This window comes from Ctenocephalides felis, unplaced genomic scaffold (assembly GCF_003426905.1).
Source record: "Ctenocephalides felis isolate EL2017-DRISC unplaced genomic scaffold, ASM342690v1 CF-g0.4_SCAFFOLD_01170, whole genome shotgun sequence".
NCBI lineage: Eukaryota > Metazoa > Arthropoda > Insecta > Siphonaptera > Pulicidae > Ctenocephalides > Ctenocephalides felis.
Genome location: NW_020537324.1, coordinates 41,845,413 through 41,917,501, shown reverse-complemented (window position 1 = coordinate 41,917,501; position 72,089 = coordinate 41,845,413).

The window sequence follows — 72,089 nt, the reverse complement described above, 5'->3', positions numbered from 1 at the left end:
ATTCCGCTATATCACTCCCCTTCGAAAGAAAAAGAAGTATCCGTTAGACATAAATGAATTTAATTATTAAAATTTGAAGGAGACTTTTTTAGGCTTCATCTTTTTTGGAGAATCCATCGATAACTCCAAGTTATGTGATTTAAATTTTTGTGGTGTGCTTGGTTGACTTTCATTTGGTATGTCAAAAGCAGTTCTGAGAATACTTTGTGGACGGTAGGGCTTCACAAAATTATCTTTAGTGTTGCAATAAACTGGATAGCTTTCTAATGTTAATTTTTGTAGATTCAGAGAAGTATTGCCACAAACTCTGCAAAGTCTTTCGAAATTTCCTCAGCAGTTAACTTTGAAGGCATTAATCCTGGACAAGGCATCAGCAACCACGTTCTGATCACCCTTCATATATACAATGTCCGTGGAAAACTGTGAAATGTATTCCAAATGCCGTCGCTGACGATCTGATGCTTTTTCTAATTTCTGTTGAAATGCATGTGTGATTGGCTTGTGGTCTGTTTTGATTACAAAGTGACTTCCTTCTAGCAGATATTCAAAATACTTTAAAGCCGCAAAGATGGCTAGTAGCTCGCGATCGTAAGTTAATATCGCTGTTCAGTAGATGTGAGCTTTCTGGAAAAGAAACCTATAGGGTGCCATGCGCCATTTTCTGCTTGCGCCAGAGTTGCTCCAATGGCTGTTGTAGATGCATCTGTAATTAAATTAATATTTGCTATGTTTGAAGGAAAATGAAGAAGAGTTGCATTTGCTAGAGCTTCCTTCAGCTTGCTGAATGCTAATAGTGAGGTGTCATTCCATACAATTTGAGTCTTGCCATTTTTAACTGAGGACTTCAAATACTCATAAAGTGGTGCTTGAACTTTTGCTGCTTGAGGAATTGATTTACGATAATAGTTTACCATGCCCAAAAATCTTCTGAGTTCTATAACTGTCGAAGGTTTTGGATAATTAATAATTTTCTCTACTCGGTCTGGTGAAGGAGAATATCCTGCTGCACTCAGTTTGTAACCTGGAAGTTAACTTCATCTTTTCCAAAGGCGCATTTCTCTAAGTTGATTGTGAGTGAATATTCCTGTAGCCTCTCAAAAACCATTTGGAGATGACGACGGTGCTCATTCATATCAGTCGACATTACCAGGATGTCGTCTATATAAATAAAAACAAAATTAAAATCTTGGGAGATATGATTGATAAACCTCTGGAATGTCTGGGCGGCGTTTTTGAGTCCAAATGGCATACGTAGATACTCGAAGAGTCCCCATGGTGTGATAATTGCAGTCTTTTTAATATCCTCTTCATGCATGTGTACTTGGTGGTAAGCTTTTTCCAAGTCTATTGTAGAAAATACTGCTTTCTGATGAAGATTATTAAAAACATCTTGTATTAAAGGTGGAGGATACTTGCCAGGCAGCGTGTTTGCGTTCAGCCTCCTATAATCTCCACACATTCTGAATGTGCCATTCTTTTTGGGAATCATGTGAATAGGGCTTGCCCATGGACTGTTGGAAGGCCTCAAAGTGCCCCTGTTTAGGAGATCTTGTATCTCGGACCTGGCTGCAACAGCCTTTTCTCCGAAGATCTTCCTGAATCTGGAAGCTAATGGTGGACCTGTTGTGGTTATCCTGTGGGCAAAATGAGATGATTTGTTATTGGTGGTTATCTGTGGCTTTGTTATTGCGATGTATTGTGCCAGTAAATCCTTGAAAGGCTCTGCCGGGTTGACAGTGGAGATGTTGACTTGCTGTGCCTTGAGTACCTTTCCATCAGAGGTAAGGCCTGTGGTCGAATCAATCAATCTTCTGCCCTTCAAGTCTATTAATGGATTGTAGTTGCTCAAGAAATCGGCTCCTATAATGGCTGTGGCTACATCGGCAACAACAAACTGCCAGTTAAAGCTTCTGCGTAGAGATAGATCCAGCTCCAAAGTTCTCTTGCCATACGTGGATATTCTGCTAGAGTTTGCTGCAAACAAAACTAGCTCTTCCTTGGCATGATCATTGGCGAACTTATGGGCTGTAAAATGGATAAAACTGATCCCGAATCTATAAGGAATTGGATTGCAGTCTTTCTGTCTGAAATATGTAGACGGAGCTCAGAGCAGACAGAATTTATTTCACCGTCATGACAAGCTCCAATTAATGACGGTGAAGTAAGTTTTCTGACGGGTTTAGAGTTTTAAGCAGACAGGGCTCTTCACACTTTGTGGCTTTCTCACCATATCTGTAATGATAGTAGCAAACTGATCCACGAGAAGGTGTCCTGGAACTATGTCGAGAACCACTTCTTGATCTTGACTGATTGTGTTGTCCACTTTTTGATCTTGACCGGTTGTGTTGTGACCGGTTGACCGGCGGTCCAGTCTCTGTTCTACTGAAGACTTGTGTGTTGTGGACATCACATGTGATGTGGGGCTACAGTGATCGACCAAAATATCGGCTACTTTCGCCAGGGCTTCCGGGCCAAGATGACGAAAAACTAACAACTGAGGACGAATGTTGTGTGGCAGGCGTTCTGACCACAGTTTCATAATGATGTCTTCACTGACCTCTCTCTTGGCCATATCCATCATCTCTCGTAGGAGCTGTGATGGTTTCTTCTCACCTAGAGATAAGTTTTTTAACAGTTTGTCAATCTGCTTACCTCTCGATTCAGACATTCTGCTTAATATAGTCTTTTTGATATATTCGTATTTGCCCGTTATTGGAGGATTACGGAGGACATCTTGAATGAGGCGCAGTGTTTCGAAGTCTAGAGATTTAAGTACTGCTATGTACTTAGTATTGTCGCTCCTGATCTTAGCAGACTGAAACTCAGATTCAATTACTAAAAACCATAGGTCTGGAGAATCTCCATTGAATGGAGTGAGACAGCGATTATTAAATGCTGCTATATTGTATTGATCAGCATAACTGTCATGTTCAGAAACACGTGGACTGCTCGTGTTAAATATCGCCTCGTGATCTAGATCGATCAGAGATCTGTTGAGCGCTATTTCATCATTGCTGAACGAAGGTCGAGTCGACATGTTGATAAAAATTGGTATAATTTACCTTTGTTAATTTTTTTTGCAGTTGACAAGTGTTTTTCTTTCTCCGTCCGACGTCACAAATTATGGGTACTAAGACGTTGAGTATGTCTCTACCTTAACGATTTCACTTACACGTTCGGAGTCACCATTTATGGCGCTAGTGGGTCATATTATTTATTGATTGAATCTTTAAATGAGTGTTTATTTATATCTCAATTAATAAAGGTGTTGATATTACATTAAATCTCATATCAATTTTGATCCCGAGAAAATGCTCGATGAAAAAACGCGTTACATAATTTTTGATCGTTTTCAAAACGCGAGATAATATTCTCGATCGTATTAAAACAATAAGCTCGCTAAGCTTGCTTGATATGATATTCGATTTGCGTCAATCAACTGACATGTGTCATGTGTGCGTGTTGATTCCGCTATATATAATGCTATATTAAGACTGGAATCTTGGCCTAAATCCTTTAAAACCTCTATAGTTAAAATGATTCCAAAGACCGGAAAGAATCCATATTTGGTTTCATCTTATAGGCCTATAAGCCTTCTACCTATTACCTCAAAAATTTTCGAAAAACTTTTACTTCAAGATATATTATCAGAATCAAATAATATTCCAGACCATCAATTTGGCTTTCGTAAGCAACATTCGAGAACACAACAGTGTCACGGACTTGTTAATATTATTAATAACGCCTTCGAAGCCAAGGAATACTGTTCAGCTGTGTTTTTGGATGTAAGGCAGGCATTTGACAAAGTGTGGCATGAGGGATTACTTTTAAAAATAAAATATAACCTTCCGCCATCCTACTATGAAATTCTTAAGTCATACCTTACAGACAGAACATTCAAAGTCAGGGTTAACTGTGAAACTTCTGCTTCTTTTCCGATAAGTGCTGGCGTTTCACAAGGAAGTGTGCTGGGCCCGTTCCTTTATTTACTGATGACATTGCAATACTTTCCTCTGATATCAACCCTATCGTTGCATCTATCAAGCTCCAGTTACATCTCTATGCGGTCGAGCGATCGACGAAAAAATGGCGAATTGTTATTAACGAGAGCAAATCTTGCCATATTACATTTTCTTTAAACAAACTTAAATGTTCTGAAGTTTACTTCAATTTCCCGAAAATTCCAGCAGCTGAAAATGTTAAATATCTGGGAATATATTTGGATCGAAAACTTTCATGGAAAACCCACATTATGGCTAAAATAAAACAAATCAAACAGAAGATTGCAGACCTGAATTGGCTAATAAGGCGCAAATCAATCCTATCGCTTGACAACAAGCTACTGATATATAAATCTGTAATAAAGCCCATCTGGACCTACGGTATAGAGCTTTGGGGTTGCGCCAGCATGTCCAACATTGTTTTAATGCAACGGATGCAATCCAAAATCTTAAGGCAGATCACCGACGTACCCTTGTATGTAAGTAATAAAATCATCCACGACGACCGCAATATTCCTTTTATTAAGGATGTAATTAGTAGCAGAAATTCAATCCATCATTCCAAGCTAGAAAACCATCCAAATCATCTTATAGCACCTCTACTTATGACTCCGTCTACTAGAAGGTTGAAGAGAAAAATTCCTTTGGACTTGACATAACATAGTGAGCTGCTCATTGGAACAGTTTCATGGATTAATTAGTTTATATTATAATTTTACCTTTAGTTTTAATTATGTTATGAGTTGTAATTATTAATATTATTATTTTTTCTTTTTATTTTAATTTATTTTATATTATTTTAATTATATCAGCTCTGTAACTCATAAAGTCATTCTGACTCTGATTGTTATAATTAATAAAATAAATAAAAAAAAAACAAAAAAAAACATACGGGCACCTATACATACACTCGTACATACATACATCTGCACATGCACTCATATGTAGACTCAAACACACTAGTAATGCTAACAAATTCTAATAAGTATTATTCCTTTTGACAATGTTGATAAATGTATTATGTGATAAATTAAAAAAGTTTAGTTTTGAGCACTGTTTGTTGACCACCATTGCTACTCTGTTCATTGGACCGTTCAATATATAGTTTTTTGTCGTTTTTCAAGTCTGCACAATACGATTTGTTTTTAAACCTTATCTCAGACATATTAAATTAATTTTTTCTAGAATCTCAGGGGAATCAATTGAGCCATTTACTGTCTTATAAAAATAATGAGATCAGTAATTTGCTGTCGTTTGCTTAGGTTATTGTCCGCTTTTATGTGCACTAATTCTTTCTGATTGCGAAAACTGCTTAAGGTATTTTTCAAATTTCTTTTGCACTCTATTAAGTTTGTTGCTTAATAATTCAGTGTGAGGTGTCCAAACTATGGAGTTATATTCTAGAATAGGCCTGACGAGTGTGGAGTACAGATTGTATAGTGTGTCTATACTGTGGAAATCTCGACTTCTCTTGATTATGAAGCTAAGTGTTCTTAGGGTTTGAAGGAAAATTTTGTTAATATGCTGTGAGAAGTTTAATTTGGTGTCAAAAATAACGCCAAGGTCTTTTATGGAAGTCACTGAATTTTTTTTTTGGTTTTCTAAGTAGTAATGTTATTGAATTGAATTGTGGGATCGAGATAGTATCATTAGTGCGCATTTTTTAGCATTTGACTTGAGTTTATTACTTATACACCAGTTATTTAATTGCGCAATGTCTTGCTATAACGATAATCTATCATCGTCTTATAGAGGTGGGGTGGGGCTTTTGAGGTCATCTACATATAAAAGGTAATCAGAATTGAAGTCAGTGCCTATGTCATTAATAAAAACATTGAATAATATTGGTCCGAAGTGTGATCCTTGCGGTACACCAAATATCGCTTTGTATTTTTTCAGATAAATGGCCATTTAGTCTCACCTGTAGATGCCTGCCTGTTAAGTAAGATCTAAACCAGTCTAATATTTTGCCCCTGACTCCATACCGCTGTAGCTTTCTTAACAGAATATTGTGATCGACAAGATCAAACCCTTTACTAAAGTCTATATAGATTGTATGAACATCCAGGCCGTTGTTCATTGCGCCTAATATTTGTTCTGCAATTCTACATATACTAGTAGATTTGTTGTTGCAGATCTGCCACCACAAAAGCCGTGCTGTTTTGTGGTTATGATATTTTTAAAAGACCACGATAATTTTGGTAGCACTAATTTTTCGAACAACTTCGAAATAGCAGATTGGATACAAATGGGACGATAGTTATTGGCTGTTGTTTTAGATCCAGATTTATGGATTGGTGTTATATAAGTTGATTTCCAAGCTGACGGAAAATTACCGTATTGTAAGGATTTAGCGAAGATGTGTGTGAGTGGTTCACAGAGGCTGGCGGCGCGATTCAGGAAAAGTGTGTTACGTAATCCATCTGGACCCGCTTCTTTTCTCACATTTAATTTTAAAAGTAGATTATATACTTCATAAAAACTCATATCTACGTTTGAGAGGTCGGCGTCGATGGTATTTGCTCCCTCCTCATATTCGTTAGATGTAGTTATATTAATGCTAGATGAATAAGTACTTTTGAAAAAAGATGCAAACAGTTTCGCAATATTTTCTCCTTCATGGGCCACTAAACCATTCCAAGTCAGAGTGTCAGGTGTATTTGTATATGTTTTTTCTTTCACAAATGTCAAAATTTCAGTTCTGTTAGATTTAATTTTATTTTCCATTTTAGTAATATAGTTTTCATAAGACTGCTTGATCAAATTTTGCAATCATACCTTGGTTGGCAGAATTCATTATATGTGGATCTGAACATATTTAACTTGTACTTTTTATGAGTTTTTTTAAGTTTAATAGTGGACATGAGTTCTTTTGAGAATCATCTGGGATAATTAGTGTTTTTGCAGGAACAAACTGTAATAAACCATTATTTATTACTTTATATAGTTTATCTACTTTTTCATCAATGTTGTTTGTCTTGTATAAATTGATCCTGCCTTAAAAATTATTTAACTAATCTTTCTTCTACTAAAGACACAAATTATTCTCTTTGGAAGGCAACGAAGAGATTACAAAGGCCGATAATACATATACCTGCAGTGCGTAAACGTGATGGTTCTTGGGAAAGAAGTTCAGAAGAAAAATCGGAGGAATTTTCAGAACACTTGAAAAATACATTCCAGCCTCATCCCCGAAGTTGCAACGTAAACCATGCAGATTTTATTCACAATTGTTTACAGAATGAATCTATCCCAGGCCAAATTGTAAAACGCATAACGGTAACCAAATTGAAAAATTATGTCAAGGATGCAAATCCCAATAAATCTTCAGGGACAGATAAAATTTCGATAAAAACCATGAAAGAACTGCCAGAAAAGGGATTTAGATTATTAACAATAATATTCAATGCAATTTTAAGAATAAAAGTGTTCCCTCAAGCTTGGAAAATAGCTAAAATAATTCTTATACCTAAACCTGAGAAAGATCCTCATTTATTGTCTTCCTATAGACCAATAAGCCTACTTCCTTGTATTTCGAAGATATTTGAAAAATTATTACTCCAACGAATTAATTCAGAATTGTTGAATCAAAACTTAATTCTAAATCACTAATTCGGCTTTAGAGAACAACACTTAACCATAGAACAGGTTCATCGCCTAGTAAATACAATAAACGAATCGTTCCATGCAACAAAATATTGTTCGGCTGTATTTTTAGACGTTGCGCAAGCATTTGACAAGGTATGGCACAATGGTTTGTTGTACAAACTAAAACTCTGTTTATCAAAACCGATATTTTTAATAATAAAATCGTTCCTTGAAAGTAGGGAATTTTTCGTCAGCATTAACAGCGAGGAGTCGACCAAAAGAAAGATCCTCTCTGGGGCCTCAGGGAAGCGTCCTTTCTCCAACTCTATTTCTTATATGCACAGCGGATTTTCCATTATACTCCGGAACAAGCGTGTCGATATTTGCTGACGATACATGTATCAATGCCTCCAATAAAGATAATAGCTTCGCAACTATTACAAGAACATCTAGATATTGCTACAAAATGGCTTTCTTTATGAAGAATTATGACAAACGGCTCAAAATCAACGCATATCACTTTTACGCTGCGTACTGGTATAAGCCCTACAATTAAGTTAAATTGAACTGGAGAGTTCACATTAACAAAAAAAACAGCAGATTGATAAACTATTTAAAAAACATTACTGGCTACTGAATAAACGTTCCGAACTGTCGAAAACAACAAACTAATTATTTACAAATGTATTTTCAAATCAGTATGGTCTTATGGGATTCAACTATGGGGCATCGGCGAAAAAACAATCTACAGGCATTGAACGCACCTAGGTACGTTCCCAACAGGTTGATTCACCAGGACAGCAACATGATGACAGTAAATGAAGAAATTCAACAAAAAAAAAAACAACTAGAAAAGAAGAATTGACGAACACCCAAATTACTACAAAAGAAGAATTGACGAACACCCAAATTACTACAAAAAAAGAATTGACGAACACCCAAATTACTTGGCACAAAAAGTATTCTCAGAAGCGCGCCCAACAAGGCTAAAACGAAAAATTCCCAATGATCTCATAAATTTGTAATCGCTAACATTATTATCATTATTATTATTATTATTATTAATACTCTTATTATTATCTCACTATTTCTATTATTGTTATTTTGTTATATTTTATTATTTTTCTAGTATTATTTTATTATTCAGAAATTTGATTTATATTATTTATTAATTTTATTTTTATTATTAATTGCTTCTATTTTATATAAAATCTTATTACGGATATTATTTTCATGTAAATGTTATCCTTTGCACTTTTATTTATTTAAATTTATGTTATTATTTATCAATATTACTAGATGTTAATAATTTACCAGTTTTAATAATTATTGAAATTAAAAAAAAAGTAAACTTTCAGGAGACATTAGCTAGAAACACTTTAAAAACATATTTCGACTTCTTGTAATCAGTAACTTACGGGTACCTCAAACTACATCAAGAAGACTTTTAGGGGACATTAGCGAGTAAGCGTAACCTAGATTCTTGCATCAAAACAGGTTAAAAACATTTTTCGGCTCTTTGAAATCAGTAACTTACGGGTACCTCAAACTACATCAAGTAAACTTTTAGGGGACATAAGCGAGTAAGCGTAACCTAGAATCTTGCATTAAAACAGGTTAAAAACATTTTTCGGTTCTTTGAAATCAGTAACTTACGGCTACCTCAAACTATATCAAGTAAACTTTTAGGGGACATTAGCGAGTAAGCGTAACCTAGAATCTTGCATCTGAACAGGTTAAAAAAAAATTTCGGCTGTTTGAAATCAGTAACTTACGGGTACCTCAAACTACATCAAGTAAACTTTTAGGGGACATTAGCGAATAAGCGTAATCTAGAATTATGAATCGAAACTGGTTAAAAACATTTTTCGGCTTTTTGAAATCAGTAACTTACGGGTACCTCAAACTACATCAGGTAAACTTTTATGAGACATTAGCGAGTAAGCGCAGCCTAGAATTTTGCATCGAAACAGGTCAAACTACTTTTGGAGAAAAATATCGTTTTTGGGCTTTTAGGAATGACATATATTTATTCTATTATTTATTTACATGACATGGTTTAAATACTACATTTTTATTTTTTAAGTTATATTTTTATTTAAAATAAAATTTCTTACATTTAGCTAATACAATTAAAATAAATTATTATCTGAAATCTTGCTTGCTTTCCAGTCGAGGATGCTTTTCACGAGATAGTAGTGTCGCAGTCATAACTCCTTCGCGATTTTACTCTAATATGCGTTTTGATACATTAGCCAGTAATTGAACATATTTCTCAGTTCCCTGAATGTGGACGGGAATTTTAGGGTCTCTTCATGGACACTCATTTCTTTGTAGATATTGTACTAGATGTTCATGAGGAATATTCAACGTAAAGCCTGGTTCGAATATATTTGAATAATCATCCTTATCTATCATATTAGTATAGTCGGAGCATTCGAAATTTATTTCGCGTGTTTTGTAATCTTTCAATTGCGTCAGGTCTTCCACATTATTACGGTAAAATAAGATTTTTCTTATAGCTGAATCTCATATTTCCTTTTTATTATCGAACAACATTGCTAATAAAATATTTTTTGTGTGAGCATAGTATGCGCTTTCTTTAGCAACATTGTTCACAATTTGTCTTAGATTCGAGTCTAAATATTGCGTCCAGCTAATAAATTTATAAAATAATATACTACCATACACCATAGAGTTGTAATATTTAATGTTAAAGTACATTGAAATATATACTTTCATTACGTAGTTTGCCAGAATTTTCAAATTTTTGGATGACTTATTAGTAGTTACATATAACCGAAGTAACCTACTAGCCTTCGTGTGCCAACGGGAATGTGCTATTGGCCCTGGTTTCATGTTAGCTAAGTCCGTCGATACTTCTCCAGAAGCAACTGCTTTAGCTATTTTTATTAATTAACTTGAGTCAGTTGTCGATTCAACAGGACTCAAATCAGCCAAATTTTCAAGTGGGATTGTTTCAAAGTCTATTACCGGCTGGAAGTACATAAGAAAAAGTAAATTATATTGAATTTGAACATAAAGTATTAAAAAATAGTAAATATGTTATAACTATATATTTTTGCATGTTTCAATTTGTTTGCTTAATATTCCAGTTTTTGTTTGTCGTCCATTGGTCAATGATTTTTCCAAATAGTTAAATGAATGGCAAAGTGAAAGTTCGTTAAAGTGGAGAAAACACACAAACCAACGCAGTGGCCTATTTAACTGAATTTTAAATCGACGTAAAATCCGATTTTTCACGCCTGTATTTGCTGGTTCACCATCGCAACATATGCATATCAAAGAATCAAGAGCTATTCCTTTATCGGCGAAAAACTCGTTCAATTTGATTACTTTACTTTCCGAATCTTCATTTTCCAAGTTTATGTAACCCAACAATTGACAATTCGGTTTCTTTAAAATAACTAAATGCGCTTCTTTAATCATTCGTGGGTGAAACTTCTTATCGATTTTTTCCATGGTAATAGAATCATTTATTCGGCCGTCGAAAGAGAATGCTATTAATTCAGAAAAATCATATCGCTTGTGTAGAGCTTGCCTATTGTTCTGCCTCTCACGAACGCTTTTATTTTCATCCATAATGACAGGATTGCCCTAATCATCCTTCACGTCCAGGTCATGCAGGATTGCTGTCGCCACGCCCGAAGCAACTCTATCAGAAATTGCAAATCTGTCGCACATTAAGGCATAGCTTGGAGCCTTATATCTTCGACTATATGGTCCACGTTTTATATGAGAAGTATTTTGTGAAATTTTCATCTGGAGTATATGACTTCATATGTTCTTACCCGGAGTAATATTGCTAGTTATTGTAGATGCTGATACTTCATCTTCAATTTTTGTAATATATTCTGGTATCGTAGATTTCTTCTCATTATGGTAAACCATCATAAACGCTTGTAAATGTGCTGGGATCAGTCCACAAGAACACAGTATTCTTCGCAAATCGCATTTGCATTTTCCAATATAAAATAATTCTTTCGTGGATTCTACAAACTCCTGAAATGATGCTTGGGTAGACTTGCTTTTATTTGTACTTTTATATTTATCAATCAATCGGTTAAATTTTCTAGCGATACTTCTTTTCTCCATAATTGGAATATCATTTTTTTCCACGTCTGAATCAATTTCGTTACCACATTTGGAGTAAATGTTTTATATGAAAACATTTTTTTTTTGAGTTTTCCGCCAAATAAAAATAATAATTTTCACACTTGACGAAGATTCACTCCTGTAAATTCTTTTGCTTGGCCAAATGTAATTTGAACATGCGAGTTTATATGATTCAAATTACTGGCACTTGCGCCTGAATTTAAATCAGAATTCGCCATTGAAACTTCTCGCCTAACTGAAGAACTGAATGAAGATTTATGCGGATTTGTCACATTAATATATTCTTATCGAAATTTCGAGAATTATGATAAAAAAATATTAGCGCACTCTGATGGAAATAAATAACAACAACACAAACTATTAATAAAATAAAACTCACAATTTGAAATATTCACATGCCTATATATATATATATATATATATATATATATATATATATATATACCCAGGCCTCGCTATACGGCCGCTCTTTATACGGCCATTCGCTATAACGACCCTCTTTAATTAAGGTACGTTTTCGATATACGGCCTAAAATGTTTTGCTATAACGGCTTTTTTTTCTCTATGTCGATATACTCGTATTGCGCAATCTCGGTTTTGAAGATTTAAACGAATCTGATGTGCTGGATCTACTTGCAGCTGATAGGAAACCTCTTTTATATGAGGAACTCATTCAGTTGCAAGCAGAGCCGGCAATTGATGAATACACAGAACCTTTGATGTTAGCTGTTGTATCCAAACAGCTAACATCAAAAATCATGTCGAGCGCTTTATCATATTTTGAACAAGGAATAAACATCTTCCTTGAAAACGATCCTGACATCGAACGTAGCGTTAATGCGTCTCGAGGAATTAACTCAGCCATTAACTGTTATAAATCACTAAAGGAAGAAATAGACAAGAAGGCAAAACAAACAACTTTAGACAAATTTTTGAAACCACCACCGCAAAATGATGGTGACAGTGATCTGTAGGTTTTAGTTGTTTCATTTTTATTTGAAAATTATGTAATGTTTTTGAAGTTTTTTATTTTATGTAAAATTTATGTTCTTGTTAAATATGTTTATAATTTAAACAAAATAAAAAAATAAAATGTATTTGAATGATAAACCATATTGTATATTTATTAAATTTGGAACCGATCCCATTGAATTTGTATGAATACGTATCAGCAAAATTGATTCGTTATACGGCTTTTCGCTTTACGGCCAAGTCTCGCGGAACGTATCTAGGCCGTAAAGCGAGGCCCCAGTGTATATATATATATATATATATATATATGATTGATTTCTTGGAGGGCGTAACATTAAGTAAATAAAATATAAAGTAAAGATTTTTTTTCTAAACATCTTTATTTTTCCATACGTTTCGACGTAAAATTCTACGTCATCTTCAGTGGTTCTACAATTTAAAAAAGAAAAAAACAATATACATAAGCAATAGTAAAAAGAAAAGTTTTAACTAAAGAGAATTGCAAAAAACATTACTTACTTGAATTGTTTATATTATCACTAACACATATTAATATAACTTGTAAAAATTAATAATTATAGATAAGCACTAACTGTCAGTAATTTCTTTTTTTAATAAAAAGAATAAAAGATAAAAAGTGATTAATAAATAAAATATTATATGTAATACACTTGCATCCGAGGCCAGTGCCAAACAGAATAATATGTTTGTAAGTGTCCGAGATGCGAAGTCAAAATTTTTAGAAAAAACAAACACATGCGCTGGTGTTTGACCCAATGTCTTGGCGCGCTAAGCAAGTGTGCGTGTTAGTGTTGTGCAAACCGTGGTGTTAGGTATTCGATATGAATTGGGAAACATTATTTAGAACAAATTGGTAATTTTCGCAAATAAAGCTGGTGTCTGTACGTTTGTTTAAACAATAATTTATATTCAAGAAAATATAGGCCGATTCTGAAAAGCGCCTTTGTGAGACTTTCGATTCATGATGAAGAACCTTTGCGTCATAAAAATTGAAAGTATGGTTATTTAGTTTTAAATGTTCTGTGATCATTGTTTGCCCTTGATTTTTGTTTTTTGAATTATTATCGTGTTGTTTCAATCGTTTGATAAGGTTCTGTCCTGTTTCGCCAATATAGGTGGAATCACAGTCATTGCAAGATATTTTATAGACCACATTGGATACTCGGTCTAAACTAGTGCGCGGCTTTAAATTTGAGAAGAGGGAGTTGAGAGTTAAATCGATGTTGCATACTAAACGGAGATTTGCGTTATAAAAAAGTTTTTTCCACATCGGAGTTCTTTGATGTAAGGAAGGCGAATGGTACCTTCAAAATTATTGTCTTTTGTGGAAATTAAACTTAGGTTGGGGTTAGTTATTTTGTTTTTTAAAAAAGTGAGTCTATTGTTTGTGACGGATTTTATAAGATGTGGGGGATAGGAATTTTGTGTAAGGGTTTTGAAAATTAAATCTAAATTTGAGGTCCAAAATTGTTCGTTAGAAAGGAGGATAGCATGGTCTACAAGATTAATGATAGTACCTATTTTCATGTTAGAGGGGTGGTAAGAGTGAAAATTTAAGTACATACCTGACCAAGTAGGTTTTTGGTACCAGTTAGTGATAATGCGGTTGTCTGTGCTTTTAATGATTTTGACATCCAAGAAGCTGATAGAGTTATTCTGTTCTTTTTCTGTTGTTTAGACTTTTGCCTAAGGCATCACTAGTTTATACACATAATTTTGACTCTTTATATATTGCATTGGACGTGATAATTCGGGATGGCGCACTTCCGCATTCATACGAAGATCTTGGACTTTGATCAACATTGAACAATGAATTCATATTTTTATTAAAAGCACGTATGATTACAGAACAATATATATGTGTTTACATATATGTTGTATATGTATGTGTGCATGTATTTGCATATATATGTATGTGTATGTGTATACATATATACATTTATTGTTTTGCATATATATACATATATATATGTTACGTTATAATTTTTTATATAATAACTTGTTCCATAACTAATATCGTTTTCGGTTAATATCTATACTTTTTCTTAATAAATTTCTCTTCATCACATATTTTTTTATTTTTACATTGTATATCATGGTTTTATTATGTTTCTATATTTTCATTTTGATCCACATATTATGTTTAACCGTTGATTATGGATTGCTTACACATTTATATTTTTTCTATGTTACTACTGCGCATGATCGCTGAGAAAAGCTTCTTAATATGAAACCACTAAAATTCTCTCTATCTCGTTCTCTCATCCAATGACGATACAGTTTCCACTATTTTCCGCAAGCACGTACGCACACATTTTACTCTCGTACACACACGTAATACATTTTCCAAACTGGCAACATGTTCGTTTGGAATAAGTTTTTTTATAATAGAATATATTATTTATTCTAATATTACAATTTTTTTAAATTTTTATAACTCGACGTTTCATCAATTTTTTATTTCATATTTATTTTTTTCGTGCAATTTTGTTTGTTTTTGTGTTATTTTTAAAAATTTATTTGTATGGTGAGTTTCTTTACATTTGTTTATTATATGGTTGTTTTTCATATATACTTTTCATATACATTGGTTTTACTTATTTTTGTCTGTAATTATGTATTTTTTAAATTGTTTTAATTTGTAACCCTGAATTATTTAATTGTAGCACTGAAGATGGGTCAAATCAAGACCCGAAACGTATGTTCTCTAAATAAAAACATTATTCAATAAAACTGTTTTTTAATTACTGGATGGATGCCCAAGAAACAATTTTATTATATATATATATATATATATATATATATATTATACAAAATACTGATTTGAAAAAATCACAAATGGATATAGTGTTATTCGTAGACTGGTTGAAGATGTTCTCCATTACATCTTCAAAATTTATTTAAATAACACATATATTTCATATAAAAAGATGCCCATATCGCTTAATTTTACTTCAATAATAAATTGGTCCAGCCTAATATATATATATATATATATATATATATATATATATATATACTAGATGACCCGACAGACGTTGTCCTGTACCCAACTCTGCATTTTTTCAATATCCTGTACTAATATTCACCGTTCAGTTAAAACTAATAATTATTGTTTTTCGAATTACTATTTAAATCAATAAATGAGTGAATGTAGAACTGCTTTAAATAAAATGATGATTCTCAATTCCCACAGTTAACACTTTAATTATCCCTTTAACAAATATTTAAATATGTTCAATAAAATTATATAATGAAAATTAAACACTGCAATTTATAGTACAAATTTATTTCCAATAGCTCAATTCATTTTAATGTCAAGGGTTATACAATTTTTTAGTCATACCTGTAGGTGTGGATGTAAAAATGAATGATTTTTTGTTTATTCACGACTAAAACATTGACTTTCCAAATGTATCACACAAAAAATCATCGCCTGCCTTTGTGATTTATAGTATAATTTACACGTGTTGAAAATTGAAGTTTTTTAAAGAGTATTCAGAAAGAATTAATAAATAGCATTCCCGGTAAAGGTACAATATCACATTGGTTTTTTCTACCCAAAATAATGGCTTCAATAATGTTGCCTATAATTTTTATATATTTGTACCATATTTTAACTGGTTTTTAGTAATTTTTATATCTAAATTACATTTTTCTCACTAATAAATGTATATACATTATGATTTAAGTTTATATTTGAAGTGAATTAATTTGTCAAATCCTGTTCACATGTGCTCTATTCAACTTACGATCAACAAAATTGCATTAAATGGAGAGGAAAAAACCGTGTGGCTAATCTTAATCTTAAATTCAGAAGTGAGAACAATTTGCACTTTGTCACCACCCACCGGATTAATTGAATTATAACTCTTTTAATTCTGATTTTATCAATACTTGCAATACACTATTTTAAAGGTAATTAAATGAGCTACAACTTTCTCTATCATAAATTTTACCGTAACTTCTCTTATTTTGAAATGGCAAAGGATTGAAGGACTCGAAAGACATTCTGGTTGTACACTATCAATATTTGTGTAACAGAAAAATAATAAAAAGCAATAATTGGTCAGTAAAAGACCTTGAATTTTCATTTATATACCTTTATACGTATCTTTTATTTTTTTAAATAGATTTTTTTTTCATGAAATCATGAGCTTTTTGGAAATTCTTTGCACTAAAGTTATGGTATTTTCTAGAATCCGTCAAGATCTCTTAAACCAAGTTGATTCCAGAGGGAATACGATTATTTATAATTCTGGTGGAAATGGCACTCAAAAACTATTTGCTTTAAACAAAAAAAAGATTGTATGCGTCTTTTATCTGCATGATAGCTCACTCATCTTACACGCAGAAGTACTAATTTTAAAGCTTATTTTGAGTACTATAAAACCCCATTTTCATATCTAGCTTAATATTGTTCTTAGAACAATAGAATAGAATAGAATTTATAGAACACCGATTTATTAGGATTTTGATTGATACAATTTTGTTCATTACATGATTTTCGTTTAAATGTATATTTTTAGAAATAATTGCCAAAAACGATAAAAAACGCAAAAAACAACAAATTTTCAGTAGCCAATAACTTGAAAAGTAATTTCTTTTTTGAAAAACATTATTAAACATCTTTCTATTCTAATTAGTTATTTTATCGATATCCGACGTTAGTTTGAAAGAGATACAATTGAACCACTGAAAAGAGATGTCATCCCCCCGGGAAATAGCAAATGATTCTAAATTATTTTTACTTTTAAACTTGAGAGTAAGATGAACCTAATTCCAAAATTTCATGCAAATTGGAGCACATTAAAAATATTCAGACCCAAAATGCTCCATTGTCTTGAGTAAATATTTCGTATCCAATGCCAAACATATGAATTTTTGACACAATGAAACTTCTAAATAATTGTTTGAATAAATAAATTCTTTTTGTATCGTGGTTTAGTAAAGTAAGGCAAAACACGACTGCATTTAAAAGTTGAAAAATAATAATTAGTCAAAGTGAATTGTAGGCTAAGTTTTATGTGTGATCACTGACAGACGCATGCGCAGACTGCATCACCTGTCAGATGTTGACTGTGTCTTATACTAAATTTTATATTATTTTAATTTTTAGCACATCTCAGCTTCTTTTTGGCAATAATAATGTAGTCTTAGCCTAATAAGTGAATGGAAATGTTTGGCAAATGACAGTCGTCTTTTGTTTTTAATGTCAAACTCTGCCTTAAACTAGTGGGGTGGGTGGCATCGTGCCTTAAGGCAAATTGCTGGAACTTCCCGTACCGTAACGAAATGTTTGAGGAATACTGAATGTTTTCAAATAGATTATTATAAATATTGTAAGATTGTCTAATATTTATAAGAAATATATAAACTGAATTGCAAAGTTGAAATTATTTGTAAAGTATATTAGAACCATAGTCAGAATTAAAAATAAAATCTGAATTATTTTCGATATACAAAAAATTAAAAAAAAAATTGTAACAAAATTTTTTTTTCCAAAATCAATTATTTTTTTAAGACAAGCAGAGAGTTCTTCGAATCATCCAAATCGGACACTTAGTTCTCTCAAAAACTGCAATTTTTTCCATATTTAGCTCCGTATCTTCAAAATGGCTGGGCCTGCCTTTGCCAAAAACTAATAAACACTTTTCCCAATCATTACTAATTGAATGTTTTTTAGACCATTCAAATCGAATACTCTGTTCTCTCAAAACGTCGATTTCTATTTTCTGCACTCTTTGCTCCGTATCCTCGAAACGGCTGGACCTGCCTTCGCCAAAAACTAATCAGATCTTTTCCTTATCGATAGGAATCGAATGTTTTTTGAACCATTCAAATCGGTTGATCCGTGCGCCCGGAAACGTGACTGGAAATTTGTATCCATACACACACACACACACACATCCATTTTTTCTGAGGTATGCCAAAACGTTCAGAAACCTTCAAAACGTCGAGAAATGTAAAAATTTTCAATTTCCATTTTCGGCCCATTACAATAACTTACCCTACGGGAAGTTAAAAATATTTTCAAGGGCAAACAATGATAAGTGTTTTTTTGTAATTTTTTCCATTTATTTCTACAATCTAACTATATTTCTATGAATCAAAACATTCTAAAAAATTTCCCGAACAAACTTCAGGAAGATTCATGAAAATCCAAATTATAGTTTAGGAGGATTAATGAAACTTACATTGTTACAGAAGAATTTTATATATAAGATATATATATATATATATATATATATATATATAATTTTGTAGTTATTTTTGATGTTGAGATATATGAGTAAGTTCTTTAGGGGCGATACATCAAACAAGGAAAATACAAAGATTTATAAAATTATCTTTAATTCTTTTTAATTTACAATAAAAGATTTTGATTATTGACTGGTTAGTTGTATCAATGATAATGCAAAATTTTGTGCTGTGTACAATTTTTTAGGTGTAAAATACCAAGATCCATATCCACTGATGATGACATCAAATTGTATGTCAAAACGTTTGTAATTAAAGATTATTTTATGAACTTTGTTTTTTCTTTGTTTGATAAATCGCCCTTAAACAACTATATATATATATATATATATATATATATATATATATATATATATATAGCTATATCTATAATATAAAATTGTATCTACGTAGGTGTATACAGTCAACAAAATACAAGTATAGCAGATTTAGATTCAACAAAGCCAATTGTTACATTGACTTCATCTACAGATGTTATTGAGGTATGCATATCTTTCATATAAAAATCTCATGTCAGAAAGTTCGTTCCCGTACTCCTTCGAAACAGCTTTACCGATTCTTATCAAATTTTAGCAAACATTATTTTGCCATAAAAAATATTTCTAGTATAAAATGTTTAGTACGAATATAAATAACTGATTTCGAATGTGGTGCATAAATGAAGGAAGTACGTAACAAAGAATATATGAATAGTTTACCCATTGCAAATCACGGCACATATAAATATCTCTTATAAGTCTTTGCAAGTGTCAACCTAATCCGAAACTGACTCTATTTAAATTTAATTGGCATATTTAATGTTTTAAGGTTTTGATATATTATTACCATGCTTTTTATTAATTTAGTATTTTTTGAATTTCGAATTAAATTCCGATAATTCATTTTTACTGAGATTTAAAAAAATGAGATAGTGGCACATTTTACATCTTTGCCATAGATTTGTGTGGAAGATATAGTTCGCTATTAATAGCTGTTGTATCTTTAGATTTTAATATTCAATTTCTATTTTTTTTGCAAAAATTGCTTTTATGCTAACCATTTATCAACTATCGAATCTTCGTGCGCACCGGAAAATATTTGTACAATGGGAAAATGAGAGGGAAGAACAACTCTTGATAAAGATAAGTTGTTTTTTTAAGTAAAGTTAATTTTTTTATGAGGTCAAATGAATACCAATTAAAATTTTGTAAACAAAACACACACGGACTGAAAGCGTGGTAAAAAATTATTCGATTACTAAAATGAATATTATGAAATAGAGATTTGTGGCATTTTTTAATTCCGCATTATGAACATTAAATTAAAAAAAAATTGATTCCACAATTAAAAAAAAGGTAATGGGTGAACAACTCTCGATAAAAATAACTAGTTTTTTGAAGTAAAAAGAATTATAGAAAATAAAAATAAAGAAAATTGATCTCAAATTTTAAAACAAATGAGCTTGGACTGCCATTGATGAAAATAAATTTCGAAGTAAAAAAATTGAATAGAACTGTATGTATTTCTCAAGTCCGCACTCAAAAAATCTTAATTCCTTAACTTACGATTTAGATTCGAAAATGTCGAACCATAGTTGTTCAAGGTGGCGCAGCGTTTGTGACTATTTTCTCACGCAGTGTAAAGTTTATCACAAAAATAAAAATAATTTTATGTTTTATAGTTTCGTATAAATAAATGTTTTGTAATACTTGCAAATATGCCTTCAATATTTACGCTTTGCCTAGCCACAGTACGCGGGATCTGCTCGATATTGTAAGTTAAGAAGTTAATCTAAAATTATGTCTAATAAAGGTAAAATTAAAACTAAAAGAAAATTATTTCTAAAATTAAAAAAAAGAGTGCGCGTAAAGTTCACACGCGATTAGTAAAACTTATTTGCTACTATACAATATGGTATTTAAATAAAAATAAATACATTATTGCTGATTAATAAATTCTACAATATTTATTCATACAGTGGATTATATTGAACAACGCCTTAGCAAATATTGTTTTTGCAACTTCACTCATCATGTAATTAAAATTAACATACATTCATTGTCTGCTTGTATATTTTTTTACTTTTTCGCTAGCGATATAATCTCATTCTTTAACAAACTGTAATATTTGTCTTGCCTAAAAAATACCTTTCATTTTAAAAACTTCAAAGATTTATAGAAACTACGAATAATATATAAATAATTCCTAATCAATTAACTTACGTCTTAAATGTTTAATTTGTTTTATTATTTTCAAGGAACAGGGTAAAATATTGTTTTGATTCAGGCAAAATATTTATTTATTAATGATTTCCTTGTTGATATCGGTATGCATACAACGTTGATGCCGGTACGCATACAACGACAGAATTTTATTCACATTCGCGAAGACTAATCACAATCGACCCGTATAGAACATCTATCATCGAGAGCTAATGATGAATCATTGGCACTGGACTCGGCCGTAACGCACTTCCGTTGCATTTGTACGGATTTACAATCCAGTCTCGCCTAAAAAAGTTTTACTTCAAAATAGGAAATAACAACCTTTGATAGAAATAAATAGTATTTTGTAGTAAAAAGTGTTTTATATATTTGGTTAATTTTGCATTAAAAAATTAAAATTAGTGGGGTGGGTGGAATCGTGCCTTAAGGCAAATTGCTGGAACTTTCCATACCGTAACGAAATGTTCGAAGAATACTGAATGTTTTCAAATCTATATATATAAAAGAGGAACGCCTTATGTGCTACCACTTATAACTCACGAACGGCTGGACCGATTTAGATGAAAATTGGCAGGGAGGTAGTTTAGAGTCAGGAGAAGGACATAGTATACTTTTTATCCCTTTATTTCATTCTAATTCAAAATTAATTATTTTTAAACTATCCATTTAGTTTATTGAATCTATGATTCTATTAATGATTTTATCCATGACATTTACTTTCAATTGTCAACTGTCATTCGGTGTTTCTGTTTTGATACAAATATATTAATATGCTTTTTTTAATCACTACTTTTGGAAAATTATTACGTGAATAATATAAATTTTTTAATCACCACGGAAAATTATTACGAAGTGGCAAGTAAATTAATTCTTAATAATAGCAAGCGATTCCAGATGGGGAAATTTATATCTTGAAAATGAGAATGTAATTATTTATGTAGTTAGGTATTTATGTATATTTGTTTATACGTATTTAAATAGAGTATTTGAGGTGTTTATATTATATATCAGCAATAAGTATAATCATCAACAAATTAATAAAAAAAATATTCTGAAATATAGTTTCTTGACATAACCTCAAAATTTGTAATAAAAATGTAAATAGTTATACATTAATTGTTGTTAATTTGTAATTTCTTTATACATATCTTATAAAATGTTTCAGGTGTTTACAACTAATTGGCATATATATATTATCAGCAAATGTGCTTTGATTCGACAATAAAAAGGTCTAATTGAAGTAATCGACTACCTTAAGTAAACTATAGTGATAGAATATTAGTTTTTGGTTCTCATATATTATAACCCAGCTATAAACCTCACGGAGCCCCAAACCTTTCCAGCGAATGCAAAATTGTCGAATTCGGTTTGTGCATTCTGGAGTTATATCGTCAGAACTTATAACTCAAGAAGGCTAAACTGATTTAACTGAAAATTGGCTTTGCTAAAGTTGGTAAAAGTTGGTTCAGAGCCAGGAAAAGGACATAGGATACCTTTTATCCTGTTCGACTTGCAATAACAATAAGCAAATGACAGCTATGTAATCACGCATGGATGACAATTCAATATTTGTAAGGAATTAATAATAAAATTATTTATTTTAAATAAATAATTAACAATTATAATATAATGATAGTGCCATTGCCCATTCGTATAAACAGTGAAGCGAACTATGTATAACTCAGTATGGTTGACAAATCATATTTTTCTCAAACACAATGCTCTGAAAGAACTTATTTGTATAATTATGTACTCATTGGTATTTATAAAACCTTTTCTAGATTATTCAGATTTAGAACCTAAATTTGGAATTGATCAAAGGAACATTTTGTCGAATAGCTTATTTCCAGTTATAATTTTCTGAATTTATTCAAGAATGGATAGTAATATATGAAGATCCACGACCGAAGTGTCAAAAACCAGTAAAGCTAAGCATTGTTTAACAGCAGTATTTGAATGTAAAGGGAAAAATATGTATAATCAGCTATAACCTTGATTCTTATGACTTTGGTATTGGGAGATAAATGGTAATCTTTGAAAATCCATAGTAAAAGTATTTTCTTCCATTGGTAGTTTTCTAGCAATTAGTTGAAAATGTAATTATTTTGTAAAATACCTTTGAAATTAAAATATGACATTAGACCTGCTTGCCATCTGGTCGTTCCAAGTTACCCCGTTATAGGGTAAAAAGGTCTAGATACATTTTTTTTTAAAGACAGCAAAAAAGCACGTTTTTACAATGATGAAGTAGCTGGTAGTTTTACTGAACGTAGTCAGATAATTGTTCATTTGAAATGTGTCATTTGTTGTGATGTAATTGGTTTGATTTTCATAATAAAATTTATATTTGCTTAAAGTCAAATTGGACCTTTGTGCCTTGCCCTGTTCTACATATATACTTTTTATTAAATTTACTTTTATTCATCGAATATTACTAGAAACTTTTCAAAAAGCAGGTCAAAAAAGAGATACCTAAATCATTTTGTATCTCTCCTCGCAGAAATTTGAGAAATTTGTATAAGCTCAATAGTATTATTTACAATTATACACAAAATCCAGAATTCAAAAAAAAATTCAAAAAATTTGAAACGCATCCATTAATCGATTAAATGGAATTTGTAATGACTATATAAGTCGAAAGACCAAAAAAGACTTGGATTGAATTATGCCATGTTTTCTATAGAAAGTGTATAAAACTTTCAGTTTGGTTGTATTAATAAAATATATACAAACTAATGGGGTTTATTGTTTCTATAATACCTCATTATATATAGCAATTCAAACAACACATCCTTACACAAAAAGTATTAATTTTTTAGATACTCTAGAAATTATTTATAAAATAACTTACTTAGCAAAACAACGTTTGCCGGGTCAGCTAGTAGAATATTATAAATATTGTAACATTGTCTAATATTTATAAGAATTATATAAACTGAATTGCAGAGTTGAAATTATTTGTTCAAAGTATATTAAAACTATAGTCAGAATTGAAAATAAAATATGAATTATTTTCGATATACAAAAAATTAAAAAAAAAAGAAAAAGAAAATTTGAGACAATTTTTTTTCCAAAATCCATTATTTTGTTAAGACAAGCAAAAAGTTCTTTGAATCAATTCAATCGGATGCTTAGTTCTCTCAAAAACTGCCATTTTTCAACATTTAGCTCTGTATCTCCGAAACCGCTGGGCCTATTTTTACCAAAAACTAACTACCACTTTTCCTCGTCATTGCGTACTGAATGTTTTTTGAATCACACAAATCGGATGATCCGATCTCAAAGACTCGATTTTTATTTTCTGCACTATTTGCTCTTTATCTCTGTAACTGCTGGACCTGCCTTTGCCAAAAACTAATCAGCACATCTCCTTATCAATAGGAATCGAATGTTTTTTGAACCATTCAAATCGGTTAATCTGTACGCCCGAAAACGTGGGCGAAAAATTGTATCCATACATACATATACACACACACACACATACATGCATTTTTTCTGAAGTATGCCAAAATGTTCAGAAACCTTCAAAACGTCGAGAAATGTAAAAATTTTCAATTCCGATTTTCGGCCCATTACAATAACCTACCCTACAGGAAGTTAATAAAAAAGCTGATCCTAAAGTTAACTAGTGGTGTATGGCATTATGCCATGAGGCAAATTACTGGAACTTCCCTTACAGTAACGAAATGTTCGAGAAAGTTTTCAAATATAATATTATAAATATTGTAACATTGTCTAATATTTATAAGAATTATATAAACTGAATTGCAAAGTTGAAATCATTTGTTTAAAATATATTAGAACTTTAGTCAAAATTAAAATTAAAATCTGCATTATTTTCGATATACAAAAAAATTTAAAAAAATGAAAAAAAAATTGATACGAAATTTTTTTCCAAAAGCAATTATTTTGTTGAAACAAGTATAAAGTTCTTTGAATCATTCAAATCGAACGTTTAATTCTCTCAGTAACTGTCATTTTTGCACATTTTGCTCTTTATCTTCGAAATGGCTGGACCTGTCTTTGCTAAAAACTAATCACCTCTTCTTCCAATCATTACAAATTGAATGTTTTTTAGATCATTCATATCGAAAACTCCGTACTTTCAAAAGCTCGATTTGTATTTTTTGCACTTGTGGGAACCAGGCGCACTCAATATATAATGAACTACAATACTTCAAATTACCGGCTAGTGAACTTGTGGGGATTACAGGCCAGGGTATAAAAGGGGCGTACCTACTGTGATCGCCCTCTTTTCCACATTTGCCGCAGTTCGGAACAGACAAGTCTCTAGGACCCGCAAGAAAATTGAATCACAGGTTCGCAAAGTAAAGTCATCAAACAACCACCGACAGAAAACCCCTACTTGAAGAAAGACTTATAAGCAGACTATGTGCTTCGGAAGAAACCAGAATCAAACAAATCCTCTCTGAAGAAGAGTTAGGAAATCGCTGTCCATCGCAGATCCTTCGACATTTACCTTTTATTGCTGGCCACACGACAATCGGTGAAAGCATGTTCAGATCACTATGGATGCAACGGCTTTCTGCGTACATACGCGCCATACTGCAAGCACAATGGCCTGTTTTTAGATAAATTAGCAGCTACCGTAGATAAAATTCTAAAGGTACAGCCGTTAATCCACCGTGTTGATTCAACCAAGCAAGTGCATTATAATAAACCTTCTGATTAACGCCAAAGTGATCAACTGGAAGAAATAACCAAGCAAGCGCGCGACTTACAGAAACAAATACGACATTTAAATCAAAAAGGTAGATCAAGATCAAAAAGTAGAGTGGAATATGTACTGTAAAATATCAGATACAAAAAAAAAACGAGGAAAAAGATCAGTAAAGGCGACGGCTGATCACAAAACCCCTAAAGTTTGCGTATTTATTTTTGACAAAAATAATAATATTAAGTTTCTTATCGATACGGGTTCAAATATCTCCTGCTATCCTCGGAGGGCTATTTGCAGAGGAACAAGACAAATTATGAGTTGCAAGCAACCAATGGTACACCTATTATAACATACGGTTAAAAACACTTAACATCGGGCTACAAAGAGAGTTCAACTAGCAATTTCTTATAGCAGACGGTGATTCACCGATCATAGGCTCTGATTTCTTAGCCTTTTTCGGATACTGCCAGATTGCTGAAACAAACGCATCGTCGACGGGACCACAGGTTTATTTACAACCGGAATAACCCTTAGAACACCCCAACAAAACATAAAAACTTTTAAAAATAGAAAGTCAGTGATACATAACATATTGGCGGAGTTTCCAAATATAATTAAACCGTCTGGAACACCACGCAAAATAAACCACAAAACAACGCATTCAATAATCACAACACCAGTGCCCTGCCGTCCACGACGTCTTGCGCTTGATCGTTACAAGATCACAAAGGCCGAATTCGAAGTAATGCTCCACGAAGAAACAGCCCGGCGTTCAAAGAGTTTATGGTCTACCCCCTTACATCTAGTCAAAAAGAAGGATGGAGGATGGCGAGCTTGTGACGACTACCGCGCACTTAACGCACGAACCGTACCAGACAAGTACACAATTTGTCATATCCATGACTTCTCCACCAATCTACAAGGATGTAAAATCTTTTCAGTAATAGACTTGGTCAAAGGGTTTACGCAAATACCGGTCGAAGAACGAGATATTTCAAAAACAGCAATATAGACACTCTTCGGTTTATAGGAATTTCCATTCATGTCCTTCGGTTTGAGGAACGCTGGACATTGACGAGTTATTGACCGGATTAGATTTTTGTTTTGCTTATATTGACAAAATTTTGGTATTTTCAAACAATGAACAAGATCATCGCTAGCATTTACGTGTAATATTCGAACGCCTAGCTAGTAATGAAATATTAATTAATGAAGCAAAAACGACTTTTTGTGCTCCGCAAGTCTATTTTCTAGGTTATGAAATTTCCGCAGGAGGCACCAAACCATCATCTGGACGTATAGAAGATCTAAAGAATTTTCCTCGCCCAGACAACGCAAAATCATTTCGACGATTATTGGGAATAATGAATTTTTATCGTCGTTTCATTCCGAATGCAACATAACATCAAGCAGCACTCCACGATGCGTTAGCAGGTACAAGAGGCAATCAAACAATTACGTGACATTTCAATGCTGCAAAGAAAATTTGAGTAAAATTACATTGCTACATTACCCAATTCACGGCGCTTTATTGGGACTGTTCACAGATGCCTCTAAAACAGCTGTAGGAGCCTGCCTTCAACAACTGGTAAACAACAAGTGGCAACTACTAGCGTTTTTCTCACGCAAAATTAATTTGCGACAGAGCTCATGAGTTATGACCAGCTTATCACCGTGAGTTACTAGCAATCTATTTGGCTGTACAACATTTTAGACCATTTTTGTAGGCCCATCACAATGCACATGCACATACATTTGCATTTCAACAGCGTTGCCAGAAGCTACCACAGGTCCAACTAAATCAACTAAATTTTTGTGGCGATGAAGATTTGTTTTTTCAGTATTATTGAACTTGGGAAATACATGGTATTTATTAGAGTTAATAAAAAAAATCATCTTTAAATAATTAATTAGCACCAAAAACACGATTAAAGCTTTTAAAAGGTCATATTCTCGATCGTAATTGATAGACTTATACATTTTTTTCACATTAATGCCTTTAAAGTGTCAATATTAAAACCAATAAGTAATATTAATTCAATGTTGATAAACAATATTAGAATCCCATTCAAAACTAATATAAACTCAATATTGAAAACCTATATAAGATTAATGTAAATAAACAATATTTACCCCAAATTCAAAATTATTATTTAACCCACATTTAAAAATATTACTTAATTTATATAAAAAACAGTATTTAACTCATTGATAATATCTTAGCTAATACATAGCTTATCATTGATCAGCTCGATCGTAATTAACTGTTTGATTTAAATTTTATATAAATTCATTGCAACTCTCCTGATTTTCGGGATGAAGCTGGCTAGTTTCTCTTTTGAGCTCGAATCACACGACGCTTGTTTTGCTGCTTTATGGCTCTGCTTGCCAGGTAGCTGGTGGTAGAGGGTCCAAAATGACGTCATAACGATCTCGGTTACTTGCCAGCATGCTGGATTTTAACATTAGAACATGCGCTATTTTTTCGTGCTGGATTTGCCCGCCCGGGCCAATCGGTAAGCAGTATTTTGTCACATGGTGTATCATACACCATGTGACAAAATACTGCTTACCGATTACATCGTGTATCACGTGTGTTTAATAGTCGTAAGTTATAAGAAAAAAATGAAGAAGTGGACTAAAGAACAAATTGAATTATTAATTGATGCTTTTAAGAGGGAGCTTTGTTTATATGCCTGTAACTTGCCGGCATATCACAACAAGCATCTTCGAAGAGAAGCGTTGGAACGGGTGTTCCTAAAGGATTCAAAGATAAGGGCAAATAGTTCTGCGGACGAGTGCCAGAAAAAAATTAAGTATTTGAGAAATCAGTTCAATATTGAAAATTCTAAAGTGAAACAGTCATTGAAGTGTGGTATTGGAACTGGTAACGTAAGTATATTTTTTTTAGTTAATTATTACATTTAATGAAGGTATAAATACCTAACTAAACTTCAAAATTACTTACAGGTTTATAAACCAAGTCTTTGGTATTTTAATAGTTTGCAGTTTCTGCAGACATATGCGACCCCACGGAAAAGTCGAAACTCTATTGAACCTTCGGTTCAGCTTCAGGAATCACAGAGTTTGGTAAGTGCACTTACTACTAATAGCAGAATATCTAACAATTGATAATAAATTAAATGAGCTTAATGTTGAAGTGCATATTTTTTACTTCATTTTACAATACAAAATTAATGCTATTTTTTAGAGTATTGCCACAGAATGTATATCATCTAAAATGGAATATTCCGAGCAGGTCGATTATGATGTTACCACATTGACCGAAGTGGATGATACACCATCATCTCCAGATGAACAAGAAACACCAGCTAAACGTAGGAAGAGAAATAAGCGGGACTTTGATTCTGAAGCAGCTTTTGAAGTCCTTGAAAAACTGACAGATACTTTGAAGGTTCCTCTTCCTGAACCCACTGAACAATATAAGTATATTATACCCGAATATTTAGTTAGTCTACTTAAATCAATAACAAATGTAGAATTGCAATGAGCAATTCTATTGAAGATCGTGGGTATTATATTGGATGGTCGGCAACAAAATCTTCTCTACGATGTCAGACAAATAATAAATAAAATAATTTATTTTTAAACATTAAAACCCTTTTTAGAAGAAAAATTTCATTTTAATTATAACATAATTATAACATAAGAATGTATAATATGTATCTAAAATAAATCATATTCATTTTTACGTTAAAACATTTTTCATTTGGAAGAAACATTTTATTTTAATTATAATAAAACCATAAGAATAATATTTTAGCATTTGATATGAGACCTATCGATGTCCTTTTGTAACAGCAGAATGCTGAAAAGGAACCGTTCCTTCATTATTAAAAGAATAGCAAAATTTATCACCAATTTTTAGAGCATCATCAGTACTCCGATTTGATTGTTTTGAAGGGTTTGTAGAAACCTTCATTTCAGTAATATTTGTTTGAAAATTAGACTTGTGTAAATTGCTAGGTACATACCAGTGGAATGCACTTTTCTTAGATAATATGTAGTTATGCAGCAGTATTTATTATTTCTTCAGTAGTTATTGTTTCCACTTTTTAACTTCCCGAAGGAGAAGTTTATGTTTTCATCAAAAAATCCGATTCGCTAATTTTATGTTTTCTCGACGTTTCAAGCCATTCTGAATCGAATGAGACCAAATTTGGAAAAAGTATGTGTGTGTGTGTGTGTGTGTGTGTGAACAGATTTTTTGCCGTAAATCGACGTTTTCTCCAATACGGATGGACCGATTTTAAAAATTTAAAATCCGATCGATGTATCTCGATGAGGACTATCTTTTCCGAGTTTTGTGCGGCGATCGGCCGGGCCGTTTCTTTGTAAATTGCAGAAAAGTGAAAAATTTTTCGTCCACGTTTTAGTCCGCAATTCTGGAATCGATTCTGAAAATTCAAAAACCATTCGATAGATATTGGTTGGGAATCGTGCTGATTAGTTTTTGGTAAAGATCGGCCGGGCCGTTTTCTTGTAATAAAGTTTTAAAAAAAAAATTTCGACGATTTTTATGATTATTTTTTTGACGGTAGATACCATAGTCTTCTAGATCATACTAAAATATTACGGCCCTACGACAACTGGTTCAGCTTTAAAAATTCGTCAAAGTTTGCAAAAATTGGTATCGTTTTTTTGGCATTTGTCAAAATTAGACTTTTGATCGACGTTTTCTCAAAAACGCCTGAGCCGATTTTAGAAATTTAAAAACTATTTGATGTATTTCGGTGAGGACTATCGTTTGTCAGTTTTGTGTGACGATCTGGCAAGCCGTTTCTTTGCAATTTGAAAAAAAGTGTTAAACTTTTCGTCCACATTTACGCTCATCCTACCGAACCGATTCTGAAAAATCAAAAACTGTTCGAAAGATATTAGTTGGGAATGGTACTGATTAGTTTTAGGTGAAAATCTATCGAGCCGTTTTCTTGTAATTAACTGTTGAAAAAAGTGTTAAACTTTTCGTCCACATTTAAGCTCATCCTACCGAACCGATTTTAAAAAATCAAAAACTGTTCGAAAGATATTAGTTGGGAATGGTACTGATTAGTTTTAGTTGAAAAAAAAATTAAGCCGATTTTCATGGAACTTTTTTTGGCGATATACATCATGGTCTTATAGAACTTACTGTAATATTACGGCATTACGACAAGTAGTTTAATTTTAAATTTTTTTAAACATATCGGGAAGTTCATGTAACTTGCCTCAAGGCTAAATACCAAACCAACTAGTTTCACATCTAGTGGTATTGTAGTCAATAAAATACGCCATCTGTCCGCCAAGATCCCAAAGGCATTCTCCACAACCCTCCGAGCCTTGCCCAACCTATAGTTGAAAATCTTCTTTTCATAGGTCGGACCCCTATCTGGATATGGTTTTAAAAGGTTCTCCTTCAGACAGAATGCATCATCACCAACTATTACAAAAGGTAATTTATAATTTGCGTTTGGCAACTCTATTGATGAAGGTAAATATAAACCTTTTGTGTTCTATTTTTATTCCTAATACGCTGCTTTGAAAAACAGTTGAGTCGTGAGTATGACCATTTTGCCCAACATCCACAAATAAAAATTTATATTCTGCATCAACAAGAGCTAATAGTATAATGCTGTCGCTTCCCATATAGTTTCTGTATTTGGAACCTTCTTTCCGGGCTGGACGAAAATTAATGTGTTTTCCATATAATGCACTGACAGAGTGAGGAAAGTTCCAAGACATTTCAAATTTTTGTGCTATTATCTTGCATTCCTCCGCTGATGCAGGAAAAGTGATTGCTCTACTTTGCAACACGATTATGATAGCTTCTAACGTTTCTCGAACAATTTTATAAATTGTGTTGGGTGCCATTCGAGTAGAGTAGCTCAGATTCTCTTCTCTTTGGCGATACAGGTTCTCGCAACACCGCGTTCTGTTTTACAATTAAAGGTTTGACAAGTGCCAACAACTCATTCCAAACAGGTTCCTCCATCCTTGTGTAATTCGTGAAGCTTGAAGAATCTTCTGGACTAAAATATTACTTACAACAATAAGTCTATAATATTTCAACAATATTTAAATATCAAAAAAATAAAGTAGACTTACCCAAGTTCATTAAACAGCATACTTAATACACAATTTTCCTGGTCACGCCTCAATAGCCTAATCACTTACTTACCAACGCCCAAAAACAAGCCTCGTGTGATGCGTACGGCTAGGAAAATATCATGATTTACAGCGCCGTTATCGGCAAAAAAATCAAGCGGGAAATCCAGCGACAGAAAATAAGCGTCATGGGATACGGGCTTTAAAAACTTAGTATGCGCTACAAAGTTTAGTTTGTTATCTATAGTAATTCCCAAGTATCGCACCTCTTTCACATATTATTAACTTCCCGAAGGAGAAGTTTATGTTTTCATCAAAAAATCCGAATCGCTAATTTTATGTTTTCTCGACGTTTCGAGCCATTCTGAATCGAATGAGACCAAATTTGGAAAAAGTATGTGTGGTGTGTTGTGTGTGTGTGTGTGGGTGATGTGTGTGTGTGTGTGGTGTGAAAGATTTTTTGCCGTAAATCGACGTTTTCCAAAAACGGTTGGACCGATTTCAACATTTAAAAAGCCATTTGATGTATCTCGATGAGGACTATCGTCTCTGAGTTTTGTGCGTCGATCGGCCGAGCCGTTTCTTTGTAAAATGCAAGAAAAGTGAAAAAATTTTCGTCCACGTTTTAGCCCGCAATTCTGAATCGATTCTGAAACCGTTCGATAGATATTGGTTGGGAATCGTGCTGATTAGTTTTTGGTATAGATCGGCCGGGCCGTTTTCTTGTAATAAGTTTTTAAAAAAAAAAATTTTGACGATTTTTATGATTATTTTTTGACGAAAGATACCATAGTTTTCTAGGTCATACTAAATATTACGGCCCTACGACAACTCTGGTTCAGCTTTAAAAATTCGTCAAAGTTTGCAAAAATCAGTATGGTCTTTTTGGCATTTGTCAAAATTAGACTTTTGATCGACGTTTTCTCAAAAACGCCTGAACCGATTTTAGAAATTTAAAAGCCATTTGATGTATTTCGGTGAGGACTATCGTTTGTCAGTTTTGTGCAACGATCTGCCAAGCCGTTTTTCTTCGTATTTTGAAAAAAGTGTTGAACTTTTCGTCCACATTTAGCTCATCCTACCGAACCGATTTTAAAAAATCAAAAACTGTTCGAAAGATATTAGTTGGGAATGATGCTGATTATTTTAGGTGAAAATCTACCGAGCCGTTTTCTTGTAATTAACTGTTGAAAAAAGTGTTAAATTTTCGTCCACATTTAAGCTCATCCTACCGAACCGATTTCAAAAAATCAAAAACTGTTCGAAAGATATCATTTGGGAATGATGCTGATTAATTTTAGGTGAAAATCTACCGAGCCGTTTTCTTGTAATTAACTGTTGAAAAAAGTGTTAAATTTTCGTCCACATTTAAGCTCATCCTACCGAACCGATTTTAAAAAATCAAAAACTGTTCGAAAGATATCATTTGGGAATGATGCTGATTAATTTTAGGTGAAAATCTACCGAGCCGTTTTCTTGTAATTAAATGTTGAAAAAAAGTGTTAAATTTTCGTCCACATTTAAGCTCATCCTACCGAACCGATTTTGAAAATCAAAAACTGTTCGAAAGATATCATTTGGGAATGATGCTGATTAATTTTAGGTGAAAATCTACCGAGCCGTTTTCTTGTAATTAACTGTTGAAAAAAGTGTTAAATTTTCGTCCACATTTAAGCTCATCCTACCGAACCGATTTTGAAAAATCAAAAACTGTTCGAAAGATATCATTTGGGAATGATGCTGATTAATTTTAGGTGAAATCTACCGAGCCGTTTTCTTGTAATTAAATGTTGAAAAAAAGTGTTAAATTTTCGTCCACATTTAAGCTCATCCTACCGAACCGATTTTGAAAAATCAAAAACTGTTCGAAAGATATTAGATGGGAATGGTACTGATTAATTTTAGGTGAAAATCTACCGAGCCGTTTTCTTGTAATTAACTGTTAAAAAAATTTAAGCCGTTTTTCATGGAACTTTTTTTGGCGATATACATCATGGTCTTACAGAACTTACTGTAATATTACGGCATTACGACAAGTAGTTTAATTTTAAAAATTCGTCAAACTTTGCTAAAATTATTATCGTTTTTTTTTAAGTAGGATTGATATTATTTACACATTTTTTTGATCAAGTCGATTATTTACACATTTCGGGAAGTTCATGTAATTTGCCTCAAGGCTAAATACCAAACCAACTAGTTTCAATTTATTATTGTCAACTATAATAATTGGTTGTCTACCTTCATTAAATCTACCCTTGATCATCATTGCAACTGTTTTTCCACTGCTGATTCTAGTAGATAGGGACTATGAGAATCTCGTTAATCCATTCATGCGCGTCACTAATTAGATGACGAGACATTTGGCTATTTTGCTTTATCTATTTTTTTGCTAGGAGGGTAATAACTTATGTACACTAGTCGCCGCGTTAACCAGTAGTGTGAAACTCGGCCCGAAAGCAATACCTACTAAACCTAACTCCTAGTATTATGCCTGGGCAGCACGCGTGCAATACAGGTGGTCATCCGATTCCTTGTGGCTCGTGTCTCGTAGCCGTTGTTCGTAACCATTTCGTAAACCCGTTTAGCCCACCGATTATCGCTCTTGTGAAGATTTTATTCAGTTTTTTCTTATTTCAAATCTTCTCCGACACAAGAGAATTTGCCGATCCTTCATGCCATACACCTCTGATGTTAAGGGTGATTGTGTTGTAGACCACTGTTGACACATTTTATTCTTGATTTTCATAATGTTCAATCTTCCGTCTGTGTGCTTCGGCCACATTCGCAGAGTTTCCTACGATTTTTTTTTCCACTGCTGATTCTAGTAGATAGGGACTATGAGAATCTCGTTAATCCATTCATGCGCGTCACTAATTAGATGACGAGACATTTGGCTATTTTGCTTTATCTATTTTTTTGCTAGGAGGTAATAACTTATGTACACTAGTCGCCGCGTTAACCAGTAGTGTGAAACTCGGCCCGAAAGCAATATCCACTAACCTAACTCCTAGTATTATGCCTGGGCAGCACGCGTGCAATACAGGTGGTCATCCGATTCCTTGTGGCTCGTATCTCGTAGCCGTTGTTCGTAACCATTTCGCAAACCCGTTTAGCCCACCGATTATCGCTCTTGTGAAGATTTTTATTCAGTTTTTCTTATTTCAAATCTTCTCCGACACAAGAGAATTTGCCGATCCTTCATGCCATACACCTCTGATGTTAAGGGTGATTGTGTTGTAGACCACTGTTGACACATTTTATTCTTGATTTTCATAATGTTCAATCTTCCGTCTGTGTGCTTCGGCCACATTCGCAGTGTTTCCTACGATTTGGGAATCCGGGATAACTGCCTTCTGATCCTGTGACGCGATCAAATCTGGTTTTCGGGTATCTTCAGGTGTTTTTAAGGTTGGCTCCTAATCGACACGAGAGTGTAATTTCTCCAGCGCTCTTTTCACGTAGTTGCATACATTGTCTCTCTCTATCCGCTGCCGGTGGCTTCGATGAAAAGTTTTCAGGACGTGGCCTAAAGTTTCTGGGACGTTACATCCTGCTCTACAGTTCCTATCTTCTGTTCTTTCCCTGATTGTCCGAAATCTCGCAAGCATTGCATTAATTCTGAAATTAATGCAATTGCTTTACCTGTCAGAAACTTATTGCCTCCAGTCACCCATTGATATTGTGACGGGAGTTTGAATGATTTTACCAATGGGGGACCAGTCCACTGACTTATGCAGAAACCGGGCCCATCTTTTATCCAGTTGTTTCTGAGAGGAGAGGACGTTGTTAATATCCATTAATTTTTTGTCGCACTTGTCTATCTCCAGTTGGTGGAAACTGGATTTACCGCAGTTTAACTTAACCAGTCTGTTCTTTTCCTAAGAGGAACTTACCATCTTAATAATGGGAAGGATAGGAATCCATCTTTACTATTTGCATAAAAGTATTCATTAGTAACATTCTTACGTAGTCCAGCCATAAACGTACCGCTTTTCTGACTAAACCATCGATCTAGTTTGGCATTGCCTAATGTTAATTGATGCAGTAACTTATGAATACCAATAGTTTTTAACGCAAATAACTATTGTTGTGGTTTTAAGGATGCTCTGGCAATTTCTGAATTGTTGACCGGAGTTTCAATTTAAGATCTCCAATGTTTGCACCATTAGGAGTAAATTCCACCCCTAAATAATCCAGACGTCGACCTTTGACATCGCAGGTAGTTTATGCGTTTCACATTTGAAGATAATATCCTTATCAACAAATGACTTCTTCACATTCAGTACGTTCGTAGTCGATACCGTAAAGGACTTATTGTTGTTAATCCTCAGGCCACAACTTGCGAGAAAATTCTCAGCATGATTAATTAATGTCTGCAATCCCTTCACTGACGCTGCCCTTAAGACTAAATCGTCAGCAAAGGTCGGAACATAAAGATTAAACAGAATGGGCGACAAAGGATCTCCTTGCTTGACTCCGCGCCTCGGGCTGATGGAATCCAAGGTCCAGCGCCCTGATTGAAGTCTCTCCACCCATATTTATACAGTTCCTTAACGTAGAGAGTGTAGGCTTGTGGAAGGTTGTAGTATTCCAGTGTGTTGATTTACGCAGCATGTGATGTTGAGTCAAAAACTTTGGTAAAAGGTGATCTAAAAGCGCTAATGTATTATGTGCACATCCGTCAACTGGTTTAAACGCTTTCTGTCAACTATCAATCTGAACCTCACTAAGCAAACGCCTTGCCAGCACTTTATTAAATGTTCTAGCTAAATGGGACAGTAATGGGTCTGTGATCACCAGGATGTTTAGCATTAACTTTCTTCGGAATCAAAAAAAAAAAATTAGCAAGTTAACCAAAATGTCAGTTGGCACTTTAGCAGTTTGGCTGTTATACCATCTGCCCCAGGAGCCGTGTTTCTGTCTGGAAGTGCACACCTGACTTAGTGGGGTCATCTCTCGTATTTAAGGATTTATGGTACTTGTCGCAGCTGATGTAGATAGAAGGTCAGCGAGCAGGCCTTCGTATTTTGGCGTTCGTCTTTGGCCTTTAATAGATTCTAACGTTCGACCAGGTGTCATAACTAGGAGTGCTTTATTAATTTGGGTAATGCCCTTTTTGATTAGCGCAACCTCCTTCTTGGCCATGAGGATCTGCTCCTCTTCCGACCACCTTGTTTTTTGGGCGATGTTGGCTAGTTCTTGGTCGTACTGTGAGAATCATGTAGGCATGGAAAAAACAAATATTCATGTCATGACATTTTGTATAGTTTTGATAAAGATAGTTTTATGTTTGGTAAAAATGTATTAAAATAAATCATTATCAAAACTATATCAAATGTCATGTCATGAATAATTTTATTTCCCCAAACTCATGGCCTCCCTGATTTCCACATATACTCCCTGCTCAGTTTACCTTACACTAGTTCAAATATGCCCGTCAACACGTTATAAAACATAGAAATATCTTTTTATTAATTTATATTTTTTATACTAGAACTGCGACATCTACAATGAAGATAGCAATTGAACATGGACACAAGAATTAAAAAAATATAGACTTTTGTGCAACGCCCTAATCACTAGTCTTTCGTTGGCTACTTAAAAGGTGCGCCCAGTCCTCGGGTCATCTCGGGATAATGCATTTACTCTAGCCATGACACCGGACTCTAGTTGGCATACTCATTCTGAATGTCCAGACCTCGGGTTATTGCTGACACCAAAAAGTTTAGTGAAATTGCAACTCCTTGTCCTTTAAATCATCAAATCATTTTAAGACTTTGAAACTGGATCTGGATTGTATATTGTTTTTAGAACTGGATATAGATACTTTATCAAAGTTGTATTTATCTACTCCAGTCAATCAAACAGCAAGCTCCTATGAAGGTTCAGGCAATTCTGCAGTACTGAATCAACTGCCCTCATCGATCCAACTATCCAAGATACTCCATCGATAAGTTTGTATAATGTTTTACTAACTTCAATGATTATACCAGACGACTCATAACCAGTTGTGATGGACTACGAATGTGTTTAAACTTTTATGAATTTGTGTATGATTTTACGTCCTGAAAGTTGTAAAATTCAACCCTTTCCTACAATCTGCCTTCCCACCAAATAAAAATAAAATGTTGATGTGCATATTTGATCTAGTCTGAGGACAACAGAACACTAAGCATGGAGTATATGTGGGAATCGTGTAGGCATGGAGAAAAAACAATTATTCTTGTCATGGCGTTTTGTATAGTTTTGATGATGACATATTTATAAAACATAAAAATATTTTTTTATTAATTTACATATTTCTATAGTACGATAGTACGGTCCTATTTGCTCTTTGGTGTTCGTCTTTGGGTTGGGTAGCTAGACTGAGCTTGCTCAAGAGTGAGCCTTGGCTAATGGACGGTGATCGTGATTGTGGTTGTGTGCCGGCCATCCTTTGGGTGTTGTGGTTCTGATCAGATATTCACCACCTTCTATTCCTCCACCTTGGCAAGCTATTCCCTTGTTTGCCAATCATTAATAAAGTAAAATAAAGTAAAACATAAGAAAACACAATAATAAATCAAGTAAATCTTTTGCTTAAGGCCTATTATGTTAAAAGCTATTTTAACTAAGGAAATCGTGTCCGGAACGTGTCGTAAACAATTCTAATAACTTAAAAAAAGACTAGATTTTAAAAAAAGTAGTTATAAAAACAGACTTACAAAAGACAAAAACGTAAAAAAAATATTCGGAGTACAATCGTTTTTTGTACAATTTTTTTCATAACACGTATCCTTGGAACGCAAACTTATCTTATATGCGTGTGCTGTCACCTATTTCCTTAGTCGTAGTATTAGTTATAATATAATAAACGTAACTCGAAATCTAAATTAGTTCGCCATTAGTTCTATATAATTATTGTAATTAATAAAAAAATAATAAAATAAATAAATCTAATGCGGCACTGTTTGCCTAGCATGCACAATTTTTAAACACTTTGCGTTCTCTGCGCATTTTTTTTACCTACGCGGCCTTTGCGCTCCTTTGTGTTATCGCTTGTTCCATCAAAAATAACTTTTTTTAACTCATAGATATGCTAACTACTATTCCCTTTTTTTTATTCAACAATATATTTACAACTGTCCTACATAGACATTAAGTAAATTTTTATAAGATATATAAATAGTGAAAAATACACAGTTGCATTTTTCCTTGATAAGAAGTAATATAATGTGACACGAGTAATTACAATCTAATTAAATCACTAAATATTTTTCTTTTAAGTCTTCGTGTTGTGTTTGTGGATAGCAGTGCGTTGGCCAACTCATTTGGGTGTTCTTCCAGTCTGTCTTTGTGGTTAACAGCAAATCTTTTAACTTCCTCGGCTACAGTGCGCATATGTGTGTCATCATGGATCAGCCAAGTGGGAGTATATTTTGGGGCGTCTAAAGCGATCTTAAGAACTTTGTTCTGAAACCTTTGAATGATGTTAGCATTACTTTTAGGTGTGGTGCCCTAAAGTGCTATGCCATATATCCAAATCGGCTTAAGTACAACTTTGTATACCAGTATTTTGTTGTGTACAGAAAGATGGGATCTCCTACCCATTAACCAATATAGTTCTCGTAACTTTTCCTCAAGCTGTTGTCTTTTCTTTTTTATGTGAATTTACCAATTCAGTTTGCGGTCTAGATGCATGCCCAGATACTTTACGTGTTCGACCTGAGGGACTTCTATTTCATTCACAGTTACAGGTGGACATGTCTCGTGTTTGAGTGTAAAAGTGATGTGGGATGATTTCTGGCCATTGATCTCTAGCCTCCACAGTTTGTACCATTTTTCTATTGACGTTAAGTGACTTTGAAGTTGCTCTGAAGCAGTTGTGGGATTTTCATGTTTTGAAAGAATGCAAATATCGTCAGCAAATGAGGCTATGTCTGTGTCAAGTGAGGTGGGAATGTCAGCTGTAAAAATTAAGAACAAAATTGGGCCGAGAACACTGCCTTGAGGAACGCCTGATTTTATTGTTTTAATAGGTGAGTTCATGTTGATAATGTTTACGTAGAAACTTCGGTTTGATAAGTATGATTTAATTTATAGAAATAGGTCATTGGGTAAAGTATTTTTAATTTTATAAAGAAGTCCTGTATGCCAAACTTTGTCAAATGCTTGTGTGGTATCTAAGAACAGAGCTGAGCAATATTTCTTTTCCTGTAGAGTTTCGTTAATCTTATGCACCAATCTATGGGTTTGTTCAATCGTTGAATGCATCTTTCTAAAACCGAACTGATGACAAGGAATTGTATTATTATTGTTCAATGTGACAAGAATTCTTTTAAGCAACAATCTTTCGAGTATTTTGGACAGGAGGGGTAAAAGACTTATTGGTCGATATGATGTTGTATATGATGGATCTTTGCCAGGTTTTGGAATCAAGATAATCCTAGCTCTTTTCCAAGCTTGAGGAAAAATTTGAAGTCTACATATCGAATTGTATAGAATTGTCAGAAACCTTATAGACTTTGGTGAAAGGTGTTTCAGCATTTGCATCGAGATCTTGTCGTATCCTGGTGATTTACCTGATTTGGAATTTGTTATTTCTTTCTTAACTTCTGATAGGGAGAAGCGAATTGTCGGAACTTGTGGTTCTGAAGACATGTTACGAAGCCCATAGTAAATAAACTCTTCTTCTTGAGAACTGCATTTCTGAGGCGGACATTGAAAAACTTCTTCAAAATAGTCGGCAAAGTAATTGACCTTATCCTCATGGCTTATAGCCCAGGAGTTGTCGGCTTTTTTAATTGGTACCGTTTGAGCGACTGGTTGTTTAAATTTCTTTGCGACTTTCCAAAGTGAATAGTTAGTTTCTTTGGTAGAAGTTAAGTGTTTTAATTTCTCTTCAAAAACTTGGTTGTTAAAGTTCCGGAGCATGAGTCTTAAATCTTTGCAGGCTCTGTTAAGATTGGATTTATCTACCGGTGATCGTGTGGTTTGCCAGATTTTCCTTAGTCTTCTTTTTATTGCGATTTGCCGTTTGATTGAAGTTGGACAATTAAAAGAAAAGTTGATTTCGATTGATGGAGTGGAGTTTTGTGCGGCGATATAGAGAGAGTCATTAAAAAAGTTCACTACGAAATCAATATCTCTTTCAGATTTTGGTGGTAAGTTGCATTCCAGATTATTGTCCAGAATATCTCCAAATTTGCTTCAATTGGTATACTTATTTGTAAGGTGAAGGTTGAGGTTACAGATTGGTTCAGTATTGCTAAAAGATACAATTACCGGAGAGTGATCTGAAGACAAGTCCAAGCTTGAGTAGGCTTTCAAGTTTCTTTCTGGAAATGAAAAAATCTAGAAAATCTGGTTTTTTATGCATGTCGCTTGGCCAGTAGATAGGTTCTCCTGTCGATATTGGTGTTGAGTTGTTGGAGTTAATTAATTTGAAGAGTTCTCGTCCTCTGGGATTGCATAGTCTTGAACCCCAGTGAGTATGCTTGGCATTATAGTCCCCTGCTACTATGTATTTATTTCCAAGACCGTTGAAAAACGTTTCAAAGTCTCGTTGTAGTATCTTATGTTTAGGCGGGCAGTAGACTGATGCAATTGTAGTATTACTTTGAGGAAATTCTACAGAAATGATGGTTGCTTGCAGGAAATCATTACAGACAGGTTCCATTAGATAATGTTTGATTTTTGATTTTATTAAAATGGCTGATCCTCCGTGAGCTCTATCGTCAGGATGCCTGGTGCTGTAAGTGGTATAGAATGGAATATTAAAATAACTTCTGCTCGTAAAATGAGTTTCTGAAATTAGCATTATATCAATATCATTGCTTAGAAGAAATTGTTTGAGCTCTTGGTGATGTTGAGCTAGACCGTTGGCGTTCCATGTGCACAATTTATATTCGAATGCCATTATTTTTATTCACTAAAAGACTTGTGATTATATTGAGCACAGTGCCCATTTGGTTCATTAACGTTTTCATCATATTTTTTAATTCATGTATGTCACTTTGTTGATTGGCTTGTTGATGGTTTGTATGTTGTTCTGAATTGTCTTGTTGGCATGTAACATTATTATCTATTTTCTGTGAGTTTCTTGTTATTTCGGAGAAGGACACGTTTCCACGTACGAAGGAGTGGCTCGTATTAACGGGATTTTTCAGGGGAGTCTGACTTCTTCTTAATGGTGGAAATTTACGAAGTTTTTCTTGTTGATAAATAGCACATCCTTTATAGCTTGCGGGATGGTTTCCTCCACAAAGTGCGCATTTTACGTTTTGGTTGACCGGATCTCTCCACAAACAGTCTTTAGTAAAGTGTTTTCCGGCGCATTTTACACAACGCGCTGTGCGTGTACAGTAATTTTTTGTGTGCCCTAAACTCTGGCATCTTGTACATTGTGGCACTTCTCGAGTAGGTCTGTTTGCTTCTATAGAAACCTTGGTTCTGTAAAGAAAGTCAATGGAGTAAATATCTTTGTTATTTTTCTGTTGTTCCAATTCCACCACAAAGATATTTATTGGGTATCCTGTGTATCTATGTTTTAAGTTGTAAATTCTTAAAACATTGTGACCCTTTTCACTTATTTCTTGTTTTAGCATTGCTACATCAGTGCTATGATGTAAATTTCTTATTACAACTTTGAAATATCGCTGTGACTTTGTTTGATATGAATGTAGTTCAGTTCCTTTTTCTTTCAAATGTTTTAGTACGGTGTTATACGTCTGTGGATCCTTTGTGTTTACTTTGACTTGCTGCAGTCCAGTTGTTTTGTAAGAATATTTGTCCTTGGCGTGTAATTCTAATAATTCGATGAGAGGCTTGATGTCGTCAACACCGTAGATAAAGATTGGTGGTGGATTAATTGTCTTTTCTACTGGTTCAACACTAGAAGGCGCGTATTGCAGAGTGTCATAATAATTCTTTGTGGGCACTGAGTTTAACCAGTAGTCTTTCAAGGTCACCTTTTTCGTTGTTGCTTCGTTGCAGTAATTTTCCTGTCTTCTTTTATTTGTAACGGTTGTCCATCCCTGGCCTTGATCAACATCATTCATATTTCTATTGATTGGTTCAGGAGTTGTGTGTACTTCGATGTTCTGATTGACGTTATTGTTAATGTGTTGATACGCCGTGTAATCTTTACCGGCGGTATTTATATGCACTGGGTCACTGACATTTTTAATTGTTTTTATGTTAATTCTTTCACTTGAGTGGTCACTTAGGTCCATTTCACTATCAATATTGTCATATTCCTTGTGATTCACAGTGTTCATTGCTTGCGCAATTGATTCGCCAACAGTTGAACAGCTAACCAAACTTACGTCTGGTGGTCGGCCGTTGGGTTGAGCAAACTCTCTTGATTGCATGACTCACTTTAACATATAACGCACTTATTTTAACACGACTGATATCACCAATACTTTTTAAAATAAAATTATAAAAAGAATAAATAAAAATGTATATGGATCTCTACACATGCATAACCGTGGATTATGGATGACTTCCCAATAAATTATTTGCTCGAGAGCTCGCGTGACACGTCCGTCCGGGTCGAGGGCTCGACGAGAACTGAACTACTATTCCCTAACCAAAAAATTTTACGACTTGACATTTATTGGTCATTTTGTCATAAATTGCTCTGCTGCCTAATTGCCTAGTGCATAGGTACCTTAAGAACGATCCAACTGACTATAGTAATTGCACATGCCGCGAATAATCAAACAACTAACAAACAACTTACAAAATATTTAACTTATTTTCTAACTTATAACCTAAAAATGTCATGTTTACCAAAACTTTACAGTCTTTATAAAATTCATAAGACTAATTTATCTTTTGAAACAATAGTCTCAGACATTAATACTCATTGACATAAACTTGTTAAATACATTAATAACAATATAACTACAATAACAAAACAATCACCACACTACATAAAAAACTCATACATACTTGTTAATATCTTGAAACTCAAGATAAATTATATACTTAACAAATACAAATAAATTAGATTGATCGTAGGTTCACCTTTCACCAATGCACCCCTAAATGCCACTACAACACTATGGGATGGAATTTCTCCTCTAACTTCCCGAGTGGAAATTTGTTACAGCAAGCCCTAACATAGTTCCGGCTTCTGTAGGGCTGTACTCCGGCGTTCATATTACGGAATTTAGTGCGTGGCCCTCATAGGGCCATATATGGGCGGCCCTTATATGGTAATTTGGATAGGGTCAATGAAAGTTATTCCTGAGTTCAGCCCTAACACGGATTGCCCTATAATAATTGAACCGGACCATATGCGGATGCCTTATATTACCCCTATAACGTATTGCGGATAATATTGAGAATTGAGGGCCTTATTGAGAATTCATTACTAGTACCCTTATACGGCTTGTCCATTATTGAGACCGGTCGTATTTACGTATTACGATTTATTGAATTTTTGTAAAAATAAAAACAATCATACATACTTATTTAAGACAATTTTAAATTTAGACTAGTGGTGTGTATGGCATCGTACCTTAAGGCAAATTTTCGGAACTTTCCGTACCGTAACGAAATGTTTGAAAAATCCTGAATGTTTTCAAATAGATTATTACAAATACTGTAACATTGTCTAATAATTATAAGAATTATGTAAACTGAATTGCAAAGTTGAAATTATTTGTTTAAAGTATATTAGAACTATAGTCAGAATTAAAAATAAAATCTGAATTATTTTCGATATACAAAAATTTTTTTTTGAAAAAAAAAGTTGAAACAATTTTTTTTTCCAAAATCAATTATTTTGTGAAGACAAGCAGAAAGTTCTTTAAATCATTTAAATCGGACGCTTTGTTCTCTCAAAAACTGTCATTTTTAACTTCCCATAGGGTAAGTTATTGTAAAAAACTCGGGCCGAAAATCGGAATTGAAAATTTTTACATTTCTCGACGTTTTGAAGGTTTCTGAACGTTTTGGCATACCTCAGAAGAAATGGATGTGTGTGTGTGTGTGTATGTACAGTCGGTCAAGTAAGAGCGTGGTCGGGTTAATTTATTAAAATAATTATTTTATGAAACTTAATATTTATATATGCATTGTATACGTTAAAAGCAAGGATGCAATTTTAGTCAATATGTGTCCAGTCACCACCGAAGTCGACAATTGCCTGGCATCTCCGACGCCTGCTTTTTACTAATTTAACGGATTATTTTAGTCCGACGGCTCGTATTTTAATTTAACGGCTCGATGAGGGCCGTACGTGCTCATATAGAACTTTCATCAGTGAAAATGACATTTTCAAAATCTTTAACAATATTTTTATGTGCTCAAGCGGAAAAGAAGCACATGTTTTTCAGTCGTCAGAGGCTTCCCCGTTGTGTTGCGCCATTTCAGATCATGAATACGAAGAAAGGTTCAGATAGTTTTGTAGATATTTTTGTAGATATTTCTAAACATTTTTCCATTAATTTTGCTCGTCCTTGCTGCAGTGTTAAAGCAGGATTCCGCAAATACCCATTCACTGTTCTTTTTTCTTCTTTTTAATTTGAACCACGTTCTGATAAATCATCGACATTTTTAGCAACTTTATATAGGTGTATCCAATTCTGTACAAATGCCTTCAACTTTCTCATATATTTAGCAGCAGCTGATTGCTACATTTGGGTACCTTTTAGGTGCATGCAAAAGGGCGCAGCCTCGTAGCGCGACGCGTAACTTAGCACTCATGGCGTTTAACGTAATTTTTTCTCAAAAGATCAACTGCAACTAAACCTTTTTTGACAATGCATCAAGGACAAAGCTTCACTTTATTGGCTCACGAAAGAATTAGACCGAAATCTTTCATTAACTGTCGTTAAAGTCGACTACGCTCTTACTTGACCGACTGTATGTATAGATACAAATTTCCAGTCACGTTTTAGGGCGCACGGATTAACCGATTTGAATGGTTCAAAAAACATTCGATTCCTATTGATAGGGAAAATAGCTGATTAGTTTTTGGCAAAGGCAGGTCCAGCCGTTTCGGAGATACGGAGCAAAGAGTGCAGAAAATAGAAATCGAATTTTTGAGAGAACGGAGTATCCGATTTGAATTATCTAAAAAACATTCAATTAGTAATGATTGGGAGAAGTGTTTATTAGTTTTTGGCAAATATGTAAAAAATGGCAGTTTTTGAGAGAACTAAGCGTCCGATTTAAATGATTCAAAGAACTTTCTGCTTGTTTTAACAAAATAATTAATTTTGGAAAAAAAAATTTGTTCCAACTTTTTTTTTTTAGTTTTTTGTATATCGAAAATATTTCAGATTTTATTTTTAATTCTGACTATAGTTCTAATATACTTTACAAATAATTTCAACTCTGCAATTCAGTTTCTATAATTCTTATAAATATTAGACAATGTTACAATATTTATAATAATCTATTTGAAAACATTTAGTATTCCTCGAACATTTCGTTACGGTACGGAAGTTCCAGCAATTTGCCTTAAGGTACGATGCCATAATTGCCTCAAGACAGAATTCCACTTACAGCTAGTTTACATATTTAGCTTCGTATCTTCGAAATGGGACTGCCTTTGCCAAAAACTAATCAGCTCTTCTCCCTATCAATAGGAATCGAATATTTTTGAACCATTCAAATTGGTTAATCCGTGCGCCCGGAAACGTGACTGGAAATTTGTATCCATAGATGCATACACACACACTCACATCCATTTTTTCTGAGGTATGCCAAAATGTTCAGAAATCTTCAAAACGTCGAGAAATGTGAAAATTTTCAATTTCGATTTTCGGCCCATTACAATAACTTACCCTACGTGAAGTTAAAAAACAACTAAGCAAAAGAAAAGAAGAGTATTTTCCATTTCGAACATTTAAAGTTAACACAAGTTTAGAATATTCAATACGAGTTTAAATATTCAATTTATTGTTTTGTTTATTTTTTAATTTAATCTTTGTGATCAATATTAAATATTGAATATTTTAATGGATCATATTATTTATTTTAATAAATATTAAATATTCAATTGATTTCTATGTTTAATGAAATATGATTTGTAATATAAATAAACCTTTACGTGTCGAACTGACAATTTTATCAGATCGACACTTATAAGTTCATTATCTAAACTAAACAATAGATAACACTCATAATGCGCAACAATGATCCATTCATAAAATCGAACAGCCTGCTTGAATCATGATATGCATTTGGCTATTCTTATTAGCTCTCACTGCCTTGAAGGTGAAGGAGTTATCAGTTTTCGGGACGCACGAGACAATTTAGTATTACGTTTAAAACTGTAAAATAATTTCAATCTTTGCCAAAATACGTGATGAGTATTTATTTATAAGAACTTAATCAGTTTTGTGTATTAAACAATATAAAAAATTAACATTATCCCACAGGAAAACAGGCTGTTATATATTTGCCTTTAGCGATGAAGGTAATTTGATATTTTAAAACACACCACAAGTTTTTATAAATTTATTACAGAATTAATTATACAAAGTTTCATTAAAGATTTACTATGAGGTTATGTGTGTCTTGACGTACAGATGGAAAGAGACTGAGCCTTGTGTTTTCTTGTAGAGGTCCTCTGTCTAGCCGGAAATATAGGGTCCATAGAAGGTAGATTGTAACTCAAGAGATGTAGAGCCCATAGGTAAGTAATGAGTATGCACATAGAGGCATAATTTTTTTTTTTTTTTATTTTAATAATTTTTACAACTGTCCTGAAACGGACAACAAGTAAAATTTTTGACATGAAACTGAAGGCGTTGGCAAAATACAAATCATCTGACCATTGCCAGTGAATTGTCGAAGGTCTTATCTATTGTTGATTAATGCAGAAGAAATTTTCTTTTTAATCGGGCCCTGGTAGGGTTGTTCTGAAGTTTTCTCGCGAGCAAGTTTGGGTTCAGCTAGGCGATTTCTATATTTGTGTGAGTAAGCGATTATTTCATCCTTAACTGTGCTAGTGCCTGTGTCTTTGTGTATTAACCAATTTGGAACATATTTTGGTGCTTTCAAAATTTCTTTTAATAACTTGTTTTGAAATCTTTGAATTATTAAAGCGTTTGAGTTGGAAGTTGATCCCCATAGCTGTATGCCGTATGTCCAAATTGGTTTAATGATGGCTTTATAGAGGTAAATTTTATTATGAGTGTCAAGTTTTGATTTTCGTCCAAGGAGCCAATGATATCTTCTTCTGGTTTCTTCTAGCTGCTTTCTCTTTTTCTTAATGTGTTCTTTCCAGGTTAGTCTCTTATCCAGGTGTAAACCTAGATATTTTACTGTGTCTGTTTGATCTATAATTTCGTCATTAAGTCTTACTGCAGGACAAGTCCCTTTGCAAAGAGTGAAAGTGATGTGTTTTGACTTGCTGCTGTTAACTTCTATTCTCCACAAGCTTAACCATTTTTGTATCACGTCGAGATGATCCTGCAGCATTTTTGATGTGATTATGGGATCTTCATGTGTTGCCATTATGCCTGTGTCGTCTGCATATGTTGCTGTCAAAATGTCTTCTTTCTGTGGTAGGTCCGCAGTGTATATGAGGTATAATAGTGGCCCAATGACACTACCTTGAGGCACTCCCGATCTGACAGGATGTAATGAGGATGTTTCACCCCTTACACTAACAAAGAATGTTCTACTTTCTAGGTAAGACTTTATTATTAGGTATATATCAATCGGCAATGCATTTTTTATTTTGTAAAGTAGGCCGGGGTGCCACACCTTATCAAATGCCTGACTAATATCGAGGAAAACAGCTGAACAGTAGTTCTTGTTTTGGTAAGCCTTGTTTATATTGTCGACAATTCTATGAATTTGCTCTGGTGTGCCATGTTTTTCTAAAAATCCAAATTGATGCTCAGGGATAACGTTGCTATCATAAATAAATGGTTTTATTTTACTAATTAAGACCTTTTCGAATATTTTGGATAACGTTGGAAGTAAACTAATTGGTCTATAACTTTGGACTTCATTCGGATTTTTACCAGGCTTCGGAATAATTATGATTTTAGCAATTTTCCATTGATCGGGATATGATTTAAGTCTTATTATACCGTTAAACAGGATTGTTATGAAACGGTAGGCTTTGTAGGGAAGCTCTTTAAGTATATTAATATTAATGTTGTCTACGCCAGGTGCTTTTGCAGATTTTGCTCTTCGGATTTCATTTGTAATTTCTGGAACTTTGATAATGATGTTTGATGAAACTGAACTTCTTTCAAAGAATCAAAAATAAATTTTTCTTCTTGTTCCGAGGATTTTGAAGAATTTGGCGTAAAAACTTCCTTGAAGTAAGTCGAGAAATATTCTGCTTTTTCTAAATCACTGCGTGCCCAAGTGTTGTCCGGTTTTCTAATTGGAGGTATAGTAATGGCAGGACGTTTTAAGTTTTTTGTGGCTTTCCAAATCGAATGATCTGATATTGTTATATGGGATAAAAAGTCTAGAAATTGGTCGTTTTTAAACGTTGTTATCTGTTGTTTAATCAATTTAGACATTCTGTTCAATTGCGTTTTGTCTTGTGGAGATCTGGTTAGCTGCCATCTTTTTCTTAGCCTCCTTTTCTCTGCAATAAGAGCTTTGGTGTCTATAGAGCAAGTGTGAATTTTCTTTTTAATTTGTGGTGGGGTACTTTTTCTAGCTGCGTCTATTATAATTGCACTAAATTTATCAACAGCATTTTTCAGGTCATGTTTGTTTTTCAATGGTATATTACAGTTAAGATTTTGCTCTATAATGTTTCGGAATAATTCCCAGTTTGTATACTTATTAGTTAAAAAATCATTTTTCTTGTCTTCTAAAATTTTTGTACTGTATGTGACTATTATCGGTGTGTGGTCAGAACTTAGATCAAGACAAGATTTAGCCTGAATGTGTTCATTTGCTATACCTTTCAATACGCAGAAATCCAATAGATCAGGTAATTTGCGCAGATCACTCGGCCAGTATGTGGGCTCGCCAGTGGATAGGGTCGTTAGCCCGCGTTTCTGGACGGTTTTATAAAGTTCGTTCCCCCTTGGATTTGCCAATCTAGATCCCCAAAAGGTATGCTTCGCATTAAAGTCTCCTCCCGCTATGAATTTTCTCTGAAGTGTTCCGAAAAAAATTTCAAATTGTTCACAGGTGATCTTGTGTTTTGGTGGACAGTAAATTGCAGATATTATTAATTTTTCAGTTTGTTGTTGAATTGTTAGTGATGTAGCTTGTATAAAATGCTCATTGACAGATGTGTTTTGGTAATGTTTGATGTTTTTTCTTATTATTATAGCAGTTCCACCGTGAGCTGTTCCATCCGGATGATTAGTATTGTAAAAATTATAATTGTTTAATTTGAAATAGTTTAAGTTTGTAAAGTGGGTTTCTGAGATCAACATAATATCTATTTTGTATTCTATTAAAAATATTTCTAATTCTTGCCTATGTTGAGCAAGACCATTGGCATTCCAGATTCCAATTATTAATGAGTTACTATTCATTTTAATTTTGAAACGACGGTGGTTAGTAAATTTAGTATGATACTAAATTTGCCTACTAAATCTTTCATCATAGATTTTAGCTCATCAATGTCGGAATTAGCTTGTTGCTGGTTGCAGACATTTGGATCTGGCATAATTTGGTCTATTGGGTTTGTGGCTTGCGCGTACGATTTATTAGATTGAACATATGACGGTCTGTTTATAGTATTTTCTGTTGGATAATATCTGGTGCGAATTGGGGGAAATCTTTGAGCAAATAATTGTTTGTATTCCTTACAACCTTTGTAGTTGGCTGGGTGGTTTTCATTACAAAGTACGCATTTGACGTTTTTGTTGATGCGATCTGTCCATTCGCATTTTTTACTGAGATGATCGCCAGCACATTTCACACATCTTGCGTCTCTGAAACAATACGATTTAGTGTGACCATAACGTTGACATTTTGTACACTGTACAATTTCTCTTGTTGGATTTTTGGGCTCAATTTTAACCCTAATTCTATTCAAAAATTCTATGTTGAAGATGTCTTTGTTGTTAGCGTTTTGTTCCAATTCTACCATAAACATATGCAGTGGAGCACGAGTAAATCTGTGCTTGATGTTGGCTATATACACAACTTTGTGACCATGAGATTCAATTTCATTTTTGATTCACTTCAGCACTTTTATATCGGTGCTGAAGTGAATATTTCTAATGACTACTTTAAATGTTCGGTTGGTTTTGCTTTGAAAGGAGTGCATCTGTGTGTTTCTAATTTTTAAAAGGTTCAAAATTTTGTTATATAGCTGTGCAGAACTCAACTGTATTCTGACTTGATCTGTACCAACAATTTTGTTAGTATAGTTACCTTTGGCGTGTGTTTCTAGTAAAATTGACAAAGGTCTGATGTCTTTAACATCATGGACAAAAATTGGTGGCGGTTTTAAGACTACTTCTTTCTCTGTTGGCTCTGGCTCTTGAACTTCATTCAAAATTTCAAAGGAATTGCTGGTTAATGTAGGGTTTAACCAATACTCTGCAGGTTTATTTGCTTTATGTTTTTTGTACTTAACCTCGATCCATTCTTCAAAGTTCATGACTTTTGATCCTTGTTTGGAGGTCGATGGTGGTTGGTTGTGTGAAATCGACACAGGATGAACATTATCTAAACAAGATGAAGAATCGTTCAAAAGTGAGTTTTCTGATGGGGTCCGGGTCTGCTTAATTGGATTTTCTATATGAATTTTCACGCTTTTCCGAGGCATCGGTTGTGGAATAGTTTGTTCAGTATCCATGTTTTCTTGACAATTAATCGAATTTCCGTTTAAATTATTTGATAATTTGAGACGTAATTTTTCTGTGGTTTGATCCGAACATGTTTGCAAATCTTCATGTAATATATTATTTGTTTTGGTAAGAGAAAGTTTGTTCATTGTGTCCCCATAAGGGTGACACAAAAATGTGTAATGTCAACACACTAATTACTATACAAGTTAAGTACACTGTTATAAAATATCACTTATTTAATGTTTGTAAAAACTACATTAATTTCGTACTTTGATTATGGTTTACATACACAGTATAATAATTTGACGCGAGAGCATTCACTTTCACACGTCCGTCCGCGTCGAGGGTTCGACTTGAACTGAGAGGCATAAATGCGACGGTACAAAGGTAAGGGTGTCGGCACATACCTTCCCCCTTCAGGAGATTATAGTTCATTACCAAATATAGACATTTTACAATAAATTATGAACTATAATCGAGAAACATAATATAAAAAAAAATACATAGTAAAAGAAAAGAACAATTTCACAAAGGACATAGTATGGTAATGACACATAGAAAATGGAAATCAATAATATGTTAATACAATGAAAATGATCAAGAATATTTAAAAATCAATGCTTAAAACTAGTACAATGCAGAAATGAAAATTAGTATAAAATCAATCATTAACAATAGAAATAAGAAAGAAAATAGAATTAAAATTAACACATATAAGAATAGAAAATAATATACATTTTAAATAGAATTATAATCATTGTATAAAAAGTTTTACCCTATTTACATAAACTTTCAAAGATTTCTTTCCACAAAGCAGAGTATAATTAACAAACGAGGAACGAAGTTATTTTTGTTATAAAAAACAAAAATTTTTGTTATATAATTTTAAAAAAGGGAACCAATATAATATTTATTAAATTCAGTGTGAGTTAGGAAATGGGTAAACATAGGTTTCATGGATATTGAAGTAGAACTATCTTGACACAAAATTATATAAACGTAGAATATTAAATTTGTAGAAAAAGTTAAATTATTATTGCTTTAATTAATTTCTTTAAAAGAACAATTTAATGTTTTGATATTTATACTAAAATAGAATAATAAAAATATGAGAAATTCTTCATATATTGAATAGTTTTTTATTGCCCTCCAGTCAATAATCTCTTCGATAGAAATTCAGTTGATAGCAGCTTAGACTTGATAAAATAAAAATTGTAATAATCAATTTCATAAAATTTAGAATATAACAATTGGGCTTTTAAAATTTAGTAAAATGTCAAGTGATTAATAAAAATTTAATTTTTTGATATGGAAATTATGGATATCAGGTTTATCGAAGGGTTCTCGATACAAAATTGTAAGGAATTGGTTCTCGAAACAAAAGAGTTTAGATGGATAGAAGGATTTAAATAAACGAATAAAATTTATTAAAAATCAAAGGGAATTAAATATAACTTTAAAAATTTGAAAATTAAAATTTTAATGAATAATGATCTAGAAATTTATTGATGGAGAAAACAGAATGTTGATAAACTTAAATTTAGTAGAGAATTTCAAAAGAAACTCATATTTGACTAAAATATTTTTTAATTTTATTTTAGATTCTCTGCCAAAATAGAGATTGTAATTGTTTATTAAAAATTTAGAAATAAACAAATTATGGCATAATGGTAGTAAACTTTGAATTTTTATGAATGAATGAATACTGAAAATATTAAAATTAAAGTTTGATAGCTTTGGAATAATTTTAGGAATAAATTTTAAATATGAATTGGACATTGATCTATTAGGATTTGGCAGGGTTCTGTTATGATTTAGTAAAGTCGGTATAGAATTTCGTAATTGTATGGAATTGGAAATTGGTAAAACTTGTTTAGGATTTGGTATAATCACTTTTGTGGAATTTTGTAGAATTAGTGTTTGATTTGTTAAAATTTGTTTAAAATTTGGTATAATTATATTTGTCAAATTAGGAATAATTATTTGTGTAGGATGGTGTAGAATTTGTATTGAATTTGGTAAAAATTGAATTTGATTTATTAAAATTTGTTTAGGACTTGGAATTATTTTTTGTGTAGGATTTGGTGTAGTTACTTGTGTAGGATTTGGTATAGTTGCTTGTGTAGGATTTGGTATAGTTACGTGTGAAGGATTTGGTATGTTTACGTGTGAAGGATTTGGTATAGTTATTTATGTGTGATTTGGTGTAGTTACGTGTGAAGGATTTGGTACAGTTACTTGTGAAAGATTTCGAATAGTTACTGGTGAAGGATTTGGAATAGTTATGTTAGCAACTTCGAATATTCGCGCCAGCATAGATACCAACATTAAGTCTATGCTGTATTTTGTAATATACTTCATGTAGTCGCCATATTGTTTTGTTTGACATGTTTACAAATAAAGAGATATTCGTCCTTACTTAACTGGACTCGGAGGCGTAAACATCTAAATGGTAATAAATATATCCTGACTAAATATTATTGGTTGTTATCATTATATGTGTGTATTATATTAACGTGTGATTTAATTTCAGTTAGCCAGAGTTGAGGTATTTGATCTAAGTGATAAATACTGAGTGAATGTTAAAGTTAAGCATCTAACAGTTATTTGTGTAGAATTTGGTAAAATTTGATTAGTAGGATTAGAAGTGGAAGTGCATAAATTGTCTAAAATAGCAGTTGCGTCTTCGTCATCAATTATAGTCTGTGCTTCAAATGTTGTAGGAGGTTCTAAAATCTTTGCGAATGATAAAGTTTTAACTTGTACTTTAACGTCAGCTTGCTCGTATGTTATTTCCTGTTCTAAAACCGAAACTTCTTCATAGTCATTTAACTCGTTTATGTCATCATGTTTTGGGATATTAGGTTGAGGTTCTGGAAAGGGAGTCAATAAATGTTTATATTTATTAATTTTCCTTCTATCCATCACCCAATTTACAAAGTACTCTGTGAGCTCTGGGAACGTGTCAAACTTTCTGTGCTCAACATGCCAAATATTACGACCCGCTATTTTTATATAAATAATATATATTGTAATAATTTAGGATGTTCATCAGGATGTAAAATACTAAAAGCATAGTGACTACTATTAACAAAATCGATAAATTCAAAAACGTCATTTGTCTCTAAAGTGACTATACTTTTACCAGCAACAAAAACTCGTGTCATGATAATATCTTTTTATAAGCATATATAAATTTAAGAAAATTTTAGGAAGAAATAAGGAGAATTGGAATAGGATAAACTGAATTCAATTAATATATACATAGTTTACCTTATACCAAGATTAATGTGGAATAACTTGTAATAAAATTGGACTCGTAGAATAATTTTCAAAAATTGACTCGATGGATCTGCTAATTATTCTCTGATTTGTATACTCGAAGCTGTGCTGGTTCACTTTGTTGAACATTCAATATATTAACCTACACATTTAACATGAGATTAGTAAAATTGTTTAAATGAGATTTAAAAAAAATAGTAATGATTAAAAAAATAATTATGAACAGTGTGGTTAATTGGAAATAGTAATATAGTATAATGATTTAGTAGATATAGTGTAATGAAATAGTAAAATATAGTATAATGAAATAGTAAAACATAGTATTTTTACACTATATCACAATCAAGTTCTATAAATAGTATAAATTTTAATGATGAAAGAAAATGGTAATTAAGATATAGTAGAATTAGAATTTGTTCTGAATATGGTAATTATTGATTTTGAATATAGTAAATATTAAGAATATAGTTGTAAAATGTGTGATCAAATAGGATATAGAAAATAGAAATAGTAATTTGTAAGAAATAGTAGATTTAGTAAATATGATACTTTCACACACAAAACACAGCTATAATCTAGATCAGTCTTTCTCAAAGTGGGCGATATCGCCCCCTGGTGGGCGATATTGATCTCCAGGGGGGCGATGAAAGGCCTCGCGAAAAATGTTTGGTTGTTAGCGTTGGGTTAGGGGGCATTTGTAATTTTATTTACTTTACATTTCAAAGTTTGCCAGAATTTGTATCCCAACGATTAATTGGTACTTTATAAGTTTGGTTGTGTTTCCATGATGTTTAAATGATTTTGATACCATTTTATAGCTTTTTAAAAAAAATTGGCTATGAAAAAGAACTTGTCTGACCCGTTTTTACAATCTGTTTGACTCTGTTGTAGAGTTTTTAGAAAATAAGGACTCAAGTTTGTGTAAAACCTGATATCATCAAAAAATGATATAGCATATCTCACAGACCTTTATGCATTGCCCAACAATATGAATCCACAACTTCAAGGCGATGGCTTAAATTTAATGAAAACAAAAAATATCATCGCTGCTTTTGTAGCCAAACTGTTATTACATAACAAAAATTTTGGAAGACGGGAGTTTCATAATTTTCCAAATTTATCGGTATCATGCAACGAAGACTTGCTCGTATACTGCCAACGTTTAGAAAATCTTCATGGCAATTTTATTGAAAGATTTCAAGATATTTTAAATTTGAAAATACCAGGCTGGGTATTAGACCTTTTTCAAATGCAAATGTAGAAACGTCGGCCCAGCTAGAAGAAGAGCTTATAGAATTAACAACAAATGAAGAATTAAAAATCAGATTTAAAGATGGTTATCAACAAATTTGGCTACAGAAGTCAATTCAGCAGTTATACCCTGGCTTGTGGTCGGTTGTTCAAAAATTTTTACTAGCATTTTCATCGTCTTATTTGTGTGATCGCGTTAAATATAGAAAAAAATAGAATGTCTAAAATTTGGTAATGACCGTATAATAACTCTAATAAAATATGTATAAGGTACTGTCCTGTAATGGCGTCCAAAATGCGTTCCTTTTTGTGTATTATGCCGTAATGGCGGAATTCGGGCCAAAAGAACTTCGAATACGCTGTGGATGTCTGCGGCTTTGTCCGATACCTGGGCCGTCCAATACAAGCTTTCCACGCTATACGTTTCTGTCCGATCCTTGTGTCCGATACGGAATACTTCCTTCGCTTATTTTGTGACGTCGATGTGTTTTTCTTAGTTTTTGTAAAATTTACAAAATATTACCTTACATTCAGGCCTATTTTTCAGTTCATCCCACCGCTGCCACCAATGTTATATATTTGCCTTTAGCGATGAAGGTAATTAACTTCCCGAAGGAGAAGTTTATGTTTTCATCAAAAAATCCGATTCGCTAATTTTATGTTTTCTCGACGTTTCAAGCCATTCTGAATCGACTGAGACCAAATTTGGAAAAAGTATGTGTGTGTGTGTGTGTGTGTGTGTGTGTGTATGTGTGTGTGTGCGTGTGCACCAACAGATTTTTTGCCGTAAATCGCCGTTTTCTCAAAAACGGCTGGACCGATTTCAAAAATTTAAAAGCCATTCGATGTATCTCGATGAGGACTATTGTTTGTCAGTTTTGTGCGACGATCGGCCAAACCGTTTCTTCGTAAATAGCAGAGAAGTGAAAACTCTTTCGTCTACGTTTTAGCCCGCAGTTATGAATCGATTTTGAAAATTCAAAAACCGTTCGAAAGATATTGGTTGGGAATCGTGCTGATTAGTTTTTGGAAGAGATCGGCCGGGCCGTTTTCTTGTAATAAAGTTATAAAAAAAAAAATTTCAACGATTTTTATGATTATTTTTTTGACGATAGATACCATAGTCTTCTATATCATACTAAAATATTACGGCCCTACGACAACAGGTTCAGCTTTAAAAATTCGTCAAAGTTTGCAAAAATTGGTATTGTTTTTTTGGCATTTGTCAAAGTTAGATTTTTGATCGACGTTTTCTCAAAAACGCCTGAACCGATTTTAGAAATTTAAAAGCCATTTGATGTATTTCGGTGAGGACTATCGTTTGTCAGTTTTGTGCAACGATCTGCCAAGCCGTTTCTTTGTAATTTGAAAAAAAGTGTTGAGCTTTTCGTCCACATTTAAGCTCATCCTACCGAACCGATTTTGAAAAATCAAAAACTGTTCGAAAGATATCATTTGGGAATGATGCTGTATAATTTTAGGTGAAAATCTACCGAGCCGTTTTCTTGTAATTAAATGTTGAAAAAAGTGTTAAATTTTCGTCCACATTTGAGCTCATCCTACCGAACCGATTTTGAAAAATCAAAAACTGTTCGAAAGATATCATTAGGGAATGATGCTGATTAATTTTAGGTGAAAATCTACCGAGCCGTTTTCTTGTAATTAACTGTTGAAAAAAAGTGTTAAATTTTCGTCCACATTTAAGCTTATCCTACCGAACCGATTTTGAAAAATCAAAAACTGTTCGAAAGATATCATTCGGGAATGATGCTGATTAATTTTAGGTGAAAATCTACCGAGCCGTTTTCTTGTAATTAAATGTTGAAAAAAAGTGTTGAATTTTCGTCCACATTTAAGCTCATCCTACCGAACCGATTTTGAAAAATCAAAAACTGTTCGAAAGATATCATTTGGGAATGATGCTGATTAATTTTAGGTGAAAATCTACCGAGCCGTTTTCTTGTAATTAACTGTTGAAAAAAAGTGTTAAATTTTCGTCCACATTTAGGCTTATCCTACCGAACCGATTTTGAAAAATCAAAAACTGTTCGAAAGATATCATTAAGGAATGATGCTGATTAATTTTAGGTGAAAATCTACCGAGCCGTTTTCTTGTAATGAACTGTTAAAAAAAAATTTAAGCCTTTTTTCATTGAACTTTTTTTGGCGATATACATCATGGTCTTATAGAACTTACTGTAATATTACGGCCTTACAACAAGTAGTTTAATTTTAAAAATTCGTCAAACTTTGCTAAAATTATTATCGTTTTTTTTAAAGTAGGATTGATGAAGTATATTATTTACACTTTTTTTTTTGATTAAGTCGATTATTCACACATATCGGGAAGTTCATGTAATTTGCCTCAAGGCTAAATACCAAACCAACTAGTTTGATATTTTAAAACACACCACAAGTTTTTATAAATTTATTACAGAATTAATTATACAAAGTTTCATTAGATTTACTATAAGGTTATGTGTGTCTTGACGTACAGATGGAAAGAGACTGAGCCTTGTGTTTTCTTGTAGAGGTCCTCTGTCTAGCCGGAAATATAGGGTCCATAGAAGGTAGATTGTTACTCAAGAGATGTAGAGTCCATAGATAATAAGTAATGAGTATGCACATAGAGGCATAAATGCGACGGTAAAAAGGTAAGGGTGTCGGCGCATGACAAGGCTCTTATATCAATATATTTGATCGACAGTAAAGCCTATTTCAGTAACAAATGTTTTGGAAATCACTGCTCAAGATGTATTAAAATATGACACTACTTCTAGACACTTTCAATATAAACTAATACCTAATAATTTATGAAGTGTTTCACGACATGCTTTTGTCAATCAGCACGGTATGTATTATTCACAGAGTACACTTATACACACACACACACACACATATATATATATATATATATATAATATATATATATATATATATATATATATATATATATATTTGAATATATATATATATATATATATATATATATATATATATATATCTTAATATATATAAATTTAGCGTCACACCTTACGTCTGCGATGGACGCCTAAAATACAGAGCCGATTTAAAATTTGTTTTGCTCACCGTGTGCATATAGATCCTATTTAGAACATAGGATATATTAAAAGTTTCAATTTATAGCCGAAATATTATGTTTTTGGCAATTTCAAGTGAATCGTATAATCAGTTTGATCTTATCTAGAGCAACGACTTACGAACAATTCGAGAGATAACGTTGGGTACAGTAGACTCTCTGCTGAGACGTACGCAGCACTGAAACAGTACAAAAGAAAATTTGTTCTATGATTATATTGTGATTTTTGACTGCATCTGTTTATACCGCGTTTCTAAGTGAGTTCACTTGAAGATTATGTATTATTATCTGCTAAATAAATTAATAAATATTATGTAGCATTATAATAGCAACATATATGTTGTCAATTTTGAATTGATGACAAGTTATTGATGAGAAGTTTAGATTCTTAAAATTTATTTTAATCAAATATCAATAGTATTGTTTATGAAATTAAATGTGTTTGGCTAAATTTTAATTTAATAAATATATGTTTCATGGTCAGGGGCAGTAGCGATAATTAAAATATAAAATTAGTTGGATCTGGCGTTAAACAAATTAACACAGGAAAAAAAAACAATATTTAAAATATATATTATTACTGCTAAGAAATATAGCACAAAATAAAATATCAATGAATGAAAGTTATATTAATTGCATACTATAGGTATGTGTAAACATATATAAATTATAAAACATATACTATCAATAAGCATTTAAAGCATAAATATTAGTCAATTCGCTGGGCATGCCACATAACAACACAATTTAGAAATGTATTATCGGGTTTTACTTCGTAAATCAAAAATTAATGAATTAATCAAAAGCGCGGTAATTATATATCAAAATCTTGAAACTGTAAATGTGCTAATTGATATAAATAGAATCAGTTTTAGATTAGGTTGGTTCTTGCAAAGACTATTAATATTATCCAAGAATATTTATATGTAACGTGCTTTGCAGTGGATAAACTATTCATATGTTTTTTGTTAGCTGCCCTTTTCACTTACATACCAATTTGCAATCAATTAGTTATTTTCTACTAGACATATTTTTTTGGCAAAACAACGTTTGCCGGGTCAGCTAGTATATATATATATATATATTTATATATATATATAAGGGTGGTCTTTAATATGGACATTTCCGAATTTCCTTGCTCTCATGGGCTCAAATGGTTTCAAATTGATAAAAAACAATTTATATATATATATATATATATATATATATATTAGGGTGGTCCTTAAAATGGTCATTTTCGAATTTCGTTGCTCCCAGGGGCTCAAATGGTTCCAAATCGATAAAAAACCATTCTCTGAAAGTTTTGGCTCTTAATATTAACGTTTAGATAGAGCGCAATTCAATCAAAGTTTGTATGGAAAGAGCATGGAAAAATTTTTGAAAATGAAAAAAAAATGTTTTAGGTATAACTTAGCGACAAATGAATGAGTTTTATTTATTCATTAGTTCGCTAAATTACATCTAAAAACCATTTTTAAAATTTTTGAAAATTTTTCCATGCTATTTCCATACAAAACTTTGATTGAATTGCGCTCTATCTAAACATTAATAATAAAAGCTAAAACTTTCAGAGAATTGTTTTTTATCTATTTGGAACCATTTGAGCCCCTGGGAGCAAGGAAATTCGAAAATGACCATTTTAAGGACCACCCTAATATATATATATATATATATATATATATATACCCAGTGAACCACAAACGTCACATAAAGTTAAAGTAACGTAGCACAGAAGAAACGTTACGTATTTTATGGTTACTTTAATCAAACGTAAATGTTACGTTTAATTATAACCTTTAAACGTTAATGCATGGTTTTCTTTATAACGTAACCGTTAAGTTACACTGTTTTGTAAATTTAACATGCAAAATGGACGGTGTGGTACAGTTGTTTCACAAAACTGTCAAAAAGATAGGTTACGTGTTCTACTCTTTTATCTATGCGAGACTCTATGCACGAAATCACAATTGAAAGTTATTCGTGACTCTATATATTTTACTTTTCTGTCTATGATTATAAGGACGCTTCATATTGAACTATGACAAGCAAATTATTTCATTCTTTTGAAACATTTATTTAATCATCATTTATATGATTATTGTTTTATATGATTAATGTAGAACGTATTAGTTATGCAGTGTGCAGTTAAAATGTTTAAAATGGAATCGATCAAGGTAAGTATAAATATAAAACATGTGTAAATTATTATACTTTATATATTATTATAATAATGATTGTTTTTTTTTCAGTATATAGTTGGTCCTTAATGGAAATTCTATTCGCGTATTTTGTTATTTGTAGATGTTTTCATCAAATGTATGTTTATCAAATAATAATTAAATTCTACAAAAAAATCATAACCTCAATGATTATTGCAATGTTGAGTCAAAAGGTTAGTAAACTGTAAAAATGAGATATGCAAATACATATTTAATATTTGTAGCCCCTTCAGTAACAACAATATAGTTCGGCTAAACAGGAACAAAAACTAATACAAAGGTTTTCAATTGAAGAAATATAATGACTCGGAACATAATAAAGATATTCGCTCAAATAAAGAATATGAATGCAATGTTAGAATATAAAATAATATACCATCATCATCACAAAAAAATGATTTGAAGAAGAATAACATTTTTTACAACATTAAATGATGACACTCGTGTCATGTGTCGTGGAATTGATATACCCCATTATGATAGTTAGAGATGATTAAATGATTTAGTATTAATTTTTTATGATTTAGTGTTAGCAAAAATATGATTTAAAAGTCGGTGGATGAAATTCGGCTGAACTGACAAGAAACAATTAAGATAATATTTGAGCAATATGTTCATAAAAGAATAAGCTGCTCTATGTTCTTAATAAATAATGAATGTAAATAGAGGTAATTAGAAGTATTGTTACAATTTATATTAATAATCACAATATTCCCAAATCATAACTTTCTATTGTTTTTACTTCAGCAAAAATATATTTAAAAATTCAGAGAATAAAATCTTCTTTATTGTCTAAAGTGTAATTCGACGAAGAATTAATATGTTTTTGGTATTGTTAAAAGGACTGCCTATCTGCCAATAACTTGAAAATAATAAATATTATTAGAGGTAATGTTACAAAAAATTTAAATCAATATTATCAATAAACAATTTGTTTGAATTGTTTCTAACATGTTTGGTTCTGTTTCAGATACATTAACAATCAAAAAGCAGTGAAATGGTTTCAATTGGATAAACAAAGGTTCCCAAGAACATTCCACAATACTTATTTTCAAATTTTATAATTAAAATAAAGCAGTTAATTCCATCCTGTTAAGTAGAAATTTGTTAGCATTGTTAATTTTTGTATTAGTTTAATCAAATTTTTAAAATCCCAATTTATATTCTGTAGTTTTGTAATTTTAAGTATATATTATGTAAATTTTGTAAATTCTTAATTAAAATATGAAATAAAATTAATATAAAAAATGGTTTTTATATTTACAGCAAATTCTATTAAATTTTTAAGTTACATCAAAGACACCTACACGTTAATTTAGTAATTTAGAAACGTAACAAAAACAAAACCGTTACGTTTTCGCGCAATTTGGAAACGTAACAAAAACGAAACCGTTACGTTTACGCGTAACGAAACAGGCCGTTACGTTTTTGAGGCGGAAGAAGATACGTCTGTGTGCCTCCTAGGTTACGTAACCTAGGTTTCCTAGGTAACCTAATGTTTCACGTACAATCTGTTACGTTCTATTAACGTTTTCATTACGTTTTGTGGTTTACTGGGTATATTGATATTAACTGTATTTGCTATGTAGATTAGATTAGATTAGATTAGATTTATATTTATAGATTAGATTAGATTAGATTAGATGTATTAGATATACAATTCACAATTTTACAATTAAATAACAAAACAACCAAATATAAAACACAAATAAAGGAGTGCTAAACTAATTTAATTTTGTGTCTTGATTTTATGAAACTTGATATTACGTCTTCGTTTAGAGCATCTTCAAAAGTTGAGGTCTTGTTTATCCATTAATTTGCAGAAATTATTAAAAAGTTTAGAAGCTTTTCTGAAAAAAAGAGCAGTATCAGAAACGAAGAAAAATATTTCACAGCTAGGTAATACTCAGTTATAGCCAAAAATTACTGTACTTGTAAGAATATCACATATAATTAGTAACAATAGATATTTATAATATGAAGGGGATGGTACCACTGTATTTCTTGAAGTCAAAATTAATATATTCAGAAATGTCATAAAAACTGTTGGCTTTTAGTAAATTAATCAAAACGTAGTGGAATTTATGATTGCATAGTTGACGTATTTGTAAAGGTAATAAATTGAACAGTTGAATACCAAAACCATCAATTTGAACTTTTGAATACAACTTTGATAGTTCTATTTCTTGTGACATAGTAGGAATTAGACATGGAAGATAAATTAAAGTACTGGGGATTATTTTTATAAAAAGAAGTGTAATAAGTAGGAATACGTTAGGAACGCTAAGAATGTTATACTTCTGAAAAATATTTCTACAACTTGTCATCGAGTTAAGAGAGAACATGATTCTTAGCGCTTTTTTCTGAAGTTTGAAAACATGCTTTAAAGATGCTGTAAAACCTCAAAATTGAATGCCGTAGACCAAATGCGGGTAGAAGTTGGAGTAATAGATAGAAAGAAGACAATTAAAACTAATTTTAGGTTTAAGCACTCTTAACATGAAACAAGTTCTGGATGGTTTAGGTATTAATGACGAATAAATATGATCGTCCCAATTTAAATTTTTTTGAATTTGAATTCCTAGGAATTTAGAAACGGCAGAAAAATTGAAGAGAACATCGTTAATAATTAGGGAATTGATTTCATTATTAATCCTATTGATTGTTCGAAACGAAATTATTTTAGTTTTATCGTTATTAAGTAAAAGGTTATTAGAGTTAAACCAATTAGAAACTGCAATCTTTGACTTCCTCAAAAGATTTTCCTTTAATAATTAAACTTGTATCGTCGGCAAAAAGAATAAATTTGCAAAGATCGGTATAATTTGGCAAATCATTAATATAAATTAAGAATAATAAGGGACCAAGAATAGAGCCTTGTGGGACTCCGAGTTTTATATTTAAATTATTAGATATTACTGTGGAGTCTTGATCATCAAGATAAACTGATTGTGTTCTGCTAGATAGATAAGATGTGAATAGTTGAAGTGGTAAACCACGCACACCATATTTTTCTAATTTATTAATAAGGATTTCATGGGAAATACTATCGAAAGCCTTAGAAAGATCACAAAATACTGTCACGCAATAAGAACCTTCTTCAAAAGAGTTTATGATATTATGAACCAATGTGTATATTGAATGAAAAGTTGAGCGGTTTTGACGAAAACCGTGCTGATTTTTAAAAAGAATGTTATTTGCAGACAGAAAGTTATTAAGTCTGTTATACAGAATTTTTTCAAAAACTTTATTAAAAGTGTTCAACAAAGAAATGAGCCTATAATTATTTACATAGCTGGGCACCGTTAATCAAATAGTTAACTTCGTTAATCGTTAATCCGCTACAAAAAAAGTTAGCTTCGTTAAACGTTAAATCGTTACATTTCGGAAGAATTAACGCAAGTTAACGTTAATCGTTAATCCGTTAATATGTGTAAAATTACATTTTTATATCATTGCGTTAGTAAACTTAAAAAACGTATTGGTTTAGGTTCTGGAAAAAACAAAATACTTGTATAATTCAAATGTGTAATTTAACCCCAAGCGCTTTTTATGCATACTTCCGTGTGTATAAGGAAAACAGCGCGACGCGCTTTATGCACACACCGTGATAATGACGCTATTGGTCAACTTTCCGTTTTTATGATTGCATATTGTTTTTACAAGAATTTTTAACTTCCCGAAGGAGAAATTTATGTTTTCATCAAAAAATCCGATTTGCTAATTTTATGTTTTCTCGACGTTTCAAGCCATTCTGAATCGAATAATACCAAATTTGGAAAAAGTATGTGTGTGTGCGTGTGAACAGATTTTTTGCCGTAAATCGACGTTCTCTCAAAAACGGTTCGACCGATTTCAAAAATTTAAAAGCCAATCGATGTATCTCGATGAGGATTATCGTTTGTCAGATTCGTGCGACGATCTGCTGAGCCGTTTCCTTGTAAATAGCAGAAAAGTGACAAAATTTTCGTCCACGTTTTAGCCCGCAATTCTGAATCGATTCTGAAAATTCAAAAACCGTTCGAAAGATATTGGTTCGGAATCGTGCTGATTAGTTTTTGGTAACGATCGGCCGGGCCGTTTTCTTGTAATAAAGTTAAAAAAAAATCCGACAATTTTTATGATTTGACGGTAGATATCATAGTCTTCTAGATCATACTAAAATATTACCGCCCTACGACAACTCGTTTAGCTTTAAATATTTGTCAAAGTTTGCAAAAATTGGTATCGTTTTTGGCATTTGTCAAAATTAGACCTTTCATCGACGTTTGCTCAAAAATGACTGAACCGTTTTCAGAAATTTAAAAGCCATTCGATGTATCTCAATGAGCACTATAGTTTATCAGTTTTGTGAGACGATCTGCCGAGCCGTTTCTTTGTAATTTAAAAAAGTGTTAAATTTTTGTCCACATTTAAACTCATTCTACAGACTCGATTTTAAAAAATAAAAAACTGTTCGAAAGATATTAGTTGGGAATAATACTGATTGGTTTTAGGTGAAAATCTACCGAGCCGTTTCCTTGTAATTAACTGTTGAAAACAAAATTTAAGCCGACTGTTATGAAACTTTCTTTGGCGATGTATATCATGGTCTTATAGAACTTACTGTAATATTACGGCCTTACGACAAGTAGTTTAATTTTAAAAAATCATCAAAGTTTGAGAAAATGAGTAGTTTTGTTGACGTTTGTTAAAATTAAAATTAGATGATTTACTTTGTATAACGATAGATTACTTGGTCTTAATGAACATACTAAACCATTAACGTCCTACGAAAACTGGTTTAATTATAAAAATTATTGATTAGTGAAAATTTGCTTTTAGAAAATACTCCGAGTTAACGTGTTTGTTCGTTTTCAATTATGCGTAATAAAAGCTCTCGGAATACTTCTAATCAATCATAAATTAATTTGTTTATTAAGTCGATTATTTACACATATCGGGAAGTTCATGTAACTTGCCTCAAGGCTAAATACCAACTAATTTTCTAAATAAAGGGAAACAGTTTTTTTTTTGCGAAAAATAGGAAACGCGCGACGGGTTAAGCGTCGGGCATAAGGTGCATATTCCCCTTCATGATTACTTTCGGCGGATAGGATTTCGGGCTAACTTGTACCCGTAGCGGGGTTTTTACAACTGTGCGAATGCGTAAGCATGGCATAAAAGCAAAGTCTTTTACGTACAATACTTACTGCCTAAACTCATACGCAGTGGTAAATAAGATAATAATATTAAGTTTTTATGTGGTAAAACTAATTAATTTTTATGGTGTATAAATTAGTGACAAACCTAATAGTTAATTCCATAAATAATAATATGGTTTTATAAGCTACGTTCGATTATTTGTAAAAATGTAATAGCTTATTTTTAACATTGTATTAGAAAATTAAATTATATGAATTATCGAAACGCAATAAATACAAAGATATAATAGCAAAATATATAAATGGTAATATAGTATTAAAAGAAATAGTTTGTTTACCAAAAATGCTGACGTAAAACATATCGTCTTTAATAAAATACCATATATTTATGTAATATATACGTATTTACGTATCGAAAATAATTTTAAAGAATAAATTATAATTTTATTATAGTTTTATAATAAATATAAAACTAGCGTTGCAACCGCTCATAGTAAGAAATTTCGTTCGCTCTTCGCATCTAGCGTGACCGACCGAGTACCCGAAAATACCCGCACCCGCAGTTGAATGACAATCCTAAAATCGAGTACCAGTACCCGTACCGCCGAAAGTGTGTTAACATGTTCGAGTTCTCGTCTGAAAGCGAGGCTTGTTTTGGTGTCAAAATGTCTTTACCCGTGGAAAATAAACGTTCAACTGTAGCGTTTGAGGGTATAGCAGTATTGTATTTAATAAATAGATTTGTGAATATTTGTTCCCCGAGGAATGCAGCAGACTTTGCGCTTTATTCTTTAAAGAGAAGACAGAATTAAAAACGTCTTTCTCCTCGTCATCATCGTTGTTATTGGCATTGCTCCCTCCGCCACTTAAACTGTCCTTCGAATTTTCCGCTGCTTCTTGTCGTAAGGCATCTTCTACCTTTTTTTCCATGCATTTTCTTACTGCATCCACCCTACTGCTGTCATACGTTTCCAGCCATATCAACCGGAACTTTGGGTGAAATGCCGCGGCAAGTTGGCACTGTTTATCATTCAGGAGTGGTCCAAATCTTGCGGTGCCGTGCGGTAAATAGTAGGCATTGGATTAACGATTAACGGACTTCTGGTATTTTAACGGAAGTTAACGTGTCCGTTAACATTTTTAAAAGTTAACTTAAAAGTTAATCCGTTAATCAAAATGTTAACTTCGTTAATTAACGATTAACGGATTAACGAGTTAATGCCCAGCTATGATTATTTATAATATCAGTGGGACCTTTTTTATGAAGAGGTCCAGTTTTTGAATGTTTGAAATAATTAGGATATGAACCTTCACTGATAGCATTGTTGAAACATAATGAAAGTTTATCAATAAAAAATGGAAAAAATGATTTAAGAATATCCGATGGTATTCCATCAAAACCAGAAGAGTAGGTATTTTTGAGAGATAAGATAACGTTAGAAAGTTCTGTGTTAGAAATAGAGTAAAGATATAATGATTTGGAATTTACGGCGATTTTTGAAAAAAAAGCGCTGGAAATAACTGGGTCGACTACAATGTTTGATGTTATATTGAATGCTTCATTAACAAAAAAATTACTCAAAGAGTTTGCAATTTTTTGTTTATTTCGAATTTTGAAGATATTTATAGTTAGAAAATCTATTTCAGAGAAACACAATTTTAAATTTACTTCATATTAAATGAGAGACCACATTGCTTTTTGTTTGTTGCTAGATTTTGTAATAATATTGTCATTATACATAATTTTAGCAATTTTACATAAGTTATTAAATATTTCTCTATATTTCAAAAAGGAAATCATGAAATTTAAGTCGTTATTATTTTTGGATGTTCTTTCTAATTGCAGTAACTTTTTATAAGATATATTTAACCCTTTCGTAAAGTACTCTTAAACTTTAATATTGGAAATGCGAGATTAAATTTAGACAAAAAAAAAGTAATAAATACCTCAAACGTAAAATTTTGATCCAATGCTAATAATGATTCTTGCTCTAAAAGTGTTCTAAATTTTAATTTATTTGTATCGTTAAATTTGCGTTTGTATTTAAAGATAGCTTTTGATGATTCTATATTGTTTGGGACATTAAGAATAATGCCGTAATGGTCAGAGAGGTTAGTTTTTATAACGAAAGATTCAACGTTAGATAAATTTGTGAAAAAATTGTCAATACAAGATGCGGAAGAGTTTGTAATTCTAGTTGTTTTTTTAATCATGGGATTCATATCAAAGGATTTCATACTTAGTAGAAGATTTTCACATGGCTTAGAAGCTTTATCGAAATGTATATTAAAATCTCCACACACGGTAATTGAGTCATATTTATTAAAAAGGTTTTCTATTAAATTATAAAGAAGACTTGTAGATTTATTCACATTTTGATCAGGCGCTCTATAGACGCAAACAACCCAATAAACCCGTTTGGAAATAATTGCTTCAATTGCACAAAATTCAAATACCTTTTCTATTTGTGAAATACCGGTAATAATATTTTTACATTTAATTTTGTTTGAGGAAAATATGCAAACACCCCCGTGTTTAAAGTTGCTACGAGAGAAAGAAGAACATAAGGAATAATTTTTAATTTTAATTAAATTTAATTGAGTATATATTTTCCAATGCTCTGCTAAACATACAAAATATGGTTTGTACTTATTCAGAGCTATTTCGATTTCATTTACTTTATTTGGTAAGTTCTGAATATTTTGAAAAAATACGAGAGTTTCAGACTAGACCGAATCTAGGACCGAAAGGAACTAGATTTACTAGAATTTGAAATCAGCGGAGAAAAAACTTCCCTTACAAGATAACGACAAAGTTTTTACTTTGTCTTCAGTAAAAAATGAAGACCATGACGAGTGTAGTCAAGTGTATTGACATATCTGTTGATATCAAAGACATGGACGTTACTATATTTACCATTATCGTAATCGCGGAAGATGCAACGATTAATGCTGAAAATTCTGGGGTTTAGGTAATGATAGTCATAACATGGGGTTTAGGTAATGATAGTCATAACGATAAGGGATTGTGACAAAACAAAGATTTGTTCTACCACATAAACGATGAGCAAATTCCAACGCATCTTGAATAGCATAATCGGAATTTGAATCGCTCGTCCCAGCCATAATGACCACATGATCCCGTTTACCAAAATCAACAACGACATCTGCAAGTCCAGAAACAACATTGGATATCCCTGCTCCCGGCATTACCTTGCCAAAAACACTAACGTTTGGACCCATCAAATCAACTAAGTACTCGGATCATGTTCTGTCATGACTATCAGTTAAAAGTAAAACCTTTGGTTCAGAAGTAACTATAGAAGCAGTAGTTGAGTCTTTGCGAGAAATAACATCAACTTTAGGAGAGATTACAACTGAACTGGAACTAATACTGATCAACTTGGAATTGGCCAGAGACAATTCTTCAATTAATCTTGTAATGGTTTTATCTTTTTCACTAATAATTGAATTTAGCGTGTTAATAATATTGCGATAATTTGAACAATCAATACAAGCAAGCGTGCTATCTAAAATCGAAGAATCGTTCGTTGCGGTAATAATATTGGATTGACTTACCAAATTTGATCTTGTAATAACCATCTTGATTATTCAGAGAGGTTTCTTGATAATTCCAGGTATTTTATTTGTAACTTGGTATTTAATTCTGTACTTTACAAAAGCGGGCAATGGCGTAACGGTATAACAGGTAAACTTATTTCTTTTAAACAGTAAAGTATGCGCTAATATGGGTCAGGTATTAATTTTCCAAATTCCAACGCATCATGAATAGCAGAATCGGAATTTGAATCGTTCGTCCCAGCCATAATGACCACATGATCCCGTTTACCAAAATCAACAACGGCATCTGCAATTCCAGAAACAACATTGAATATCCCTGCTCCCGGCATTACCTTGCCAAAAACACTAACGTTGGGACCCATCAAATCAACTAAGTACTCGGATCATATTCTGCCATGACTATCAGTTAAAAGTAAAACCTTTGGTTCAGAAGTAACTATAGAAGCAGTAGTTGAGTCTTTGCGAGAAATAACATCAACTTTAGGAGAGATTACTACTGAATTGGAACTAATACTGATCAACTTAAAATTGGCCAGGGACAATTCTTCAATTAATCTTGTAATGGTTTTATCTTTTTCACTAATAATTGAATTTAGCGTGTTAATAATATCGCGATAATTTGAACAATCAATACAAGCAATCGTGCTATCTAAAATCGAAGAATCGTTTGTTACGGTAATAATATTGGATTGACTTACCAAATTTGATCGTTGAAAAAAGTTTTTCAAAGTTTATTTGTATGGTGAGTTTCTTTACATTTGTTTATTTTATGTTTGTTTTTCATGTATACTTTTCATATACATTGTTTTACTTATTTTTGTCTGTTAATTATGTATTTTTTATATTGTTTTAATTTGTAACCCTGAATTATTTAATTGTAGCACTGAAGATGGGTCAAATCAAGACCCGAAACGTATGTTCTCTAAATAAAAACATTTTTCATTAAAACTGTTTTTTAATTACTGGATGGATGTCCAAGAAACAATTTTATTATATATATATATATATATATATATACATATATATATATATATATATATATATATTTTATATATAAAATTCTTCTGTAACAATGTAAGTTTCATCAATCCTCCTAAACTATAATTCGAATTTTCATGAATCTTCCTGAAATTTGTTCGGGAAATTTTCTAGAATGTTTTGATTCATAGAAATATAGTTAGATTGTAGAAATAAATAGAAAAAATTACAAAAAACCGCTTATCATTGTTTGCCCTTGAAAATATTTGAAGCTTAGTTTGACATTAAAAAGAATTGAAGACTGTCATTTGCCAAACATTTCTATTCACTTATAATAGGCTAAGGCAATATTAAAATATAATAAATTCATGATTATGAATAAGGAAAATGTAATGTCTACATTATTAATGCCGAAAAGCAGCTGAGATGTGCCAAAAATTAAATTAATATAAGACGCAAATAATATAACATGCGTCTGACAGTCTGCGCATGCGTCTGACGCGCACGGCGAATCATTTTGTTTGCGCACTTTGCGAACAGATTCGCCGTACGAATTCGTGCAATGGAGACGAACCATAAGTGATTGCGCTCAAAAATATTCAATTTGCAGTCGTTTTGCCTTACTATACTAAGTCACAATACAAAAAAAATTATTTAGAAGTTTCATTGCGTCAAAAATTCATATGTTTGTCATTGGGTACGGAATATTTACTCAATGGAGCGCTTTCGGTCTGAACTTTTTTTACTGTTTTCCAATTCGTTTGGAATTTTGGAACTAGGTTCATCTTGCTCTTCAGAAGTGAAAACAATTTAGACTCCTTTACCACTTC